The sequence below is a fragment of the Dermochelys coriacea genome, chromosome 6, assembly GCF_009764565.3.
Source record: "Dermochelys coriacea isolate rDerCor1 chromosome 6, rDerCor1.pri.v4, whole genome shotgun sequence".
NCBI classification, from domain to species: domain Eukaryota; kingdom Metazoa; phylum Chordata; order Testudines; family Dermochelyidae; genus Dermochelys; species Dermochelys coriacea.
In genome coordinates, this window is record NC_050073.1 from 44,403,087 (window position 1) to 44,475,175 (window position 72,089).

At 40.6% G+C, this 72,089-nt stretch overlaps 2 protein-coding genes across 2 annotated transcripts in view; both read right to left on the minus strand.

Annotated features, from left to right (window-relative positions):
• Nucleotides 1-18,780: 18,780 nt before the first annotated feature.
• Nucleotides 18,781-23,038, minus strand: FGF4 (fibroblast growth factor 4). Its single transcript, XM_038407147.2, has 3 exons — nt 22,701-23,038; nt 21,129-21,232; nt 18,781-18,978 (listed from the first exon to the last, which is right to left on the minus strand). Exons 1-3 carry the CDS (start codon nt 23,008-23,010, stop codon nt 18,802-18,804), a joined length of 591 nt encoding a protein of 196 aa, XP_038263075.1. The 5' UTR covers nt 23,011-23,038; the 3' UTR covers nt 18,781-18,801.
• Nucleotides 23,039-66,837: 43,799 nt separating this feature from the next.
• FGF3 (fibroblast growth factor 3) overlaps nt 66,838-72,089 on the minus strand; it is an 11,461-nt gene continuing 6,209 nt past the window's right edge. Inside the window, exon 3 of the mRNA XM_038406849.2 lies at nt 66,838-67,830. Within this exon, the coding sequence (XP_038262777.1) occupies nt 67,498-67,830 (333 nt within the window). The 3' untranslated portion in view covers nt 66,838-67,497. The remainder of the gene's footprint in view (nt 67,831-72,089) is intronic.

Consider the following 72,089-nt stretch of genomic DNA (forward strand, 5'->3'; position numbering starts at 1 on the left):
GCCTGCTCTCACATGTCTACAAGTTGTTCACCAAAATAATAACAAACTGACTCTCACAGCGTCTGGACGAGCAGCAGCCAAGAGAGCAGCAGGTTTTCAAAGGAATTTCAGCACAATGGACCGACATCTTCACTCTAATCCAGCTATTGGAACAGTCAAGGGAATACAAATTCCCTTTATGCATTGCCTTCGTCAACTATGAAAAAGCATTTGACAGCACAGAGATCAATGCAGTGCTGAAAGCTCTTACAGAGCAGGACATTGACACAAACTACATCAAACTACTAAAGGAAGCAAACTCTGACTGCTCTACAGCTATAACTCTGTTTGACACTCCCCTTCACATACTAGTCAAAAAAGTATGAAGTAAGGAGTCACGGTTTCAATGAAACTCTTCACAGCCTGACTTGAAATGGTAATGAGGTGGATGAACTGGAAGGGTGGAATCAGCATCAACAGAGAGCAGTTAAACCACCTCAGATTCATGGATGATATCATGTTGATTGCCTAAAACACTATCAAACTACAGAAAATGCTGTGAGAACTCGACACAAAAAGCAGCCAAGTCAGAATGAAAATGAACCACTCTAAAATGAAATTTATGCAGTCTGATGCCTTGCCAAAAGCCCAAATAATAGTCAAGGGAGAACAAATAGAAGAAGTTGAACAATACATCTTTTTGGGCCAAGAAATTAACATGCGCCATGATCAGGAAGGTGAACTCTTGTGAAGAAAGAAAGCTGGATGGCGCGCATTCAATTCTATCAAGGATGTCCTCCAAGAAAAAATCAACAAGGCAACACATGGTAACCTCTTCAACTCAACAGTACTGCCGGCAATGTTGTATGGCAGCAAAACATGGGTGCTGACAAAGATAGAGGAGCAACAACTGTCTGTCACAGAGAGGGCAATGGAAAGAAGAATTCTAGGGACTTCAATCTGGACCAAGTCTCCAATGAAGTGATCAGACAGCAGAATGTAATGCAGGACATCGTTGTTGAAAGCAGGTACAGTAAAATGCAATGGGCCGGGCATATAGCTAGGCTCACTGACTATCAATGGACTATAGTTGTAGCTGAGTAGTATCCACGGGAACTGAAATGACCACTCTGCCAACCTCCAAAAAGATGGGAAGATTTTATCATGAAAAGGCATGGCTACTCATGGAGAAGGAAGGCCAGGATAAAAGAAGAATGGAAGACGTGTTGTGATCAATGCAATCTATATGAGGGCTGAAGGACTGATCGATCAAGGTGATCACCATTACTTTGTTGGGATACTCAGCAAAAAGGACTTGGAGCTATTGATTCACCTGCAAAGGTGGTATCATCCCTCCAGATCAGAGGTGAGGCATATTGGTCAGGCAGTAATGCTGCACCTCCCTCATGCATAAACAGAAGATTTTGATGTTACAATTGATTATTATGACTGGATATTTGTGTTATTTGTCCAAATGTCCATTCACTTAATTTCCTTTTAAAACATACAAAAATGGGAGAATCTTCCTCTTCCCCTTTCTCTTTATTCTCTAGTTTCCAAAGGATATTTTACAAACAACAGGGAAGGACTTACTCTTATGATTAGGTGGAGTCTGAAAGAGTCATGCGCCTAGCAGCCAAGCCCATCTATCTCGCTGTTCAGTGGCCAAGCAGAGAAAGAGAGCTCTCTTGATTATGGTTATCTTCTCTAGACTTTTTCTTATGTAGATCCTTCCTGAAGAAGACCTTAAACTGAAATCTCAGTGTGAGTTTGCATTGCTATTTTGAGCTTGCCTTTTCCAGTTAGCAACCCATGCCATACACAGCATTCCACCTACCTTATTTTGGCTGTTATTTGTTCAGCTGACATTTAATAAATTAAATCAATGTCTCACTAAACATATGTATCCGGGTAGAATTAGTGTAGCCTAAATTGTGACATTATAGCACAGCTCTGGGTAGGATGGGGAGCTGCCTCACCCAAAGGGGAATGCAGCCTCCTATCTTCATGCACCTGGCTTGTTTTGTGGCTGATGCAAAGAGAATCATGGGACCATAAATTCATCTCCCCTCTAATGCCTTTGGCATGGATTGTATCTTTGGGGTGCCTTAGGAGAGCAATCCTTTTCCTTCTCTGACTGCAGGGACCACTACTGCCCTTACACTTGTATAGGGCATGCAAGTGGGCAGAAGACTCCTCCGCACACACATACATGTGCACAGCATACACCCATGGAAGGACAAAGGTCAAATTTGTCCTTACTTGGGGCTAGAATGGCGAAGAATACATATGGAGGGAATGTGCTGGGAATATTTCCATGCCAATAACTGATTCAGGACCTTACCCAAAACCCGTTGAAGTCTGTAGAAATTTTCCCATTCACTTCAATAAAGCTGAATCAGGTCTGTAATATAATGTTGTATCTGTATATATGCTATTCGATCTATGTGAGCATCCTTCAAATTATCAGACATTCCAGATTCTTGTTTTGCTCAAGTACTGTATTAGTATAAGATCTCCATAAAAGACCTTTAGTCCTCAAGGCAAACAAACCATTGTGCCAAAGACTGCTTTCCCTAATGGATGCTCAGAAGTATTTACTAGGTGGGAGAGCTAAGCAGTGAGTGTTTGCTTTCTACTTTCTGTATGTCTGAGGGGACACTGCTAAAGAGTCAGGAACAAATTATGTGTGGAACTCAGCATCTCTGCTGTGATTGGTATTTGCCTGTGCAACTGATGTTCCTAATTCAATTATCAGGAATACATTCATTTTACAAATGAATAGGGATCACCTTCCTAAAATTTCTCTATCCAGCAAAAGGGGAATATTTTGTTAGCAATGTTGTTTGTGGAATATTAAACTAAATGTCACTAAGTTTTCTAATCACCAGCACTATTGCAATAATCTATCTAGTGAAGCCTAAATCAGTCTTTCTGATTACTCCAAGTATTTTACAAGTGGATTACAGTTGGGGAAAATAATCTGAGTGATTTATTTATGAAACTGGGAAAGTCACAGAAAATTCCTGTTCACTTCATGAGTTGTGTACTGGTAAACTGCATTCTAGACTTGCCATATTTTTCAGATGAAATCATAAAATGAGTTACTTTCCAAAATCTCCTGCATAGAACTCCCTCATCTACAACCTAAATTCTATTTAAAATAGAACCAAAATGGAATGATTTAGTAGATTTTCCTTAAGTATCATTATTTTGAAGTAAAGTTCTAACATAGTCCTTCCAGTGAGATTTAATAAGATTACTATTAAATGTCAATACACTAATAATTATAGAAAATATAATTACTGTCATTAGCAGATATGCTAATATAAGTATGTATTCTTTGACAATGTTTTAAATGATCCTTTGGTACTGAATCAAAAATGATCCTTGCAAAATCTATATTAAATGTGTATTTGTGACTCTCAGTTATACATTCAATCATTTAGTCATTTGTATGTTCCTTACTGCATTACCACTATTTGCACAAGAAATTGTACTTGATCCTTTTTTTCCCTGATCACATGTAAAGATGACATCATTATCTTAACGTAGGGCCTGATCCTTCAAAGGGAACTGCCTGGGTGGACACTTGAATGATATAGATCTTTTCTGGAGTCAATAGAGCACCCAGGTCTTTATGGGCAAAATCAAGGCATCATGTGTATGGTGCTCTGAATGATAGATTAGATAGGCCAGTAAGTGTATGTTTTGGTAGCCTTTCATACTTCCCCACCTTATTTAACTACTTAAAGGTTTAAGCAATGAACAAATAAATTAATATAAGTAAGTTTTGTGACCCCAAGATACTCCAAAGATATAAAAGAAAAATACAGTCTGGAGAATGGAGTAAAGCCTTGTGGACTTGCATAAAGCTGGTAAACTTTGAGGAGATATGCGATTAAATATTTAAGTCAAGGTTAAGTCCTTATGCTAGGCTCTTCCAGGAGATGACATCCCAGAGAAGCACTTCTTGTAGGTTTGTAGTAGTACACAGTATTTGTATTTCACATATACTTGTTACTCCACAAAAGTAAGAACCCAAGACATTAAATGTTTTGCCACCACAAACTGACAAACCTGAGATATTAAAGTGTAGAAAGCATTCTTAGGAGTTGCTGTACTTCCTCAGTTTCACCAGTATTGACTCTATTCCTAAGCTAGGATTTTGCATCCACTCCCCTTTCCATCCTATCAGTCATGGCCTTTTGTAGTGTGAAAACAAATGCATTAAAGGTGAGATTCACCCATACAGAGGACCTGCACGAAGTCTATGCAACACTGAAATCCCATTTATGGTGGGTCTTAAGTGATGCATAGGCCTTACACTGGTCCTCTGCACAGGGGTGAATTTCACCCTAAATGAAAATCTCATGGAGGCATTGTGTTGCAGAACTTACCTTTGCTATAAATTGGGCTATTACTCATAGAATCTCAGGGTTGGAAGGGACCTCAGGAGGTCATCTAGTCCAACTCCCTGCTCAAAGCAGGACCAGTCCCCAATTTTTGCCCCAGATCCCTAAATGGCCTCCTCAAGGATTGAACTCAGACCCTGGGTTTAGCAGGCCAATGCTCAAACTGCTGAGCTATCCCTCCCCCATCCTCCATTTAGCAAACACTTCTCTGGGCAGAAGTGAAAATAAAAACTTTTCACGACAATAGATTCTTCCCTTCTGTGACATACCACTTCTTTGGGAAATGAAAAATAATAATTCCCTAACCAGATGAGACCCATCCCCATCACATAGGACAAGGGCAAGATGGTTTGTGCTAACCCTGCCCCTTAGCCAGCTACCCCTGAAGGATTCAGTTCTGAACCATACCCAACACCGGTCTGCTCAGGAAGCTGCACTCTGGGTTCCTGCAGTGAGCTTGCTCTGCAGCAGGGCTAGTGGCCTTTGCAGATTTGCTGGTTTTAAAAAGGCCTGCAGTGGAAATTCTGTGACTCCTCTGTGAAATTTTACAAATTGGCTGTGTCTAATCTGTGCTTGTAAAAATCACCATAACAAAACCCTGCCCTGTTTATAACTAGCCATAAGCTTAGGCATAGCCATCATACAGAGTTTATTTCCTTCACTTGTTGACACTCTACCACTTGGCATCTACTACTGTGTATTAACTGATTATTCAAGTAATCAATAAACGGAGGTCTATTAAGGGCTTTGGGCCTTTTTTTAGGGGTGACTGAGAACTTTAGTGGAAAAGTTAAGAGAAATTCCATTATATATTGTATCCCATTGATATGACCCCAAGAATTATTCTCTTGTTTATAAATCACTTAAGGAACAGTTAATTAATAAGAACAGATTTTTAAGGCGGAAGAGGTCATTTGTAGCTGAAACATTGTTCTTTTGTCAGAAGTTACGCTAGACTGGTGAAACAGAAAGGTAGAGATTATGATACTGAGCTCCTGTCAAGTGTTTAGCATTAAATTCTAAATTGATACACAGCACTATGCAAAGTGCAGTCTCCTGTACACCAGCTTCATGTACAGCCAGTGTATGTCTTATGGTCTCTAAGGGCCTTAGCAGTTCAGTTAGTCTCTTAGGAAAGGATATATCTGGGGTGAATTTTGATCAATCCCTTGTTCATTTGAAACAGGTACAGTAATTTAACATTGTGAAATGTTTGGGAATACCTTAGCGTTAATATTAAGGTGAGGTTTTGGACATAGATTCCGCTCTATATTGTAGGCGAAGGAAGATTTTGAGAACTTCTGGAAAGAAAAGCTCCTCAAAACAGCTGAATCACACAAGAGCCTCAGGACATGCAAGCAGGAATTGACGCAGTATAGATTGAGCATAACAGCATTGAAAAACAAGGATGGAGAGACAGTAATCGACAGAGCAAGGATGGAGGAGGTCTGCAAGGACTTCTATACAGAACTGTTCAAATCAAGAATCAACATCCCTCTCCCAACGCTCCAAGAGTCAGAAGAACGCGTCCCCCCCAGTAATCATCAGTGAAGTCCGAAGCGCACTATACCAGATGAAGAAGGGAAAAGCTCCTGGCAAAGATGGAAATACGTCAGAAATGATTTCTGCAGGAGGCAAAAAACTTTGGAAGGCCCTCGCTTTAAGATTTAGTCGATATCTTGAAGAAGGAAAAATACCATCAAGCTGGAAGGAGTTGAATACCATCTTGCTGCACAAGAAGGGCAATCAAGAAAATCTTAAGAACTACTGCCCTATATGCCTGGTCTCTCACATCTACAAGCTCTTTACAAAGGTGATAATGAACCAACTCTCGCAGAGTCTGGATGAACAATAGCCAAGAGAGCAGGCAGGGTTTTGAAGAAATTTCAGCATGATCAACCATATATTTCGCCTTAGCCAGCTCCTAGAAAGAGCGAGGGAATACAAACTCCCGCTGTGCATTCCTTTCGTCGACTGTGAAAAGGCCTTTAATAGTGTTGAGTTTAACGCAATATTAAAGGCACTCACAGAGCTGGTCATTAACACACAGTACATCAGTTTGTTGAAGGAAGCGAATACTGGATGTACAACAGACATTACTCTCCTCGAAACTCCCCTCCGCATCCCAATTGAGAAAGGCACAAAGCAAAGAGATACAATTTCACTGAAACTATTCACCGCCTGCCTCAAAATGGTTATGAACAAGATCAATTGGAGGAGTGGTGTCAACATAAACGGAGAACGATTATCCCATCTCAGATTCGCGGACGATATCATACTAATTGCTGAAAGCACCAACCAACTGCAGAGCATGCTACAAAGACTCGACAAGAAAAGCAGTCAGGTCGGCCTGAAAATGATCGACTGCAAAACAAAATACATGTGATCAGATGTCTTACGAAAAGCCCAAATAACAGTAACAGAAGAAGAAATCGAAGAAGTGGAACAGTACATATATTTGGGCCAATAAGTTAATATGCGCCAAGATCTGAACAGAGAACTCTTGCGAAGGATTCGGGCAGGATGGTGTGCACTTAATTCCATCAAGGATGTCCTCAAAGGAAAAATTGACAAGACCACATTTACAAATATCTTCAATTCAACAGTGCTGCCAGCCATGCTGTATGGCTGTGAAACGTGGGCACTAACAAAGAGAGAAGAACAGCAGCTGTCGGTAGCTGAAAGGGCAATGGAAGGAGCTATGTTGGGAATTTCCCTTCTGGATCGCATCCCAAATGAAATGATCAGAGAACGCAACGGTGTGAAAGATATTGTCATGGAAAGCAGACATAACAAGATGTGATGGGCCGGCCACACAGCACGGCTCACGGACAATAGGTGGACTGCAATCATTGCTGAGTGGTACCCGTGAGAACAGAAAAGACCACCCAGTCGGCCTCCAAGAAGATGGGAAAATGACATTGTTAAATGTTTCTGATGAACATGGAGAAGAAAGGCAAGAGTGTGAGAAAAATGGCGTAGTCTTAACAACAGCTGAAGACTGCTCGATCCAGGTGATCCAGGTGTGATTATAGGTGGAGCTGGTAGCACCACCTATAGTAAAAGTTGCCTGATACTTCCCATTGAAAGACCCTGTTTTCAGTTGCTTATGACTTTGCCTGGATTTGGATGGAAATTTGTCATACTGGATGTCTGCCTTGGTTTTTTGTTCTGTTTCAAGAAAAATGCTTCAGGCATTTCTGAGACTGATGCTAGGGGAAAAAAACATTGTTTTACCCATGGAAAAAAAAAATTCTGACAACCATTTCATTGAGAAGCTCTAGAGCAGGGGTGGGCAACCTGCGATGCGGGCTGTTCGCTGCTTCCCGCAGCTCCCATTGGTCTGGAACAGTGAACCGCAACCACGGGAGATGTAGGCAGCCATACCTGCTGACAGTCAATGTAAACAAACTGTCTCACGGCCCGCCAGCGAACTACCCTGACTGGCTGCAGGTGCCCACCACTGCTCTAGAGCCTGTTCCCTGTGGAGCAGGGACAGGAAATTTGTCAGGAAGCTCACTTTGGTGTCAGGAATGTAGTTTTTGCTATCCCTGTTTAAAGCTGCATAAACTTGGCCAAATTATGAACTTTTGAAAAAATCTCAGATCAGACATGCTCTGTAGAGACTTGGGAGCTAAATTCCCTGAAGAGTCCATCTGTACTGGGCATGCTCCTTCCCAGGGCTAGAGGGGCTTAGAAGGACTTTCCCTGCCACTAGCCCTTCAAGATGCAGGGGGCCACCGTGCACAGGAAGTGATAGCAGGGAACCTGTTACTGCTCCCACTGCTGGCCCTCAGGCAGTGTGGAGGAGGAAGCAAATGCAGAGGGGACAAGAACTGGACTGGAGGGAAGGGTTGAGGGAGTAGATTGGGAAAAGGAACTTGAGGGAGGGAAACTGGCTGGGAAAGGAGATTGGGACTGGGAACTGGGGGGTAGGGGGGAAATAGGAGCAGGGAGACTGGGACTAGTTGGGGGAGACTGGGAGTTGGTGAGGGGGGCCGGGAGCCAGTATTAGGGGAAGACTGACATCAGATGAGGAGCCAAGGAGTGGGAGACTGGGACTGTCTGGACAAGGAATCTGGAGTTGAGACTAGGCTTGGGAGCCATAGCTGGGGTTGGACTGAGATGGGACAGGTAGGCTGTTGTCTCTAGAACCCCTGTTTCATTTATTACCAAACCTGGAATATGTGCAGTGAATGAGGCAGGGGATCTGGCAGGAGGAAAAAGAATGGCTTTATGGTTAAGGAAGGTGAATGCTGCCCTGGAAAGTTTGATTCTGTTCTTGACTCTGCCACAGAGTTCCTATGTGCGTAATTCTTCACAGGTGGTCACTAATTGTATGTGCCTCATTTTCTGGATGCCTGACTTGAGACCCTGGGGTATGATTAGCAGAAATGCTGAGCACTCACAGCTGCAGCTGAAGTCAATGGGAGCTGTGCTTTGAATATATAAAGTGTGTATAATGCTAAGTACTCTGAAAAAAATCATGTCCTTAGAGTCTCAAACTGGGCACCTAAAATGAGTGGACACTTCCGACTTGAATGTTTCTATGCTTCTGTTTCTCATCTATAAAATGTGCCCCCCCTTTACCTCACCAGGGTATTGTGAAAATAAATTCATTACTGTTTTTGAAGTACTCAGATATTATAGTGATGAGTGCCATAGATAGCTCATGAAGAAATTAATAATTCTACCTTCAGAGCAAGGTTCGAATAATGCGCTGTAAGTGTGGCCTGGGGTCACTGGTTTAACAATGAAGATAAAATAAAATCTTAAGTACCTGCTCATTTAGTGAGCACTCTCCATCCTGTACAATGAATTAGGAAGGAGTCCTGTAAAAAAAAAAGTGATCATGTGATTAAAGACTCATAATGCATGCCCACAAAAAAGGCAGATTTAAATTGCATGGGCAACATAAATTCTGGCATTTCCTCACATTTGAGTGCTGGACTTTGCAACCTTAATGTTCCTTTAATACTTTTTTGTATGTAACATTATTTTGTATTACTAATCATCCAGTATTCTACTGTCAGTACATGCACAAGTGATCCCAGCACCATTTTTTATCTCCCCCCATGCTTTATTGACCTTTGTTGTCTCTCATTCACACTATCTCATACAGGTTAAAGAAAGTGATTTAGTGATGTTTGTACCAATTAACATATTCCAGTTTCAAACTGGTGGTTAATCAGGTTACCTCTGAAGTACAAATCAACTCTTCATCAGTTTAAAGGTTTTTGGAAAGTGTCAAAGCAACTTGATAAAATGCTTTGCCTTCTGGTGAGCTACTGTTTACATCCTTTTGCATTAACTCCACAGCTACATCTGTTTGCTTCCAGTGGCTTCCAGAAATGTATTTTGGAATGTTAGCCAATGGTCAATACAGCTGTTTAATATCAATCATACAACTGTAAAAGAGTAGGAGCTCTAGAACCACCATTGGGAATATTTTTAATGCCAGTCCCCTTGTAGTATAGATGGGGAATCTGAGAGTGTTCGGAATCCCAAAGGAAACTGGTTGCAATACTCTTGAATGAGAGTATTGAAAGAAATGTATCCTAAGCTCTAACTGAAAGAGGCTCAGCAGATTAGTAAATTTATGTGTGTGCATCACCCTCTGTGTTGATTATTTTGTTCCACAAACTTATTTTGTAGTCCTCTGTTTCACTCTTCTGGCCAATCAATTGACTCCTTGAACTGGGCCTTTCTCCCAGTGATGAGTCAGACTTGCCTGTGGGCTGGACCGCAATGGTTTGCCTGTGGGCTGGACCACAATGACATGATCAGCTGTTTTGCCTCCATAGGAACTAGCCTACTCTACCATGGAGCCAGTGCCAAGACTGCTTCAGTGCTTCCTTTAATACTAATCCTACTAACCCGATGCAGTCTCCAGTGGTTCCAGTCCTCAGACCTCCTCCAGCTTTTAGGCCTCCTTCAGCCCTCACTGGGATGGGAACACACTGATAGGAAGGACATGCATTGCAAATATTTCTCCAGTGGAAAAGCTATTTGGTGCTGCAGCTAAGGGCTTGTCTTTGTGGGAAGTCATACCAGGATAAGCGACAGTGTGAATATAAACCAATATAGTTATATCAGTATAACTCTCGTATGTGCACTCTTATTCCAGAATAAGAATGCTTTTTTTAGATTTAGCTTGGATGTCGCTTTGGAAGGGGTTTAAGCTAAACTGAAAAAAGCCATTCTTATTCTGGAATGAGAGTGACCACACTAGGAGTTACACTGGTATAACTATATAAATTTAACCATACAGGTATAATTATGCTGAAATAACTAGTAAAATTTTTCCATGTAGACAAGCCCTGATTCAGAATGAAATGAGTGGGAGCTGTGAAGCAGGGCAGAGATCAGGAGAAGAGGTGTCCAAGGAAGACACTCAATTCTGTGTGGTGTCCTCAGATTTTTCTTAACTGAAATATTCTGAAACTATTTTAAGGCCAATGGAAATGTAACCCCTTCTCTTACCTCTTTCTGTTAGTCATATTTTCCAGCTTCCCTGAAAAATCCTGCCCTGCCCAGTATTTGAATCAATTGTTGTGTGGCAATGCCTCCTGGCTGTCTGATTCTGTGTTGCTCAAAAGCTTCTCTCTTTCACCAACGAACTTGGTCCAATAAAATACATTACCTCTCCCATCTTGTCTCTCTGGTTCAAAGAGGGCTGTTTTTGACAGGAAGAATATTTCCCATCTCATCCATGTTGTCTCCTCTGGTTTCTTCTGGTGTGTGTCTTCCCCCTCTGTCCCCCTCCCCTTCTTTCACCCTGGTTGCCTTTTTCTGCCTCCTCAGTGTGTTTCCTCTTCTTCATTCTTTGTCACCCTTTCTGACTCCCTTTCTTTTGTGTTCCTCTCCTATATTGTACCCACATTTTCACTACCCTTTCCTTATCTTCCCTGGTTACCTGTGACCTCCATTGACCCCCTTCCTCTATGTCCCATTGTCTTCCTTGTCCTCTGCCTCTCCCTTTCCTCTGACTCCTTGTCCTTGTTTCATCTCTCCTTCCACATCCCCGGACAAATCATTTCTGTTGCTGGGCTATGTGATTTCCATTGTAGCAGTCAGGTCTAAGACATGAGAAGTAAGGGCAGATATTATACATATTGCATATTATACACTCTGTGTATAGTCCCTGCACTTTCAACTGAAGATTTGTATTCTTCATGCATAGGCACGGGCCTGAGCCCAAATGCCATATATGAAGACTCCCAAACTTTGCTGAAGGTAACATCTGGATCAGAATGTTGCAGCTGTCTCCTTTATCTATAATGGATCAAAACAACACTCTGGATCCAAACCCTACAACATTGATAGAAGTTTGCTTCTGGAGCTGACCTCTAATTCTCAAGCACATCTCTGTTAATCAGAATTGACACTGTTATCAAGATATGTTTATTCTCTTGCTAGTAGGGCCATGTTTCCATCCTTCTTGAATCTCTGCACTAGCTTCCTAATTTTTTCCACATAAAGTTCAAACTTCTTTTCAAGTTACTGTCTAAGCAGGGGTTGGTACCACCACATTGCGGGATGGACACTTGGCAAAATCACCATACTTAGTGATGGACACTGGGTTGCCAACCCTCCAAGATTGTCCAGGAGTCTCCAGGAATTAAAGATTAATCTTTAATTAAAGATTATGTCATGTGATGAAATCTCCAGGAATACATCCAACCAAAATTGGCAACCCTACTACATTTCCTTCCATTCAATGCTTCCTTCCATTTTTGACAATCTGTTAAAACCTCTCTCCTGAATGCTCCTTTAGACTCTTTCACTCCCTCTTAATCTATGCAATGCCCCCTCCCTCTTCTTCAAGAAAACTCCACCTTCTCCCGGAAGCATCCAATTACAAGGCCACATGTTCAGCCTGTGAGATGCTGAGCAACTCCTGCACCGTGTTGCATGGCCTCAACTCTCAGTGGTCTAAGGACTGATTCTACACTTTCTTTGGTCAATGACAAAATGTCCAGTGACCTTGCCCACACTAGACTTTTCCCCTGAAATTTCCACCATTTCCATCTGGAATGCAGCTACACTGATGTTAGCAATGTTGGGAGGAGTAGTGTAGACTGCTCTACACATAGGCTGCTCTACCAGAACTTTGTCATTGGTCACCATGTGATTTAGATCTTCTCTGAGCAGGAACTTAGAGCGTATGGTGGTCAAGCCCCTGGCAGCCAGTCTACTGTAATGACTCAACCATTGTTAGCACTGGTGGAAGCAATGGTGGGAGATTTTAAGGAGAAAAGGTCTAGTTAGAATCCTCACTGTGTCAGAAATGAGGACTTGCAGATGTTCCTTCCCAGTCTCCAGGCATCCTATGCCTATGTGCACAGCTGAGCCACAGCAGGGCCGTCTGATTGACTACTCCACCTGATTAAGCCCAACACTCATAACTGATCATTGCCTATTGAATGCACATGCCCACAACTGCAAGCTCTTCTGTGCCCACCCTGCTCAGCCTTGCTCTAGCCCTGTAGCTGCCTAGTTCACAGCCTCCTGTCCTGACCAGTCCACTCCAGCCCTGCTCTCCTGCTTGGTTGCTGACTCTGGCTCTGATCCTTGGCTCTGATTCCTGGACCCAGACTCCAGCTCTGACCACTAGGCCTAACCTTCCTTCCCCATCTCCTGATTCATGACACACAGACTTTGGTGGGAGCACAATTAGACCAAAAAGTGGAAGGTAAGAGTGCTCATCTGCCAGACGGAACCTCAGCACACTGATTAGCAAGTCCCTTGTGTTTGTTCACTGGATCATATCTGCTTTCTGCACTCAAATTGTGATCAGTCTGGGGCAGGGACTTTTCCTTTGCTCATTATACTTATTGGAAAGCATTACGTGTATTTGTAGTACTATGTAAATAATAAATATAATCATGATAAGAAAAGGAGTACTTGTGGCACCTTAGAGACTAACAAATTTATTTGAGCATAAGCTTTCGTGAGCTACAGCTCACTTCATCGGCTGCATTGCTGCTACTCTGAAAATAATCATGATAGTTATGTCCAGTTGAGAAGGTACATCTAGATTAAACAATCAGAAGAAAACATGCTTGACAAGGGAACACTTGAGTATAGAACTATGTGTAGATGTGTCTATGGGTTAAACACTGACCACATTTAGAAGCCTGGGTATATAAATGCTCCCCACAGTAAGAGACACAAACACAGATCTGAAAAAAATGAAATGGTAGCATATCATTTAAATTCCCTTGACCTTGCAGCCCAGAGATCAGGTGTCTTTCATGCACTTTTGTCCTGAGAAGAGTAAATTTGTGCTTGAGACTGTCACTTAATTTAACTTATTGTCTTCATCCAATAAAAAGATATTACTTCCCGCACCTTGTCTATCTCCATCTCAGTTGTTTACACAGTTACTTTTGAAGAGATATTATTTGGGCACTAGTCTATTTCAATTTTATGGTAATTAATGCCTCATCAATATTGGATTCATTATTAGTAGTACTGTAAAGATGTGTGTGATTTTGAAAAAAAAATGTTCACTCTGTATTGGAATAAAACACTGATTTTCAAAATTTCTAGCAAAACAAAATTGGTTGTTTTGGGTCAGTTGAAAAAATGTGTATTGATAAAATTGAAACATTGACTTTTAAAATTTTATTTTTAGTAAAATTTATAATATAATATAGAACAAAACATAATTTTAAATGAATATTTAGAAACAAAATATTGAAAATTCTGTTCTGATAAGGTTGGTGAATCAGCATTTTCTGATGGGAAACCTTTCCACTGGAAAAAATTCAGCTAGCTCTATCTAATCATTAGGTACAGTTTCATTTAGGTAGTTAAGCAGGAATTTCATTCATTTTTTCTAGTGTTGTTGATATTTATGTTTCATCATATTATGAGCTCAGTGGCCATAAATAGAGATTGTTACATAGTTTCATTTTCAGGTAGAACATAATTAATAATAGCTCAGGCATGCTGGTAATTTAAACAACTACAGGACATAATCATGATAGATGTGTGTGTGTGTGTCCTCTAGTTGTTTAAATAATATATTTAAACACACACTTTTGTTAATTACCAGCATGCCTGAGCTATTATCAGTTACACTCTACCTGGGAATATATAAGCTTATTTTATGTAATGAGTACTATCTTATTTATAGAGCTGGGGAAAAAAAATTTGCAAACACTTGTTTGTATTTTTAAATATATTTGCTCCAGAAGTATTCACATCACCTCTGCACTTATTTTCTTCAGACATCTGTGCAAAAAAGTTTTACAAGCATGAATGCTAGTAGTAAGCAAACTCTAAGGTTGCATCTTTGCATGCTTATGGGAAACAAATTTTAAATTCTTTCAGGGAACATTCACACCAGAAACCTCGTTATAAGAGTTACACTTCTACACTCAGAAATAACACCATGCCTACAGTCTCGGTATGTATGCTTAGCTTTACATATTGACATTAGTGGGACTAGTCACATGCTTGTTAAACATTTGATCAGGTCTTTGCAGGATTGGAGAGACTTTAGTTGTTCAACCACAACTAATGAACACAACTCAAATTCTGAATTTCAAATCCTGAGGTGTAAACAAACTTCACAGTTACCCATAAAATATTATTAAATAACTAATACATCATAGAAAATCAGGATCTGCTAATGTACATTCTTCAAATAGAAAAAGAAGTGGAAATTAATCAAATACCTCATTCATTGAGCTCTAATTATTTTGGTGAAACTGTCAGAAAAGGACTTCATCATACCTCATCAGTTAACAGTACATCTGAGGTGAAAAATATGTATTCATTATATTTTGCCTCCTTTTATGTTTCTGGACTGATGGTTATCTTCTCAAATATATTAGTTGTTTAAAATGGTCCTCCTGATAATTCCTTGGTTTTTGATTTGCTTGAGAGTAATTCATTGGGAGTATGCAAGATTGAATATGTGAAACTCAAGCTATTTTGATTGGCCATGTAGGTCAATTTTTGCTTTCAGATTGGATGAGTGTGGATGAGTTACCTCCGGTTTTACACAGTTCTTAGTTAGACAAACTCCCATTGAAGTCAGTGGGTGTAGGATCAAACTTATATATTGCCTTTGTCATGGCAGATATATATACACACACACACAGACATTTTTTTCTGAGAAATTGAATATAGATTAAAACTTGAGAGAAAAAAATAGACCAGAAGGAACCCTGCCAGATGAGCACTACTGAGTACTTGATTTCTAATAGTTCCCCCAATGGACATTACAATAAATGTTTGTAACAGCACAATGAACATTTGCAAAGGAAAACAGGACCAGAGAATCTTAAATCAATTATTTCATTGAAGCATGCCTGCCACAAGGAGTGACTATGGCATTCATTAAAGCCAGGTGAAAACCTATCAAGCATCACTCCTAGACAGACTAAGAGGCAGGGACTATCTTTTACCACAAGTCTGTATAAACCTAGCAAAATGAGGCTCCAGTTTCAGTTTGGGTCTCTAGTGACTACTATTCTTGCTACTGTCATTAATAGTTTATATTTATTATTATGGATCTGGCTTGAATGCAAGTGTGCTCATTTAAAACCATCTACAAGAACCTGGGCCTATTCAGATAAAATTCCCAGTGCCTTTAGTGACAGTTTTGTCGGAGTAAGGACTACAAAATTGGCCATGCTGGGAGCATCTGGCATAAAAACTTCTTGTAAATATTATTTAAAGGTGCCCATGTGTTTAAAAGAGAGGAATAATGTCTTGTCTTTCATAGGAGGAATGAAGTCCATTCTAAATAACTTCAATCACTTCTAGTGTAAACGTGTATCATTTATTATGCATTTAAATGTGCACAGCACATACACCACAATATTGAACAGCACCTGTATAAAACTACAGACAGATTCTGGTAAATGGTGAAAGCTCATACCATGTAACATCTATATAAAGATTTTACAACAATATTCGGAAGTTACAACAATTATCTCTGAATACATCTAGAGTGAGGCTGTCAGTTATGGATTTCAATGGAGTAAAAGGTGACACAGAAGAACCATTCTTCAGACAAATTCTTTGCAGTCTGATTTTGCTTTCTGAAACGTAGAAGAACTGTGAGGTTTCAGAGGTAGTGGCGAAAGTTACACTGATGCAACGAGGAGTCCGGTGGCACCTTAAAAACTAACAAATGCATTTGAGCATAAGCTTTTGTGGATAAAAAACCCGCTTCTTCAGATGTATGGAGTGAAAATTACAGAGGCAGGCATTATTGTCAGTATAATAATGCATGCCTCTGTAATTTTCACTCCATACATCTGAAGAAGCAGGTTTTTTACCCATGAAAGCTTGTGCCCAAATAAATTTGTTAGTCTTTAAGGTGCTACTGGATTCCTCACTGTTTTTGTGGATACAGACTAACATGGCTACCCCTCTGATACTTTACACTGATGATTACTCAAATATAGAAAACAGAGAAAGTACAGAAAACCCCCAAATTGCAGAGAAATCCTTAGGCACCATGTTTCCTAGGTGCTTCATTAGGTTTGGCTTTGCTTTTTGTTTTTAATAATGGTTTTATTTTTGAACAGCAGCAGTAGATGGTTTAAGATCCGGTCCTGCTACACTCTGATCTCACTGAACTTTGGTGAGTAGCTTTACTTTTCAAGGTCATTTGTAAGTACAGTGCAAGCATATGTGACTCTAGTGAAACAAAAACTTTTCATATAGGAATGTAGAAAGAAAAAATGCTGAACTCAAATTTTCTGCAGCCTTGGGACTTTATATGTCCAAAAATCATTAGTTGTATTTGGAAGATTATCTATCTGTAAACATCCTGTAAGAGTATTAAACTTATTCACTAAACATTGTGATCAGGCCTGGTTTCAACTTAAGACCATGAAGTCTCACTTTTATAAAAAAATTAAAAGTTTACCATCATTTCAGGGTCTCCTTTCTCCCCTCTTTCATGATCAAACCTGCCTTTTCCTTCGTTACTTTAGAGACATGCGTTACATTTGCAAAATATAGAAAGAAAAATATAGGGTTACTAGATGACCATATAGTGCTGCAGCCTGACAGCTGTCTGCAAATATTTTCACCATGATTATCCTTACTAAAAGTAAATCACTGGGTAAAGATAGCTCAAACGTGACAAGGCTCAAATAATGCAACTGACTCTATCTTAAATACTTCTGGCTACATATGGAAAAATAGAGATTTGGGATTGCAAAGATCCACCCCCCTTCCTGGAATTATAATACTGAAAAGAACAGTTTGCACCTTCTATGCAGATTTTGTTAGGAGACTGGCTTCAAGAATTAGTGAGGTAGAAATTAATTAACTTTGTCAGGGAATGAGACATAGAAAAGAGCAGCATATTTCTCCTTCCAAACACTGCATTTTAAAAATAATATAGACCAGCTTTACTCACTTAAAACCAGTCAGACTTCTATCTATAGAGCTTGGGTTTCTCAAGAACCAGAAAATGTGTTTTGATTATATATTTAAAAATTATGGGAGCAATAGAGTTTCATTAGCTTTGGAAAATAAGTGTAGTCTACAAATTTGAAAAAGGAATTTTGATTTGAATAAATAAACACAATGAGTTCATAGTAGCATATTTCACAGTGTTTGTTAGGGAGGGGTTGACACACTTTTTAGACCTCATGTGCAAAGCAATCATATATAATATTAGCTTTCTCTAAGGGTCACAAAAGAAATTATGCTCCTATTTATCTGAACAGGAAAAAAATGAGTTTATATAGTTGTTTAAGGGTCTCTACTGCCTAGTAGCTCTGCAAAGATTGACTGCAGGAAAGTTCAAAGTTCAGCACTGGCAGATCTAAAAACAGATTTGTGGGGTAGTACTTCAACACTGCACTTTCTGTACCAGAAGTAAACCGATACCATTTCAATTAAATAGCAACACTGCACAAAGGAGGTCAGACATTGTATGTTCCTACAAGCTAACATCAGAACTGAGAAAGGTTTGCACAGTTCATTTTCAAAGACTAAGACCTTATCTGGTGGTGATGGGTTAAAAAAAAACAAACAAATACGTGTACACCAACAAACACTGTACAACACACAAACAGTGCAAAACATTGTAATATAGGAATCGAATTTCATTTGTTTTAAAACACATAATAGCAGCACACCTGTGATAAATTTAAAAATAGTTAAATAAACCACAAAGCAGAAGTCTTCTACAGTTGCACCATCAAATGAAATACCTTGGGTTGGGTTTTTTGTTTGTTTGTTTTTAGAAATAAAAAAATCAGAACTATAAATAATTTTGTGGCAATATATACAGACTTAAATAATTAATTTAAATATCTTACACCTAGTCTTGCATAAAACTCTCCAATAAAAGTGCACCATGTTTTCCCCAAGTGTGGCTTGTCTCTTCCCCTGTGCTGAGGTAGGTCTAAAGGAAGATGGCTCAGATTCTAGGAAGAAAATGTGTCACTGTCATTGTGGGAGACACTTTGTTGCCTTTCTTTGTTCTTCCATTTTTGCTCAGAGCTATGTACATGCCAGGGTAAATCCTGGACTCGTAAGCATTGTAGTTGTTCGGCAGAAGAATCTCTTTGAATTTGCACTCATCATTAAAATGGGTCTGAAATGCAAAGGAGAAGGAGGGGGGAGGAAATATTAAACATCAGGTGTGGAAATATTATTGCCAACAGGTGTAGGCCTGATAAAGGGAAATGCACAGCTGATTTTCCCCCCTAGTGATCTTTTGAAGAGATCATCCCATTGAGACTCCAGATGGCCTTTCAGAAACCATGGATTCATCAAGGGTTTTAAAATCCAGATCAATCAGATATGTCCGAAGGGGCTAAGAGCATCTAGTAGTCTGTCTACATAACCACGGAAATGTGTCACATTTTAACACAGCTCGCAATGCAGCTTGTATAAATTTAAGGCCAAATTCCTGTTTGTTTCCTCAGGTAGATCTAGTCATGGGACTTTTCCCATTAGCGAGGATCAGGATTTTGACTTTCAGTCCTTACATTGAGTCAGTGAAAGTTTTGCAGGATGTAACCTCCTTCAAGCCGCCTTATTTAAATAATAGGCCCATTGATCTTCTGTCATTAAATAGATTACATTTAATATATACAGAAACCCTTGGCTTCCAAAAACATTAGCTGCACCTCCAACAATACATTCTCTAGATATTTCAGAGCTCAGGACCCTCTAAATATTGGCAAAATGTTTTGATAGGAAAGAGGGAAGAATTTTGAAGGTACCCAGAACATTTCAGAACTGACAGTATTTCCTCCTTAAAACTTGATCTTGAATGAGAAATTTGGATCCGTTGATGCTAAGAGACCAGGAAAGCAACTGATTTGAAGGGCAAGGCAAGGACACTCTTTCTTTGCAGGTGAATAATTCTTCTTATGTGGATACAAAGGGAGGCAGGTGCTTTACTGGAAACAGATACTAGCACAGTATTGGGTTGGCATTGATAGATACTAAAGTAACTAATGGGATATATCTATTATTAATTTTAAGCACTAGTTTTTGTAAATCAGAGCTCGAACCTGCTAGAGTAAATTGGCACTGGAGATTAGAACACCCAGGACACACAATGCAGCCAAGACGCCTGCTTGATGTCCCTATTAGAGATGATGGCAGAGGAGCTGTTGTACATTGAAGGCCTGATACTACTTCGACTGGAGTCAATAGCAAAATGCCTTCTTGACTGCATTGGGTGCAGGATCAGGCCCTAAACCATTACTTTGTATATTCACATCCTCATTCAGGCAAAACGTCCATTCACGTCAATTAGAGCTTTGCTGGAATTAGGGGGTTCAGGTTTGGGCCCTTGTGTGACCAAAACTCCTTCAAAATGAATGCAGAAAGACATGAAACAGAAAAGTCATTGATAGAGAAGTCAGTCTGAAAGCAGAATTCTACATACAGGATCATAGGACTGAAATGATGCTGGCCATAGAAACTTATACAAAAGGGGAAGGCAACAAGCAGAGGGAAAGTTCTAAGTGACCTGAAACAAGACTTGCATTATATTTTTAGCACAAGTGGGTTAAAAAATGAAATCCAGTCCACTATTTGTTCCCAAAATCCAATGTAAAAATGCAAGACATACTTTCATTCTGGCTGAACAGATCAAATTTGTTTTAATAAGAGGGAGTTTTGCAGTGGGAGTTTTGATGACTGTCTATCCATCATCAGAGCAGAGTGTCCAGTTCTGCAGCATTTACAAGAGTGACCAGGGTAGGTATTGATTTGTGGTGTCATAAAAGATTACAAAAAACACACGTGGGACTGGTCACAAATTAAAGTTCCCTCAGAGAAACTGAGCCGATATATATGCCTGATTGAAGCTGTTCCTATTTGGAGAGCTTCATTATTTATTTATTTTATATATTTCATTAATGAATTATTATGCAGACTAGCTTGTGGTATTGCCCAACAAAACGATGACTGTGTTTGGGGATAAACTTGACAATATGGGTGGTCCCTGGCTGAGTGGCTTTTACACCAGGAAGGAGAGTAAGTACATCTAGTGGCTAGAAATGCAAAGAATGGAATTTACATGAAAGGCGCTACTCCAATAGCATCTCTGCACAGTACCCCTCCATTCACACTAAAACAGAGCGCTTCAAGAAGACCGTGACTTCGATGAGCAATGCAGTGTAAGATTGGGGCTTAGGCGATTTAAACCCAAAACACCATAGCGCTCTTCATGGCGGATTGATATGGTCATGTAGCCAGTCACTCAGTATCTCATATGCTACTTACAGATCCATAGAGCTTGCCTTTGCTATTCATGGCTACGAAGAGTCCACTTTTAACACCAAATAGGCTCACCACTCCTCTTTCCACTGGAGAAATTTCAAGCAGACCTATGGTGAAAAACGATGGCATATGGAGTCACACAGAATATAGATACATGTATTAACCTTATTGTGGGTTCATTTAACACCAACAGTGACCATATCAAACCTATTCCCTCCAATTAAGGCTAAATCGTGATTATTGCCTAACATCACCCACATGCTTCTATACGTGACTTCACAGTTACTTTCTTGATGAAACAGTTCGAAAACTTTTCAAGATGATTATGTGGGTTAGGTTTCCCCCTGTGCTTTAAAGACTGAATCCCGCTCTCATTCAGTAGCTCGATAACGTCTAATAAAACAGCTCTTTAAAAAATAAAAACAACCCCGATATTTTAAACGGGAACGAGGAATCGCACTCATTGCTCAGTTTAAAATAAGTAACAATAAGTTTGTGGCAAATCAAACATTTGTCATCATGCTGTTTATAACCCCAAATCCTATTGTTTCAGTTGGGTATCAGATAAAGTCATGGGGCCAAAGGGTTAAGTCACTAACAGATGCTTTTGTATTGGACTGTGCTAACGTTTGAGAGTTGCTTTTGACTCAGGAATCCCAATTTACTGTTTGAAAACCTGGGGCTGGGGGAGGAACACCCTGCACGCTGTGGTGCTGAGCATCCACATGCTGACGTGGGCAGAACACCTGATTCTTTTCGACAGCAGGAAAAATATTGCTTTAAGCAATTCTATCCATACACAGTAGCCTCCTCCATAAATCGCTCTCAAACAAGCAATCAGAGCCCTGCAGTGCCATTATTTTTAAAACAAGTCCTTGGGGGCGGAGGAAAGGACATGAACAAAAAGATTTTCCCTGATTGATTTCCAATGCTCATGCCACTTAAGCATATACATGTGGACTTTCAAACCCAAGACTCTGGGACTGCTGGCTAAGCACTTTTTTTACTTAGTAACCTGGTGTCTTCAGCAGGATCAATGCCACTGATTTGGGGGACTTGATAACCCAATTCAAACCTGATCTTAAGGAGTCGATGCAGCTCGAGTTTGACCGTGCATTCTTAGGACCGACTTTCAGCTGACTTTGGAAAGCTTTCTGTAAGCCGCTCACAATACCTAGGTAACCAGCTGCAATAATAATTTTTCCCTCTAAAGGGGCCCTTGTGTGTTTCTGTGCAGAAGGCTCTAATATACAAAGTGCAATACACGCTGGGAAAGCGAATCTATTTTCCGAACAGGGCACCAAGAAGGAAAAGTGGCAATATAGCTAAGCGCCCTTCAGCTGATTTCCACCTTTTCCAAAAACTACAGAGCCCCACAATTCTTCATTTGGTCCCTCTAAGAAGGGGAGTTTATGAAAGTCACCAGCTGAAATGTCAGGAATCAGGTGAGACGCACTTCGAGGTGCCAAAGCCCCCCTGTTATAAATCCCCCCCCTCCGGAAAATTGACTAGGTGACTGAAATTAAAGAAGCAGAAGAAGAAGAAGAAGAAGAAGAAGAAGAAGAAGCAACTTACTGTATCGATTTTCGTTGTGAATCCCGTTGATTCTGCCGTCTGGCAAGACTTGGATGTGAAACCCGATGCCTACGTTACAGTAGAGACGTCGCAGCCTCTTGATGCCCAGCAGATAGTCACTGTCCCGGCTGATCTCTTTCCTCTCCCCCGGGAGCCTGGCCATGGAGCGAGAGAAGAGAGTCTCCCAGCGCCACTCCAGGGTGTCGTTGTGCTGGGCAGAGAAAGGAACGCAGCGCACCACCCAAGGCGAAAGCAGTCCCAGGAGCAAGATTGGCAAGAAGGCCGAGGGGAGAGTCATCCTGATCAACATGGGCAGCACACGTGGTTAGAAGGGAGTCAATTGCTCTAAAAATACACTCGGCTCCGAGCTCCCACTTTATACTTAGATCAAAGAAAAAAAGGGAGACGAAGTAGCAAAGGAGGGATCCCAATAGCTCAGTCACCAAAGGAGCTGTGGTTTCCCTGGTCAGGTTGCATGGGGAAGAAATCCTGTGAGCAAGAGGAGGAAAACCGGGGGGGGGGAGGGGGGGAATCGACTCAGTTGAATCTTATTCTGAACTTGATCTCAACTCCAGAAGTCTTGTCTGAAGTGTTGATCTTCTTCTATAGCTGCTCAGCCATAGCGCTTTAGCCCTAGCCACGATATTTATATATCCATGTGCGTTGGTACCTATTACATCACCACCTACTGCTCTTTGCTGCAGCGTTCAATCCAGTTCAACAGAAGTCAGATTATCACCCCTAGATGCTAAACAACTTCGAATCGTGTCTTGAGGGGAGAGGAAGGGGCACTTTTTTTTTCAACTAGCAGGAAAGGCCAACTTTAAAAAAGAAAATGTCACATTTTGCGTTCATCACACGCAGCCTTTCTTTCTTTCTTCTTTCTTTTTCTTTCTTCTTTCTTTCTTCTTCTCTTCTTTCTTTTTCTCTTTTTCTTTTCTTTCTTTCTTTTCTTCTTTCTTTTTCTTTCTTTTTCTTTCTTTCTTTCTTTTCTACAAATGCTAATGCAGGACACCAAAATCAAAGAATGCCCAACACGCTTTTCCCTCAACACAATGTCTGACTTTGTGGAAATCTGTGGAATTTCGGCTTTTGCTGTATCCAGGCGACATGGTTTACAGTTTACTGGATGCAAAAAAATTCCCTTCATTAAAAGCCAAAATAGTTGTTGCATGGGAGGTTTAAGAAATGAAAAATGAAAGAACTGGGGGGGGACAAGAGGGGGAAGGAAGCATTTATTAAACCAAAGGGCTAAGTCTTTAATACAGAGGGGAAAACTTAAAGAGGCAAAGGACATTCCAAATAACTTTTTGGATTCTAAGTGTCTCTTTAAGAAATCGGATACATTGCATTACTTTAAGACAATGCAGAATTCAAAACTGGTTACAAATACTGAATGGCATTTTAGTGATGCAGCTGATTTCTAATCTCTTCACATTCACTTAAGTATTGCAGTGTTGTCTCAATGATACAGTTGATTTCTGATCTTTGAATGTGCTATATTCACTCCTTGGAATCATTTCCCTGAATATAATATTAACACAATATTCAAAATGAGGGGAGCAGAAGGTTAGAATTGATAAACCTGTAACTGTTTTAATAAGGGCAAGTCACAAAGGCTCGGTTACGTGCCTTAGCCTCGTCTAAGTCTTTTTCAATGTCTCCAGAAACAAACAGGTGGGAGGATGTCAGAACAATTTTGGATGGTCCTAAATTAATATGCAGCAGAAAAAAGTTGTTTGTGACTCAGCTCTTTTATAGCCCCGAGGACAGGTTAGTCTTTTTCACGCCAGCAAGCACTCCTGCTGTTCCAGCAAGAGATGCGAGAGGAAAGAGAATTGCCCCGAGCCAGATGACAGCTCACCTAGGTGCGAAAATCTCTGACCTTCGCTAAACCTAAGCAAACTTTAGATGATGTCCTTTTTTCCCTCTTTGATGCACACATATTATTGTGTGTGTGGCATGTCCCAACCAAGTCCCTTCTCTCTCCTTGGCCCTCGGGGTTGTCAGGAGAGGTCTTTAGGGAGACACTTTGCGTGAGGTAAAGATATTACCTCACCCACCTTGTCTCTCCAATATCCCGGGACCGACACGCTCCAGCAACACGGCAACCAGGACTGAGATCTTGTTGCTTTTTTGGATGGCTGTAGCTTGGTCCTCAAAAGTTAAAAGACCCACTGGAGGGCTGTGGTTAGTGTGTCAAACAATTCTGGGCCAGATTCTGATACTCTTATTCCTATGGAACAATCCCTATTCTAGGAGCCCTCCTATCCCACAGAAGCCAATGCTATTATTTATGGACTAAGGTAACTACTGCATGTATGAGGATATCATTATTTGGCCCGGAAAGGAAAATTGGCACTCATCTATCTGGTTACCAACAATCCCATCCCCTATTGCCCTTTCCTGAGCAGTACAGCCCCTTGTCCTTAGAAAAGGGAGAGCCTAACATAATTCTAAGTTTGCAGGTGTCTGCTGCTTTTTAAATACAGCTGTGGATGAAACTGACTCATCATCAGAATAAAAAGGCCCAGAACAGGTTATTTCTGCTAACAGAGCCATGCAGTTATACAGGCAATCTGTAGTCTAATGCCATTTCAGGCAACATTGGCAACAGGCAAAGTAGTCTAATGCTTAGAGCTGGTATACAAAAGTCAGGCCTCCTGGGTCCTATCCTCCATGGCAAATACTTATTTTGTCAGTCCCAATCTCTCTATGCCCCACTTTACCAACCCATCTGCAAAAAGGATATAACAATATTTACTTAAACCCTAAGGTTATTTTGTGACTTTAATTAATGTGTAAATACTTAACTCATTAGATATTATTAATTAATGCTTGTAAAGTTCTTTGAAGATGCTAGAGTGTTAATGATTGTTATTGTTTTCTTGATACTAATGTTTGTTATTTTATTATGGTAATGCATAGAGTCCTCAGCCAGGCCAGGATCCCATGGTGTAAAACACTGTGCAAGCAGAGTCAATGAAAGCCCTTGATACAAAGAGCTTACAGTCTAGGGCCCCAGTCCTGCAAACATTCAGCACATGTTTAACTTTAGGTACCCACGAAAATTTAAGATTAAGAATGTGCATATGTATATGCAGGATTAGGGCCTCTAAGATTGAAAAGTGCCTTGAGATGATTACATTAAAGTTGCCTGATAGAATTACCAAGTTTATTAATAAAGGATGTTTTCACAAGTTCACTCATAAATTTGACTCAGAGCAAAACTTCATCATTTCCACAAGTGCTTTGAATAAAGTCCTGTTTGGTAGCAAAAGTGACAAGATTCCAACGAAAGGTGACATGCTGAGATTTGTGATTATTTGCTATTTATGTATTTCGGTGGTACTTTAACTATGAAAAGATATCTGCATCTAAGCTCTTGGTGTCATGAAAATTAATTAAATTCATAATTTGTATGGGTAGCATGACACAATACAATAATTTAATTTGCCATCAATAAATCAGAGTAGAAGTATATCCCATTCCACTTCCATTTAAACCCCTATATCTCAAGCCCTCCCCCAAAGCTCCACCTAATAGACGGGTATGTGAAAATTTGCCATTTCTTAAAAAGCCAGATTCTCAGCTGGTGTTAATTAGTGTAGTGCCATTGACTTCAATGGAACTATGTTGATTTATGCCAAGGGAGGATCTGGCCCACATTTCTTTACAGCAAAATACAAATTTCTGCCTAGAAAACAAACCACCTTCTGTTGTCATGAAAAAGTTATGGGAAAACAAAAATTGTTCATTGTAAGGCACTTTTTATGCCACTGTAGAATTCAAGATCCTTGAGAAGAACAATGTGAAGGTGTTTCTTTCAGTCCCTCAGTGTTGAACTGAGTAATTGCCTTCCTTCTCTCTCTCTCTCTCTCTCTCTCTCTCTCTCTGTCTCTCACACAAGCACAGTCCCTCATTCTCCCGGCAACCATCTTTTCCAATGCCCTGATCTATCCCTAAGGAAAGACAATGCTCTTTATAATTTTTATTCCAGTAGCACTTAAAGAAAGTGGACAAAGAAAGTATTACCCCCATTTTACAGTTGTGAAAATAAGGTGCAAAGAGATTAAGTGATTTGTCCAAGGTCAACCAGGAAGTCTATGGCAAAACCAGGAACTGATCTTTTGCCTTAACTACAAGATCATCCTTCTGTCCTATGGGCACCAGCAAGGTACTGAACAGGTTCTGATGGTTACCAGTGCTCAACTTTACTGCAGATGAAAGGGAGCTGAGAGTGTTCAGAGCACTAGAAGTTCACTCATAGTCTTCAACAATCAAGTCCTATATCAGTTCCATACATCCATTGGGCCTTATGTGATATAATCATTTATAGTTGATATTTTAAATTTAAAATGGTGGGTTTTCATTTGTTCATCCTTGTCTCTGGCTCTATCCCTTAGAAATAAACCTGAATGTCACAACTGAAATCCAAACTGAGGTTTGAGTAATTGGAATAAGAGGGTATTCATAAAATTCAGATCCACGCCTCTCATTCAGATTCAGAACACACCACATTTTGAGGTGTTAGGTACCTCTCTAATGCAGAGACTGTGTTTTGACAGAGATCTCCAAATGTATACTCATATGTAATATATATTCTGCAAAAGAAAATCACAAAAAGAAAGAAAGAAAGAAAGAAAGAAAGAAAGAAAGAAAGAAAGAAAGAAAGAAAGAAAGAAAGGTTATGTCTTTATACTTGAATCACAGGATGTGATGGCAGCTGGGGTAGATATATATGTGACCTAGCTTTATCAAGCAAGCTAGGGTCTCAGAGAAATGAAGCTTCAGTAACCTGTACTTCAGTGTAGGCTGTACAAGCCCACCCAGAGCCCTGAGTAATTACTCACGTGGTTAACCTGCACTGAAGCCCAGGCTGCTGTGGCTTCACTTTTCCAGGACCTGAGCTAGCTAGATTAAGGCTGGCTGAGGTTTGTCTACACAAGTGGAAATTATATTCTGTTATTGCAGTATAGACATACCTGTACAGGCCTGTCAAGAGAAATGTGGGGCCCTGGTGCATCATGTTTGCTGGAGCTCCCCCCTTCCATCTCACTTTATTTACACAGATGTTATAGTTGTTTTGGGGTCCCCATGAGCTTTGGGCCCCAATAAAATTGTCCCCAATTTCTTCCCCTCTCTTCAGCTATGGACATAACCAAAGAAAGAAATAATCTGGCATAACTTCATTTATGTCACTGAAGTTATTCTGGATTTACATTAGTGTAACAGTAAGCAGAATTTGGCCTTATGTGTGTATATAGATAAGGAGACAGAATTAACCAGTTTAAAAAAAAATATTTTATTTATTTATTAATCCTGCTAAAGAGTTGTAAATGAGACCAAAAGATACATCTCCTGAGCTCTGCTACTGAAGGAAAACATTGTACCGAGACTCTTTGATCTGGATGGATGAGGAATGGACTGGAGGGGGCATGGGGATCACACTTCTTAAAATATATTGTTGGGGAAAAAAACTCTCTTTCACCATGTTTGTATGTAACTAAATCAATGCAATCAGGCAGGTCTGTTCCTCACCTCTCTTTTGCACATGCCCCTTTTAATTATTATTATTTTGGAAGACACTGCACAAAGATCTGCTGAAGAGACTCGCCTGACAAAGCTTTCTCACGTTCACGTCTGGCTGACTCTCTATGTCAAAGGGGACAGTAGTCCTGGGAGAGGAGGTTGAGTTGGAATGCAGGGCAAAGCTGGGGGCCCAACCCAGAATGGCTGGAGTGTCGCTGGGAGACCCTCACCATCCAGTCCTCTTGGAGTTGCACTACACACACACTAGCTGGCCATGTGCACACAAGGCATGGTTTGCTGCCTTTTTTTTTTTTTGCTTGCTTGCAGCCAGTCTATTTGATCTCTGTGTGCCTTGGTTTCTTGCTGTTGTAAATGTCCTGCCCTGATCAAAACCTTATTATCTTGGGATGTGATGTGGTGTCATATGTTGGAAAAGAGCAGTGGAGTATAGCAGTAGCCAGCTACAATAGGGTATTGGATAAATACCAAAGGAGCAATAATATGGATCAAATGTGTGTGGATACCCAAAGGGCTCAATGAAAAGTCTGTGTCATTTTATTTGTAATGCATATGGACTTTTTCAACGGCTACTATCTCGTTCTGTTGCTTTATCTCTGGCACAACTGAATTTGTTCAGAAAAATACCTCTATAAAGCACTGATTAACATTACTGTAGGGGACTTGATTGTGCGCATCTGCATGGTTTGTCTGTTTCTCTATGGGCTCTAATGTTGCAGTTTATACTTATTGCTGGATACTATGTTGCTCATATTTACCCTTTTGCTTCAGAATGAGGTCATGAGGTAGTGCTCTTGATCTGTTACCTGATGTTTTAGTGATTTCAGTGCTTCCTCCTAGGACCACAAAAGATTGAATCTCCCTTAATTGCATTCAGTTTCTATGGATCCTTTTCTTTCAGCTTGTAAATGTTTTATTTGCTCGTTTGCGTATTATTTTTTGAGCCTTGTGATTAGCTACCTCAGGCAACCTGCTTAGCTTAGAGACTTAGGGTGGCTGGGGGGCAATATTGTTGGTATCAATATTGTGTGTGGAACTCAGCAGACACTCTCAGGCAGCCACCCAACCATGGCTTTGTTGAGGCACTTAGCTGTCCCATTGGCCCCTGGTTGACTGGCTGACATGGGGCCAGCCCTCTTTATATATGAGAAAATGCAGAAGGCCATGCTATTATATCCCTGCATCTCACCTGGAGAAAGAGTTGCTTCTGAAGGCTGCAGCTCCTCTTCCTCATCAGCAGCTTCCCCATTAGCAGAAGTTCCCGACTACTGGCATGCCTCCTTCCAGTTGGCACCTTTCTTTTGTCCCATTGGCTGCCTTACCATCTCTTTTTCCTCCCATTCTTCTCATCACCCACTACTCTCTCCTGTTTCAATTCATTTCTATGGCCACCTTATCTCCCTGTCCATTCCTCTTGACCACTGTATTCCAGTTCCCCAGCTTACTTCCCTCCTACTACAGGATGACTTTTGGTCATACAAGATTAATCAGGTCAGACCATTGCCATAGCTGCATCTGCCACGGGCCAAGAAGCTTCCCCTGCTATTGCTTAGGGCTGAGATGGTTTTAACCACATGTCCAACACATATACTACTATCACTACCACTGCTCTAAGTAAGGCAAATCAGGCAAAGTCTCCCTTTGCCCCAGCCCCTTGCTGCCACTGCTGCCTCATTGCCAACAGAATCTGACCAAGGCAGGGCCCAGCAACAGACAGAAGAATTGTTACTGCAGCTGTTGGAGTGTCATTTTCTCTTTCCCTCCCACCAGTTTCCCAGCAGGCTGTTCCAATTTCTATTTATTGGAGAGTCCTTTAGGAGGGTACACCAGCAAGGCCCATCGTAGCACCACCCAGTAGCCCGTTTTCCTCCAGAGGTTCACGACTCCATACAAGGCAGACTTTTGTCCAGTTTCTTACCCTCTTTGTTCATCTTAGCTCAACTTGGATGAGAATGGGTTCACAGAACCTACTATTTTAATGTTACAGGGTATCTGATCCCTGTGAGTAGAGCTGGGACCAGTACCCTGTATTAGAGCAAGTGAGCCCAATCTAGCCAATTAAAGGGGTCTGGGCTGAACCTCTGCCTATAAAGGACAGGAAATGAGCAGGGAGGAAAGAGTGATTGAGATAGGCTGTGTCTGGGGAAAGGATGCCAAAGTGGAGTGGAACTAATTCCAGTGGTGTATCCCTGGTGCAAGGTGTCTAGAGAAGCAGTCCTAGGGCCTGTAGCTCCAGGAAGGAAGCAGAGCAGACTAAAACTTGGAAGCTGCCAGGAGCAGGAAGGCAGAGACCCCTGGGATAGGTGACCCTGAAGCCTGAAACAAAGGAGTGAGTTAAAAGACTGTTTATTTGCCTGTTTTAAGAAAATAAACCTTCTTAAAAGAACTGAGCATGGCTGTATGGGCTTGGAAGCTGGGCTGAAGCCCTGCACTGTGACATATGGTGGAGAATGGGGGCACATCAATTGGCCCTGATATCAGGGAGGACTGAAGAGGAAAGCTGGTCTGACCCCATCTAGTTTGGGGCTAAGGGAAAGATGGAGGAGGTAATTGGCGTGTTAGTGACTGGACAGCAGCAGCAGATGGCCATAATACAGTGACAACAAGATCAACAATGGCAGACTCAGACCGTGCTCATGAAGTTGATGGAGAATCGTCAGAAATAATAATAGGCTCAGTTTGCAGCACAACGGAGGTAACAAATAGTCTACTTCCAACAGCAAGAGTGATTGCAGAAAGGAGCCAAGGATCACCAAGCAACACAGTCTGTGAGGGGACCCTGTGTCAGCTGGCTCCAGACCTGGTGAAGCTTGGACCAGAAGACAACCATGAGGCCTTCCTCTGAACATTTGATAGGGTGGCGAAGGCATCAGGCTGTGAGGAATCGACATCGGCAGCCCACATAACATTGTTCTTGACAGAGGAGGCATAGACTGCTTACAGGGTGGCAAGCAATAACCAGGCAAATGTCTACCTGGTAGTGAAGGCAGCCATTTTGAACCAATGAGGGCTGACTCCTGAGTCATACAGACACTGGTTTTGGGTTGAACCATTTCCACAAGGAGTTTGCTCATAGGTAGTGGACCAGAAAGTGATAGACACAATGCGATGGCTCTGCTCTGAGACCAGCTTGATAGAGAAGGTCATGCACCAGATTGTCTTGGAGAAGTTCCTGAAGGTTCTATCTGTGGGAGCACAGAGCTGGGTAAGGCACTTCCAGACAACCTCAGTGGAGGAAGGTGTGGAACAAGCTGAGGTCTCCTTTAAGGCCAAAGGAGATGAGTGGCTGGCATGGCAAACTGAGAGGGGCTCAAAAGGGGATGTTCCAGGGAAACTTTCAAAGGAGAAAGACCTTGAGTGGCCAGAACTTGGGGACAGACAGGACCTACAAAGGTCTTGATTAGCCCCACAGTTTAATGGAAACAGTTAGGGGGTGGACCAACGGACACCATGGTATGCTTCAGGTGTAGCCAGCTTGGGCCACTAAATGGAATGGATTGATGATGGAGTGTGATTAGGTAGGCTGTTACTACACTGGCACTAGGCAGGGGAAGCCCACTTAGAAAGTCAGGGGGGCTGGCCATAGAAGGTACTAGTTAGGTTGGGAGGAACCATTGTTAAGGGACTTGTAGACTCAGGCTGTGGGTCCAATCTCGATAAGGAAGAGGTAAATAACCTAGACCAACGTCTCCCAGTACAAGTCTCGTGTATTCACAGGTGAGACCTGTGTCTAGTCCACAGCAGAGGTTGACCTGTAAGTTCAGGGTCAGAAAACTCAATTTCATCTTGGGGTGGTGAAGGGTGTGCCTTGGCTAATAGTTTGGGGGAGAAATTAGGTAGGTTTTTCAGCCCATGTAAGGCTGAAAACTAGAGATTAGAACAACAGCCTAGGACTAGGGGGTTGGGGTCCATCAGAAAAGGAAATAAGAGAGCTAGGAGAGAGAGTAAAGATGCCAAAGGGAGGCTGAGAGGGAGAGCATGACCATTTCCAGGGAGTGACGGATCAACTTAGCAAGTACCAACAGGGGTTGGATGACGCAAGCATCTCATGAGGGAATATTATTAACCAGCTAGTGGTGTTAAACAAGAGTTAGCCAGGGTTTGGGTGGAGGCTGAGAAAGAGAAGCAACAATGCTTCATCCTGAAGAAAGAATTAGCCCAACCCCAGACAGAGAGAAGTACCAAGGTATGGAAGCTAATGGGAACCCAAATGGAGTCTCAGAGCCAGCTGAGACTCAGACCCAGCAAGGTACCAGGGAGACCTGCACGGAGTCCCAGATTTGGCCAGATACTGTAGAGACCCAAGCAGAATCCCAACAAGGTACTGATTGGACTCCCCATTAAACAAGCTAGCATGGGGATTCCAATGGGGCCACAATAACAAATAGAAGCCCAGATGGAGGGTCAGGGATGGAAACAGGGCTCTGGTATGAGGAAGGAGATAGCAGGTACCTGTTTTATGGCTCCTGTCCTGAGGGCTGGAACCTCACGGAGCATCTGGAAGCAGCAGAATGTGAATTACAGAACCTCAAGTTTGAGAAAGAACAACTCGTGACCGATCTCCGGTTCATCAAGGAGGAAAAAGGATGTTTACTCCTCATGGCTCATGACCTTGAGACTGAGGTAGAAATTCCAGGCAGAAAAAGAAGGACTTATGCGTGCAGGGACTTTGAAGTCCAGGCAGCAAGATAAGATTGTATATTGTGTGTGGCTGGCGAGCTTGGGATGTGACTCTGACCACACTGTGTAAGACTTGGAGTGAATAGGACAAAGGGTTTTTGCTGGAAGGACTGTGCTAGGGTCCCTGGGACAGAGAGAATATTCTGTGACCTAGTATAATTTCTGTGACATACTGTATGAGATTTTGTGAAACCTTAAAAGACTAAGGGGAATGTTTTGGTTGGTCTGGAGAAATATTGAGCTCCAGGAGTGTTATAAAGAATCTCATTGTAAAAGGAACAGAGAGAAAAAACATGGGTTTTTTCTTCCTGAAAAGTTGGGAGTTGTATTACAGGGTACCTGGTCCATGTGAGTAGAGCTGGGCCTGAAGCCCCTATGTCAGAGCAGGTGAGCCCAGTTAAAGGAGGTCGGGCTTCACCTCAGACTATAAAGGGCAGGAAATGAGAAGTTGAGGAGACAGTGATTGAGAAAGGCTGTGCCTGGGGAAGGGAAGCCACAGTGGAGTGGAGCGGAGAGGAGCTAACTCTGGTGGTGGGTCCTTGGAGCAAGGTGCCAGGTGCCCAGGGAAGCAGTCCTGGGGCCTACTGCTCCAGGAAGGGATCAGAGCTGACTAAAACTTGGAAGCTGCCAGGAGCAGGAGGCCAGAGATCCCTGAGAGAGGTGACCCTGAAGCCTGAGATAAAGGAGTGAGTTAAGATTGTTTCTTCTGCTTGTTTACGAATATGTTTTAAGAAAATAAACCTTGTTAAAGGAACTGGGCATGGCTGTGTGTGCTTGGAAGCTTGGAGATGCATCCGATGAAGTGAGCTGTAGCTCACAAAAGCTTATGCTCAAATAAATTAGTTAGTCTGTAAGGTGCCACAAGTACTCCTTTCTTTTTAGTGTGGTGACAGTATTTTTCTAACAGAAAGGTGTTATTTGGAGCTGACAATTTGGCCATAGTTTATATTAAACAGCATGACTCTCAATCTGATTGTGTGATGGAGGTGGTCTGGGAATTTGTCCTACGATGCCTAAATCTGTTTCCAGTCCTGCATGTCCCAGAGATATGCAGCACCATTGCTGCATCTCTCATCTTCACACCAGCAAGTTTCAGGGGCTTGTATCTAAGGTGAATGCGGGGAGTCTACCAGGGAGCAAGAAGAATACCTTTTAGCTTTTGGCATTTGATAGGTTTGGGGATTGGTGAATGATCAGTTCCATCCTAATATAGTCCTTTTTTGGAGGGCAGGGTACAATAAGTGACCTTTGGGAATATGTTTGGCTTTCCTTACCTCATTATGATTCTAATGAAACAGGGCCTTGCTCATTCTATTATGCCTTTCCATTTGTCACTAATATCCTTCTTCTCCTAGGCAACTGGATTCCTCAAACCTTGCAGATTATTTATTATTATTTTTAAAAAGTGGCTGGGAGAGATCCAGTAAGCAGAGAGGTGATGACCAGACACCATCCAGCTCTCAAGTGACTATATGGGACTGCCAACTTTCTTGGCACTGGATCCCTCCTTAACCTTTCTTTCAGCTTTTAGGGCTGGAAAGATCCAACCTGGGCCCAAAGGTAGGCCCATCCAGGACTGCTTTTATGAATCAATATGTGTTTGGGTCCTGAGCAAATGCAATTTTATCTGTACTTTTTTCCAAGGCAAATCACAAATGGGAGGGATCATGCACCACTTTATTGAGGTGCCATGTGGAGCCTGCCATGGCAAGATACTGTAGGAGTATCTTCTCTGGAGAGGTCTCTGGCTGTTCATGGTGATAATATTGTATTCTGCTCATAGAGACCCACATCCTGGCTGTCCTTCATATGATCCCATCATTCTCAGGTTACCTTGGCAGAGGTTTTATATTTATTCCTTTAGGACAAGTGTAGCCACATCAACCCTTATCATTAGGTTTTGTGTTGTTAATTAAGGAAAAACTGGACTCAACTCAGCTTTAGTATCTTTTCCCCTAGACAAAGTAGGTATGATCTAATATGTCGTTGTGCTGAGTATGGAGGGGAGCCCACAGTCATGCTGCTATTGGTCATTCCTGGAAAAATGTCAGCCACAAGGTGTGTAAGTTCACTTAGAAGTATACTGGAGAGATTCCTGGACATTGAGACAAGATGAACACTTTGCTGGAGAGAAAGGGGGAAGCATTCTCCTCAGGCCCACACCCAGCCTCCAGCACCCACACAACAAAACACAGTATGCAGGACCCACCCGCCGCAGCACTCCCCAAAATTTTTCAACAATCCTGCCTAACCAGAACACTTCATCACTCCCTACACCCCTCTGAAAAACAGCCTCTTAATACTTGCAAACCCCAATACTTTCCACCTAGTAGTCAAACATGACCAGTTTCTTGCTCCAGCAACATGATCTTCATGGTTGCAGAGGATTATGGGATTTGCATGTGTCATGGCAAGAAACAAGGATATTTTCAGGTCCGGGACGGGAAAAGGCTAAGAACTACTGATTTAAACCACATTAGGAAACACATTGATAGAGACTACTAGGGATTGACCTGATGACAGGTCTAATTTTACATGACCGGAGCACTTCTGACTCATGGTCTGGATCAGATGACTCAGCCAGGTAGCCCAGTGTCCAGATGGTCTTTGTACCAGGGAGGGGACCTAAGGCCACATGGTTGAAAGTTTTAGATTCAAGGATTGCCCATCTTGTGAATATAGATGGAATGATTATAGCTTCCCTTGTGCATGAAGAATCCTTATAGCAATTATTGCTGCATTGTTAATTTATATTGTAGTGGAAACTAGATGCTCAGCCAGGTTGGGGATGCCTTTGTATTAGGCACAGTACTATATAGAGGTACTCTAAGAGATTGTGTTAAGTGAATATCCGCTATTTAATTGACCTGTTTAGTAAAAATGCTTTGTGTCAGATTTTCCTTATACCTGTAATTGTGTACTGTGCACCTTTCGATGTTTTCCCAGCTCATTGTACTCATAGCATTTTATTCATTGCTGGCACTTCTGCATTTGTTGTTTTGCTGTTCCTTGTCCTGCTGTTCCTTGTATTCTTTTTACCTCTTGAAGTTAGGTTCTTATTTTTTTAACTAAAAATATACCTTTATCCCTTTTGCCCAATTATGGAACACACACTTTTGCTGATATGCTATGACTGTATGCCAAAGAAAATTGGTAAAAGGAAACCTAATATAAAATGGGTTTTGGGAACCAGGATAACTGTTTGTTAAGCTTAATTTTTATTATTGTTATTGTGGGGAAACAGCATCCTGAGTTAACTTTTTGTGTGAGAATCTCTTTAGCTGACCTTAAAATGCAGTATAAGTGCTTTAAATGGGTCTGCTCAACATGTGGTGGCCTCTCTTGTATGAATCATCCTTCTACTGGTGGCTATTGTGAGGCAAACTGGCTGCTGTAAGCAAATGACGCGTATTGCTGAATTTGAAAATTGTCCAGCAAAATACAACACAAAATCTGTCAGAACATATATACAGATAACTGGAAACTCATAACCTCCCTGAGCAGTGTACAGAGAGCCTTTTCCAGTTGACCTTTAGTGTCACAACTATGAAACAAATTAGTCTGTTTTCTTTATTTATTCCTAAGCTTTGCTAGGGTGCTCATTGCCATAACATTTGAGCACCTCTCAAAAATGATCAGATGTATCTTCAGAACAGCCTATGAGATAGGGAAGTATTATCATCACTCCCAATTGTATGGCCATGCTTTTTGATTTGACTGAAGAACAGTGACAACATTAAGGTTTCTAAAAATCTGCCTCAATTCTAATCCCATTAAAATCACTGTATTCTTGTTTTAAGAATTGCTGAGAGAAAACTTGCTCATGAAAATAGTAGTAATTTGACAGAATGTGACTTTTTCCCAAAAAGTCTTGAGCAAGGGAAACTACAAAGCCAGATTAGTGGCACGCATAAACATAATGAAGAGACACAGAAGAAGATGACAAATTTACAGGCACTATAGCTCTTTAGAAGGGTTATCTTAGATTTTGAAAAGTTTGTTGCCTACTCACATTGAAGTCAATAGCAAAACTTCCATTCACTACAATGGGAGAAAGATCAGAACCCCCAGAGCAGGCTACGTAAGATATTAATAAATATCATGGGTACAATTACAGTCCTCACACAGGAAACACTCTTCTGACTGGAAGAAGCCAGCTGTGTTTGTGAGCTATTAGGTTTTTAGTTAATCAATAACACTGCTGCTTCTTGTTGTTTTCAAGGCTCTGCAGAACTCCACAACTCCCCTCTAATTTCATCACTCTGCCAGTGATGCTAACTTTGGTCTTTCAAAAACAATAATAAAATTATTACGCACTCTCTATCATCCAACCAGATTTACAGCCCAATTCTATTCCCACCATATCTACAGATGCTGATGTTATTTACCATGTGTTACATACAAATCTTAAGGAATAACATGAAACCAATGCTGTATTCCAAGCTGAAAACAAAGAAAAATATTTTTCTTGACATTTTTTGTGGAAAAAAGTTGTCAGTGTTCCAACATTCTGAATTTTGTATCTGATAAGCTAATCAAGTAAATATTTAAATTAATTAATTGATACTTTGAAGCTGAGAGCCAAAATTTTGCAAAGGAGTCGTTGAAACAGATGAAGAAACAGAAAAGAGAGTTCATAGATGCTTTTGATTGGTGCCTTTTCCCCTTCCCAACTGACCAGTACTTGATGATAGCTCACAAAAGAAACCACTTCCATCAGAATTTCCTTAAGGCTGTTGAGAAGCCTAAAAGCACTTATGCACATACTTGCATGCATGTGAGTAGTTCTGTTGAAATCAATACGGCTGCTGCTTAAAGTTAAGCACATGTGAAAGTGTTAGCGGGATTGGAGCTTCTTATTCCATGGTTATGCATTTTATTCCATTACTGCAGAACCCAGGGTTTTTATGACTACATATGTGGTATTATCCATTAAGGCTGCTCAACTGAGCTCCATGTTCTGCATATAGGTAGTAGAGGTAATGAATATAATGGATACTTTCTTCCACATGAACTCATTAATGCACTGATATATAGAGTACTTTTTTAGTAGATGACAAACTAGCACAAGGCTCAGGGACTGTTTACCTTAGAGAGAAGGAGGAGGATGATCCTTGGCTGTGTTCAGAAGGAGTTTTCTGCTTGTAAATCAGCGTTATTATTATACTATTCCTCAGTAATGGGTGAGCAACAGCAAAGGTAGCTCCAAATTTGGTAACATAGCAATACCATTACTTCTTACTAAGGTCCCACTCCTGCTTCCATAGAATTATTGGAATCAGGATGGGGCCCTAACTCATGTTGGATGAAGAGCCACTCAGACTGCATAGTGCATAATAGTGGTTGTGGCCATCCACTTTGATTTTCCACCCCCCCTTGTTTTCTTTGAAATTTATATCAAGAAAGCAGCTAATGGACAGAGGGCTAGGTGGCAGCATAATGCTAAGGTGGGCCATGGGAACAGGTCATCAGTAGCTGCAATTTAGAGACAGACCTCTAATGTAACTTCTTGGAATGACACTTTGCTGAGATATAAAATATAGATGTGAAATGAGCTTATCTTCATAACTTGTTTTGATTTGAAGTGACTCTTAGTTCAGGCCGATAATATATTAGGTAGGTATGCTTGTTGGGTCCCTAAGAACAGCCAACAAAGAAGAGAATCCCCTCCACCAATGGAATGGATCACACTTCAAATTGAACCAAATAACCCTTTCCTCTCTCTGAATATGTTACTTGTGAGTGTAAGATAAGCATGTGACTTTGCTCTGAGTACATTATCAGTAATACTGTGGTGAAACTCAATATCCAACATGTACAGGCAGTTCATAGTCGAAGGACTAATATGTCTGGTTATTAGCTCTCTTCTTGGCTTTGCCACTAACTCACTGTGAGACAATGAACAAATTACTGTCCTGAGGTCACTGAGCTAAACTCTGCTCTCATTTTCTCCCATGTATTTCTCCTGGCATCTAATCCCAGAATTTGGCCCAGTGTTACTATTAAAATTGATCTATTGACACTTTCTATTAATGTCAGTGTGCAAAGCTGGGAAAAGCTAACCCACAGAAAGAGTCAACCACCACCAGCCTAATGAGATTTATTTACTCAGCTTCCTAGACAAACCTGTTATTTCTATAGGAATATTAATTAACATGATATTGGTGTTGATATGAGTGGAGGATAAAGTTGGAAGCTATTGCAACCACTTCAACAGGTTGTGAATGATGAACTAATGAAGTGAAAACTCCCTGCCCAGAGAATCCAGACAGTATTGTGCAGTCACTGCTATGCTATTTGCCACATGCTATATACAGTCACGAAATATTCCACTCAGAGACATAGCCAGAAAAAGCCCTTCAAGCCCCAAAGTCTTAGACTTAGAATAACCTTTTTAGCACTCCCTCCCCCACTAAAGGAATACAGCAGAACCTCTCTTTATCCAAACAGCACAGGCTACATGGAATTTATTCAAATAAATGGGAAAATTGGTTAAAAGATGAAAGGCCTGAGTCTGATTTACCCTAAGGCCACTTTATACCATTCTGGCAAAGGAACCTGAAGATGGGAGTAAACTAAATTTCCACCTATTTTAAGGTGTCTTACACTGCTAGAACAGTGTAAAGTGGCTTTAGGATAAATGAGAATCAGGCCTGGAGTTTTTCATGAAATTGATACAAATTCTGGGGACATAACCTAAATTATTATTGGAAAACATTGTTTTCCAGAGCACAGAACACATTCATGAAGACTGCAAAAATGTATATATTTATTCTGAGCTCCTGCAGTTGATCTTCAAGCCTTAAATAAAGTCTCCCAAGCTCTCAATCTCCAACTTGTTCAAGAAGTTAATTCATACATGATGGAGAGGGAAGATTAATTTTGAAAACAAAGGGAAAAAATGATGTGATAATAGTCATTAATGCAAAATATTATTTTGCCCTCCTGTTTAACCATGTCAATCACTATGCCTACAATACCCTAAATAAAATTATTATTTGCTGTAAAGTCAGCAGAAGTCATCCTCAAATTCTGAGGGTTATAGGACTAACTGAAAGTTTTATGTTGGTGTCACCTCTAGGAGAAAATAATGCCCTGAATAAATTGCTAGCTAATTTGCATACTGAAAACACTCAAGCAGCCCCATTTTTCAGTGGTAGTAGTACTGTCTTTAATTAAATTATTGTAAACCATTTATTTTTGTCTGATCAGATGTGGGTTACAGATGTAAGTAGAATGTGGTGTTGTCCAGACTGGCCACTCTAACTTGTGGGACATTTCAAGATGAGAGAATTCTTCATATAGCTGCCACAAAGTACGATGCCATGCGTGTGTGTGGAGTGGGGGTTGTTTTTTGACTAGGGGGCTGTCATTGTTATAGATTAGCACAAATTGGCTGCAGGAGCAGGGAAGTTGAGGATGAACAAGAAGCTGTATCATAGTAGACCAGGAAGAAGGCTCCAGCTCAGATATGGCACTATCGTAGGAGGGACCAAACCAGACCCCCATTTAGATGACAATATCAGCACGCTGACAGTGAGTGTGTTGGAAAGACAGGAGATGTTTGTTCACAGACCAAAACTTGAATAATCACAAAGCACATGACCTGGTAGTGGAGAAGGATAGAACTATCTGATTCCAAATCTTGAATCCTTGGATCCTGGTCTATTCTTGTTCTCACCCATAACAGTTGTCTGTTACCTCAGACAAGGAGTAGGAAAGTGTAGTCATAATATTTTCTCATTGTTCTGAATTTTCTGGGTTTTTGATATAAATCTGACTCCATTTATTCCCTATTCATTAGAAGCCATTGTTCTATGGGGGGATTGATTATGCCACCAGTACAGAATTTCTTTTTACTAAATGATAAAATAGAGGAAAAGGGGAGAACTGTTTCTTCATGCACATGTATTCAACCCTTAAAGTTTCATATTCTGCAATTAGTGATACAGGAATACAGTTACTGTCTACTGGAAAAAGTAGAAGAAGCATCCTCAGGAGAAAATCTGAAGGTTAAATGGCCATGGAGACTGAACTACTTTCTCTCCTTTCAAGATGAACCCTCCAGAAGGGGATTGAAAAATATCTGTGAATAGAGTTGGTTGATATTTATGTAAATTTTTTTCATAAAAAGGCCTTTATTAAAAACTGAAACTTTCCACAATAAACTGTTGATATTGAAAATTTCAGTTTTCACAATATTTGTTACCAAAACATTTACTGAAAGTTTCAACAAAATAATTTTCAAAATCATATAGAAATATTTTGTTTTCTGAAAAAAATGGTTACTTGCTGAAAACTGGGTCTTAGGTAAACAAAGTAAAAAGTAGATTAGAAAATTATTTTAAAAGTTTCCATGAAAATTTCAGTAAACGTTTAACTGAAAATGTTATGAAAAAATGGGTTCATTTTGAACCCTGTGAAAGAGAAACAAAATTTAAAAAATTGATTTTTGTTTCAAAATCATTTTTTTGCTTTTCAAGCAACTTTACCTGTGAAGAGTCCTGCAGACTCTGCTCCTTATTATATTGGTAGGAGTATTTTAGTAAAACACTTCAGCCTCCAATAGTGTTGATCCTGCAAGATTTTCATGTAAAACAATATTTCTATACTCTGAGGAGATCCCAGTTCTGAAAATTTTAGGTTGCTACAGGTTAGCTTAAGATCAGGTTTGATAGGAAACAGTCAGGTGGAAAAAAGCAAAGGGTAAAATCACTTTTGCACCAAAATGTGTGTGAATTTTTACATATGGAACATCAGTTTTGACTGAGTTCAGGCTGAGTTCTGAGCATGCTTCTTATGTGAAATGGAGAGAAATGCTAGGAGTTTGAAGGAATCTTGTTTTGAGTTTTGAGTCTGTCCAAATCTGAAAATCAAAGAAAATCTTGAAGGGTTAAAAGCCACATGAATCAAAATAGAAACAAAGATTTGAATTTGTATTGTTCACCTTGAAAGATTTATTCAGTTTTTGGAAGGAATTGGAGATACCTTGATATTTGCTGCTGCTGCTCCACCAGGCATCACGTCCCACTCTTCAGACATAGGCACATACAGCTTTCAATTAAGAATTCACAGTAGTATGGTCCAAAAGGCATGTCCTGTACTGAAAAGCACATAATTCAAACTGCCTCTAGACATTATTCAAAATACTATGCACCTTTTTCAAACTAGTGGCATGAAAATAGTATAAAATTCAAGAATTTCCACTATTTGCAAGATTGAAAAGAAAAACCAGCATAGTGCCCCTCAAAATAGCATGATTTTTAGGCCTTGTTTCTCACTATGATTCTGACAAGAGATGCTGGAACAAACCATTGGTTGGAAATCCTTGAATGGAACATATGTAAAATATGTTGTGTTCACACACAATAGCCACCCCACTTATTTTATGAACACTGGTTGTACAGATTAGAATGCAACATGGGACAAGATCTCTAGCTTAGATCCAACTGAACTCATGTAATCTACAAAAATTTCACTCCAGCATGGACAAGAAGCCACAAAACAACTGCACAAGTCAGCAGGCTCATATAACTCCATGCCACAGTGAAATCTAGCCTGACAAGAGAGGAGGAAAGGGGGACAATTGTACCAGGATCTTGAGCTTACCTATAACATCTATGTAAATAAAGTGAAATGGGAGGGGATGTGGCCCCAGAAAACATGATGTACTGGGTCCCCAAATTTCTCTTGACAGGCCTGAGTATACATGAGAATGGCCACATTGGGTCAGCTCTATGGTCCATATAGCCCATTATCAAGTCTTCTGACAGTGGCCAATGCCAGATGCTTCAAAGGAAATGAACAAAACAGGGCAATTATCAAGTGATCAATCTCCTGTCTTCCAGTCCCATCATCTGGCAGCCAGAGGCTTAGGGACACCCAGAGCTTGAGATTGCATCCCTGATCATCTTGGCTTTGATGGACCCATCCTCCATAAACTTATCTAATTCTTTTTGAACCCAGTTATAGTTTTGGCCTTCACAATATCCCCTGACTATGAGTTCTATAAGTTAACTGTGCATTGTGTGAAGAAGTACTTCGTTTTGTTTGTTTTAAACCTGCTGCCTATTAATTTCGTAGGGTGACCCCTGGTTCATGTGTTATGTGAAGAGATAAATAACACTTCCTTATTCACTTTCTCCACACCACTCATGATTTTATAGAGCTCAGTCATATCCCCCCTTAATTATCTCTTTTCTAAGATGAACAGTTCTAGTTTTTTTAATCTGTCATCATATAGGTTTCAGAGTAGCAGCCATGTTAGTCTGTATTTGCAAAAAGAAAAGGAGTACTTGTGGCACCTTAGAGACTAACAAATTTATTAGAGCATAAGCTTTCGTGAGCATCCGATGAAGTGAGCTGTAGCTCACGAAAGCTTATGCTCTAATAAATTTGTTAGTCTCTAAGGTGCCACAAGTACTCCTTTTCTTTTTGTCATCATATAGAATCTGTTCCACAGCCCTAATAATTATTGTTGCCCTTCTTCGTACCTTTTCCATTTCTAATATCTTTTTTGAGATGGGGAGACCAGAACTGCATGCACTATTCAAGGTATGGGCATACCATGGTTTTAAATGGTGGCATTATGATATTTGCTCTCATTATCTATCCCTTTCCTAATGGTACCTAACATTCTGTTTGTTTTTTTGACTGCTGCTCCACATTGAGTAGAAGTTTTCAGAGAACTATCCACAATGACTCCAAGATCTTTCTTGAGTGGTAACAGGTAATTTAGACCCCAACATTTAGACTCCATCATATAGTTTGGAGCATGTTTTCCAATATGCATTACTTTGCATTAATCAACATTGAATTTCATTTGCCATTTTGTTGCCCAGTCATCCAGTTTTGTTGGATCCCTGTGTAACTCTTTGCCATCAGCTTTGGACTTGAGTAATTTTGTATCATTTGCAAACTTTGCCACCTCACTGTTTACCCCTTATTCCAGATCATTTATGTTGACCAGCACTGGTCCCAGAACAGATCCCTGAGGGACACTGCTATTTACCTCTCTCCATTCTGAAAAACAAATTGTTTATTCCTACCCCTTGGTTCCTGTTTTTTAACCAATTACTGATCCATGAGAGGACCTTCCCTCTTATCCCATGACTCCTTGCTTTGCTTAAGAGCCTCAGGTGAAGGACCTTGTCAAAGCTTTCTGAAAATCCAAGTACACTATATGCACTGGATCACCCTCGTCCCCATGTTTGTTTACCCCTCAAAGAATTCTAATAGGTTGGTTGAAACTATAATAAAAAACAGAATGATCAGACACACAGAAGAACATGATATATTGGGGAAAAGTCAACACAGCTTTTGTAAACGGAAATCATTCCTCACCAGTTTGCATGTTACTAAAGTTAGGCTTACCAGCCTGTAATTGCCAAGATTGCCTCTGGAGCCTTTTTTTAAAAATTGGCATCACATTAGCTACCCTCCAGTTATCTGGTACAGTGTTTGACTTAAGTGATGGGTTACACACCACAGTTAGTAGTTCTGCAATTTCATATTTGAGTTTCTTCAGAACTCTTGAGTGAATACCATCTGGTCTTGGTGACTTACTATTGTTCAGTTTATCAATTTGTTCCGAAACCTCCTTTATTGACACCTCAATCTGGGGCAGTTCCTCAGATTGAATGACTCAGGTGTGGGACTCTCATTCACATGCTCTGCAGTGAAGACCGATGCAAATAATTCATGTAGCTTCTCCTCTATGGCCTTGTCTTCCTTGAATGCTCCTTTTGAACCTCAGCTGTCCAGTGTCCCCACTGATTGTTTGGCATATATACTTCTGATATACTTAAACTTTTTGCTGTTAGTTTTTGAATCTTTTGCTAGTTGCTCTTCAAATTTTTTTTTGGCCTGCCTAATTACACTTGACTTGTCAGAGTTTATGTTACTTTCTATTTTCCTCACTAGGATTTCACTTCCAATTTTTGAAGGATGCTTTTTTTGCCTCTAACCACCTTTTTTACTCTGGTTAGCCATGGTGGCATTTTTTTGGGCCTCTTAAATTTAAAAAAAAAAGGTGAGTTATACATTTAATCTGAGCTTCTATTCTGGTGTTTTAAAGAGTTTTTATGCACCTTGCAGGCATTTCATTTTTCTGAAAGGTAGTGCCCTATTTTTAAAAATTAGCCATTCCCAACATTGAGGATGGGACTACTATGGGATAATCGATATACAGATTCAGAATGCATGGATAGAATGACCTTCTATGCATGCACACTCCAAAATTGTTTTGTCAGAAACCAAATATCTGTGTGGAATGCTTGAACTATTACAAAGAGAAATAAGGAAAGAACCACTTCATGCAACCAACATCCCTGCAGTAATCTCCTTGCTTAGGACTTGATCAGAAGTCAATGGGAGCCTTTCCACTGACTTCACTGGGCTTTGAACCAGGCCTTTAATGTAGATCCACCCTGTGTGTGTCCATTCACATCTCTCTTTTCCATGGAAACTGAAACTCCTTCAAGGACTTTCTGCTTTCACTTCGAGTAATGCAAAGGAGAATTCCCATTATAAAGTAGGTGTGAGATCAGAATCAGGCTCTCAGTCTTTCCCAAAAGGAAAACCTAGTACATAATTATGGCTTGTTAAATAATTACAATAATTAGAAATGCTTTGTATGCACTCACCATACCTGTTTCTTTTACAGAGATAAAGGTCAATTCTGCAACCCATTTTCATACCAATGGTGTTTTCTACTCAATGTGAGTAAAGGTTGCGAAATCCATCCCCCACCACCTCAGTTTCACTTTGACTTTAATCAACCTCAGCAGCTATTTATTGCTTTGTAGGCTAGAAAACAGCAAAGATTCTCCATTAACTGACCCTCTGGAATAATTAGGAATGGCAGCAATTTTTTTTTTATAAACTCCATCATTCAAGTGGGAACAACATCATGTGCCATGTGAAGTAAAACCATGCAGCAGGGAGACCTTGTGAAGCTGGGATGGGGGGTGCCTGAACAGTAATTAGGTTAACCAAATACAAGTCAAATGTTTCTCAGCAGTAGTAGCAGCAGCAACCGCAGCAAAAGTATCACAGCAGCTCCTAAGAGCCCCGGTCATGGACCTTGACCCCATTGTGCTAGGCATTGTATGAACACTCTGCATAAATATATCTTATTAATCTCATCTCACATGGAAGCTTTCCCATCCCCCTAATAATTTTTGTTGCCCTTTTCTGAATCTTTTCCGATTCCAGTATAATTTTTTTTTGAGATAGCAACCACGTCTGCATGCAGTATTCAAGATGTGGGCATACCATGGATTTATGCAGAGGCAATATGAAATTGTGTGCCTTATTATCTATACTTTTCTTAATGATTCCCACGGTTAGCTTTTTTGACTGCCGCTGCACATTGAGTGGATGTTGTCTGCTATGTCTCATTTACAAAAACTAAAGGCTTGTTTCACCCACCTCAGTCTGAACTCTATATGTATTTTACATGTTATCACTCTCTGGGCTGAACATCTGTTGCCTAATTATTTGTGCAACCTGGAAGCTATAGGCCCATTCTAGTTGCTGTTGATGTGAAAGGACGGTTTGCTATTGACTTCACTGGGAGGTGGACCAGACTCTGTCAATAAAAATCTTAGGGGCTTGTCTGATTGAGGAGTTGCTGGCCACTGTTTCTGCAAGTGTACTCTAGAAGTTTCAAGGCATCATTTGCACTAAGAACATAACTTCTACTCGTGCTCTTTTGAGGTAAAACAAAACTGATGGGATGATCACGCACTGTTCAGACAACGTCTACATTGAATAATAATACCTACCTCTTAGAGTACTTTTACATCAGTAGATCACAAGCACGTTACAAAGGAGGCCAGTATCATTATCTGCATTCTACAGATGGGGAAACCAAGGTTCAAAGAGGTGAATTGAACTACCCAAAGTTGCCCAACTGGTCAGAGGCAGAGCTGAGAATTGAACCCAGCTCAACTGAGTCCCAGCACAGTGATCTAGCCAACAGGATCATACACGCACATAGTACTTGCAAAGCATTAAGTGCCAAATTCTGCCATCATTAGCGCAGTTGCACTGATTTAACTGGGGTTGCAGATGTTTAACTGCGGGAGCAATCTAACTTTATATATAATCTCAGAATGGGGTCAAATCCTGCCTTTATATTTCATCTTAGTAACCTGCTCTGTGCAATAGTAATGGTCATCTTGAACTTAGTATTGCATAGCACTCCATACCTCAGCAATGTGCTTGCTTACTTCGGGCATGGCTCGTTAAACAGCTCTGTCCAACTCCGCTGCTGAGATCAATCTTCATTCTCCTCATTCCTGGGAACTTTGGAGCTGGAAGTTAGAGCTAGTGAAATATCATCTCCCTGTGATCTCTTCTATCTGCTTCCATATGCAAAAAGGGATTCTTTTTGTTCTTGTGTCCAGTGGAATCTAAAAACAAAGAAAAGCATTTCAGATGCTGATTAACAGTGCAAACTAAATCACTTATCAACAGTGAGAGATCAATGTGCCAGTGAAGTAAGAGCAGAATGCATACCAGTGGAAACTGAATGTTCATAAGGCACTGGCCTGGCAGATAACTTGATGTCGTAATGTAGTCAGCACCTTATTCCTTGATTGTGTAGTGCATGCCGGAATATAGGCAGATCCCTTGTGGTGACACAAGGCAACACATGCTGTGTTAACCTAGGAGCTAGAATGCCACAGAGAAGCACAGGGCCTATCCAGAAGTCTTAAATAAATCTCCTTTATTTTCATTAGAATGATGTCTATTCTCTGCTCAGCTGTTGGGATCTCTCTCAGCACTTAGGTACTATGGGGATGGAGGCCAGATAATCTACTGGTAATGCTAAAGTTTGTTCTCTTTAGAGGAATAGACTCCACTCCAACCTATTGTTAAAGATAATCTACAATATGAGCCCGACTGCAAAAGGCCTGCTGATTTTAATGGAGGTAGGAACAAACCATATAAGTCATCTCTGCAGGAAAACCAAGGAATTCACAGATCTTGGACACTGACAAGGCAGACACATAATCATGTAGTGGCTACTGGATAGTCTCATGTCCAGATAAAATGCACTTAGTGTGATTCTGGATTTACTATGCATATGCTAACTTGTCAGTGATGTCAGGGAATGCTAATGGCCAATGGGAGCACAGCAGTTGGAGAACTACCAGCAAAAGAGAGAGACCTTATGAAATGTTAGTTTCCTTTTCAATGGCATCCTCAAGCACAATACACTGGTAAGTGTCCAGTTTGACAGCATTTCTCTCCCACTTCTATAAAACAAGGTTTGACCCTGTTGCTTGCAGAGCAGTGCAACAGTTAATTAAATAAACAGAAACCTGAAAAGTAAGCCTAAACCAAACATACCACTTAATAAAATGACCTGATCTTGTGCATTGAAGTGAAAGGACTTGACTGGAGCCTACAGACAAGATTAGAGTGTGGACAGGGCATTTTAAAAAAGTGAAAAAATAAATAGCCTTGTTAACAAGGCTAGATTGATCTGATCCAAGATGTTTGGCAGGTTTAGATACTTTTTACACTCCTATGATTCAAAAATGGCTGTTGATTTCTGAACAGATGGAACATTAATTTGAAACATTGTTAATCCTTCGGGGTGGGTGAGGGGGCTCTGTTCATTTGATTTGTCTTCATTCTACTTCATTTAGGACTTTCTACTGGCCATCCATACAGGGGTGAATTCACTCAATAAGCACTAAATGGTGGATCTAGGTATCTCAGGGAAATTTTAAAATGGTACAGAGAGACCCCAAAGAATGCAGTCATCTCAAGATATCATTAGTGACTAAAAGTCATTGCCATCTGATGGCTGTTTGGTGACTCATGATATGTGAGCTAATGATCCCAAACCATTTGCTTGTGAGCTGAGATCCTTATCACAATGGTCACAATTGGGATCTCTCCAGCATGTGGGTTCAGGAACTTGTTTATTAGTCATTACCTGTATCAGTTTAGTAATCTTTCTAGTATCTCCATGACACTTTCCCCCCCACAATAGGTGATATATTTGCTAAAAGTCCACTTAACACATCCAGATCTCTTCCATGATCACAATACTGTTTGATCATGTCTTTTAGAGTTCAGATATGATCAGTGCATCCAAACCCTTTTCTGAACCTACACTGACTTTCCTTAAGCCTACCATTCAGCTGTACCACTTCCTTGTTCAGAAGCACTCAAGCAAACATTTTTGCAAACATTGTGAGCAGGATAAAGCCTCTTGAGTTTTACACTCCTTCCTGCCACCTCCCCTTTTTCTACAGCGGAAATATAATCAGTTCCATTCCGTATAACTTCATTTGAATAAAGCAGACAGGTCCTTCCGGAGCCTTGTGAAATTCTTATTCCTGCAGCTATCACGTTAACAACTTTGCCACCAATATAACAAGAAGAGGATGTGATTCTTTTGGAATCTCCTTTAACATGCCTCATTTAGGGCTCCAAAGGGCACTGAAATCAGTGGGTGTCTTACATTTACTGTAATAGTCTCGGATGAAGCCCTTATAATCCCATGTTCTATTGTACACAGATCTCCTGTTTTCTAGTTCCATTTCTACTATTTACATTTCCCATGATGCACTGCCATCATCCTTTTCACCTCACTTTATTTACTAATCTACATTTTTAGTCAATTTTTTAAATTTCCTCAGTGGCATTTTATGCAAGGAAATTTCTCCTACAGATACCATACCATTCCATACTGAAACATTCCATACCAAAACAATTCTAGTTATCCATGCACATGGAGGTACCTGGAAGGCTCAAAGAGTTTGATCTACTGCTTCTGTCACCTATCTTTCAAAATGTAAAATTTTAGTAGAGGTTTGAATTTGCAAGAATCTATTTAGAAACTCATTGGGATACATTGATTCAAAGGTGGATTCATGCATCTGGAACCCAAACTGAGGTCTTAATTCAGTATGTACTCAGGCAAATCTCAAAATGGGTCAGATCCTCACCCAAAGTTTGCTCAATCGTCACTTAGCCATTGACATAACTAGGAGTTTTCCTCAATAAATAGTAAATAAAAACATTGAGTAAGGATCTGGCTGGTGTGTGTGTGTGTGTGTATGTTAAAATTATAAGCAGGTAGTATCCAGCATCAAAAAGCCAAATGTTAAAGGAATGATCTGACCAATCAACAATAATAAGGTATAATCACAGCAAGTAACACCAGTGACCAAATTAAAAGTCATATAAAAAGAACTGGGAATCCCTGTTTATTTTTTTGTCCTGAGTACTAGATTTCCCCAGAACTGTATCCACAGCTGGTAAAGGACTCATCAAATTAAAGATGAAGTGACCCACCTTCAGACCCAGGCTGAAACGAATGCAGATCACATTTGTTTCAATGGGAATTAGGAATTCAGCTAAAAGTTTGTGATTATGGTATGTAGGGATGGTTATTCACAAATATTGGGAAGATTCTACACATTTAAGAGTAGCAGCTGTGTTAGACTGTATTCGCAAAAAGAAAAGGAGTACTACAAGTGCCACAAGTATTCCTTTTCTTTTTACACATTTAAGAATCTTCTTCTTAGAAGTCCCATTCTAGAAAGTCTAGATTCTAGGGAGACAAACTTCTCTAGAGTCATCTTGACACTCATATCTAAAGTGTAACCATTTTCCGTTTGCTTCTTGTTGCTAATTTTAATGTTATTGCTACCACAATAAGATGATGTTGAGATAAAATATTTTCAGTTATTGCTATTGTTTATCTTTAGCACCTACTCACCCTAATCAGGGCCCCATAATGCTAAGCATTGTACAAATAGGTAGTAAAAAGACATCCTGTTCCCCAAACAGCTTATAATCTTGGGTAATGATGATTTATAAAAATATATTTAAAATCTTATCCTACCTCAGGTTTTGGTACTTTTGCCAAAAATTGAAAACACTATAAATCAAAAATAAAGCCAACAGCTGCTTACCACCCTTAATCAAAAAATGACCACAATAAAACCAGGCCTAAGAATAAATTATATTCTTTGTGTGTGTGTGTGTATGTGTGTGTAAGTAAGTGTGTAAAATATGAACACAAACCAATCCCCTCTCACCTCTAAGTATCTGAAACTTTTAGTTACAATTCCAGGGGAATCTTCAGGAAAATTTGTGACATTTTATTTCTGCTAGAAATGGAGATAAACAATTGCAACTTGTTCCAAATCCAAGATTCAAGCAAACATTTTCCTTCCATTGCCTTTTTACTTTATTCATTCTGTGCCAACTCTTATAAAATAAGATACCACGGGATTTCATTCTAAAAATCTAATATTACCGCCTTGTGGTAAACTGAATACTACAGATTCCTGCTCGATAATACTGTCTCATAGGATTCCTGCATGGTAATTGAATCCCCTAGGATTCCTGCCTGGTAACCATATCTCATATCTCATTGGCCTTTGGTAGTATTTCTTCCCATTCGATAACACCAGCCCCACCGGATAAGTGATAATAAAGCTTACACTCTCATTATTTCACATGACATTATTTTATGAGAGTCTGATCCTGCATGATTGAAGTCAATGGGGGTTTTGCCACTGATTTCCACTGCAACAGGATTAGGTGTCTAATTAATACAAAAACAGAAATTCAAGAGAAAATAATTTGTTGGAATATTTAACTTGCTTGATGATGATAACCTAAGAAAATATTGTTTTAAAATGGCAAGAATATACAAAGACACTGCTTCATGGCTACACTATCTCCTCATTATTCTTTAATTTCTGGAGGGTGTGCTTTCATCCTTAACACATGGGCTAGAAAGTCTCATTGCTTATTCTGAATGAGAGAGACTCTAATAACCTTTCTCTTTCTTGCCAATAAAGGCATGCACTAGTGAATGTTTTGTGTGGATTACACAGATAAATCTTGGGGAATGTTTTCCATATAAAATTCTCAAAACAAGAAATAAGATGTAAAAGCCTCTGCACCAACTATTTATTCATCATTATTATTCCATCGAAGAACCCCAGTCAAGGATATCTAGGCCCCATTGGGCTAGGCACTGTACTGATAACTAACAAAGGTCATCATTATCATGATCCCCATGTTATAGATGGGGAAACTGAGGCACAGAGCAGTGACATAACTTGTCCAAAACCACCCAGTAAGCAAAGGAGAGCTGAGAATAGAACCCAGGTTGCCTGAGTCCCAAGCTAGTGCTCTATCCACTAGGAAACGCTTCCCCTCTGTGCAAGCCTGAGACAGATGTATGGCCAAATGGGCTTCTGTCTCATAAACAAATTGCCCAGTTGCTGACTAACTGGGGCTTTCCTGCTCGGTAATTTCTCATCCCTGAAAAGTTGAAAGACTGACTATGTAGATTGCCATGAACAGTTGAATAATCTATCCCACCTTAGAGATTCCTGTGAGGTTCCATCTAGGTGAAGAAAGGTTTGCTGCCTTCTCTGCTCATTGACACCTGCTGAGGATTTGGCCCATTTTCTTCCTGGCACAAAATTAACTTCATTGGAGCTGCCCATTTACATCAGCTGAGGATCTTGGCCAAATACGAGAAGTCCGTTCATCTGGGAAACTAAAGACTATTAGGATTAGAACCCAGGGACAGCAGCTCAACCTGGGACATTTGAAGACTAGAAGCTATAGATTAAAAAAGACCTATGAGGTCACATCTCCCTGATAGTGTAGATTATCCCCTAAAGAATATTTTCCAGTGCTTTATCCAAATTAGTTTTAACTGTCTCAAATGATGGGGCTTCTACCTTTCCCCTGGGAGACTATTTCACAGTCTAAAATATCTCCCCACTTGTTAGTTTTCTCTGATGCTTTCCCCACCTTTTCTTTTCTTTTCTTTTCTTCATATCTTTACTTCTAATTTTGCCCCCTTGTACAATTCTGTCCTACCCTTGGGGTTTGTGCTAATCAGATATGTAGACAGTTACCATATTTCCTGTCAGTTGTTTTTAATTTAAACTAAACATAATATTAACAGCCCCAGTATACCACTAGATACTGCCTTTATTCTTCACTCAGGATTTGGAGACAGAAACTCCTGAGTGCTAATTCTGGCTTTGACACTGACTCCTTCAGTGGTCTTGGGCGAATACCTTAGCCTCTCAGCTTCAGGTTCCATGCTACAAAGGAAATAATAATAATCCTTACCTATTTCACATGGGTTTTGTAAGGGATAATTAATGTTTGGGTAGCACTATTAGTGGGTGTGATAGATAGAAGAGTTCAGTATTATTACTAGTACTTGTGGAGGGTGATAAAGGGAGTCAGATTCTAAACTCACTGATTCTGTGTCTTGTAGTTGCTGCCTCAGAGGATGCATCCTGCATTATGGCTGCTACATTGACAATGGATTGACCAAGTGACAAAAAATGTATGTGAGTGTTATGAATACAGCTGCAGTCAGCCTATGTAATAAACAAGCAAAACAAAACACTTCTTCAAAAAGTGTCTTTGGACAGCCCCTAAACAGGCCCTCATGACTTTCTTGTGAGTCACCACCCCCAAAATACTGGAAATACTATTGGCTTAGTGGGGTTAGCAATGCAGGGTTGGAAACAATCTAGGGAACTCTTGTCTTCAGGTCAGTGGGGGTTGGCAACATGCTCCCAGTCTTTGGGGTTGAGGGGTGAGAGAAGGAAGGTGCAGTATGTATCTTGCTGTTAGGCACTCTGGTTGTAGAATGCTATTGCAGTCCTGGAAGAGATTACTTGCCTTCCAAAAAACAAGCCCAGGGCCACATTGTCAATAGGAGTTTTATGTAGCTGAGGGTAGAACATGTCCCCCTCTCTCCTCCCCCGCCGGGGTGAGTACAGTGTTCATACAAACTGGGAGCAACTACTGGGACACATGGAAGGAGAGATGTTCCATTAGGAAGGGGAACATACAATTACTATAATCCCACCACCTCCTAATCTTAGTTTCTGCCTCATGCAAGTGACAGTCTCTTTGGTGTACATCTCATTTAAAGTCTGGAAGACCCTCTTACATGCCTGGAGCCCTTCCACTATAAAAATAGGGGAGAATTCTTAAAAGCTACCTCATACCACATATATGACAAATTTCTTCCTACAAGACAGGCAACAAGTTAAATTCCTCAATTAGAAGTCATGGTGTGGGGGTTTTTGTTTTTTGGTATGTTACAGCTAACAACGCAGCTTTTGATTGAATACCAAGGCAGTAAATCAATGGAGGATCTCTGCTACTGTTCATGAAATGCTCCAGTTGTGCTCCTAAGGATTATAGTGTCAACAGAAGTCTTGATTTGAATCACACCCTTCCCTTCACTCAGGGGCTATATATTAGTCTAGAAGAGCAAACAGTGTTTTATTATTCAAAGCAAAGAAAATCACTGAGCTGAAAATACAGTGGTGATGTAGGGGAGTAATTCTGCAGCACAACAAACTGAAAAACAGCGAACTTCAGCACAAAACTGATTTGACTCACTTTGGTGTTCAAATATGCTTTAATGTTAATAAAGGAAGGGTTTAATTGGAATTCTGCTGTACATTTAGACATATAGGGCTGGATCCTACAGGCTTTACTTATGTGAGTAAGGCTTGCTCAAGGTTGCTTTATAGTGCCTATAGAGATTTGTTTTCATGGGGAGTAGACTCTTGGTTAGATCTGAGCTAGTGTGATTTACCATAGTCCACTGAATTTAATGCACCAATGCCAATTTATACCGGCTGAGGATCTGGCCCTTTATGTTAAGTATTTATAAGACTGCAGTACCATTTAACCAGAGTCACATCTTTTTGGAAACACATAAATAGATTGTATCAGAAAGGTATCTGACAAAGTGGGTTTTCACCCACGAAAGCTGATGCTCCAATACCTCTGTTTATCTATAAGATGCCACAGGACTCTTTGCCACTTTTACATAAATAGATTGGTAAGAGAAGAGCTTTGGAGAATCTTCTTCTGAATATTTTTAAAATATATACGTCTGCTTTAAAGTTTTGTACTGTTGATGGAAAAAAGGCTGCAGTAGCTTGACAAGCATGTCTGGAAATTGTAGTTTTAGCTTAGGAACACACATAAAGTTGCTGCAGAATCTTCTGACAATTAGCAGGTGTCCCCTTGCAAACATTGTAATAAATGTTAATAACCCATGTGCAATTCCACCCCCAGCCGCAAAGATAAATTCTCCTAATGTTGACCTTGAGGTTCTTGACTAGGTCACAGCAATGCTGTAATGCAGCAGTTTGTGTATGTTCTTTACTCCTCCAGGCTTGTAGGAGTTGGTTGCCCCAAATGTACACATTAAACTAAGCAAAATCTTGATTATCCAAACCTCAGTCATCTTCCCTGTAATCTGACTCAGATTGCCTGACATCTATTACTTACTTTGAAAAGTCTCTCAGTTATTAAAAACCTTAATTATCCAGACAATCAATTTCCCTGTAACATTTGGAAGATTGAGTTTGCACTTAATATGCATTTCCAAAATTAAAACAGCAACAACAATGAAATGATCATGATAGGTCTATAATAAATGGGAAACACTCGTTACTTTACCTTAAAATATTAAAAACATTAATATTAAAACAACAGGCTAAATGGATGCCACATCTCACACAAATTCCAGGAATTTGATATGAGTTAGTACATTTCAGCTGGGATTTTCAAAGAAGCCTAAGGGAGTTAGGTGCCTAAATTCCATTGAAATTCAGGTTCCTTTGAAAATCCCACCCTTCACCATTATAATTTCCAGTTCAGGAGTGGCCACAGCCAGATGAACTGCTTTATAGTGTTGGAAGAGACCATTCTGAAATCCAGTGGGATTGAAAATCTGAACCTGTATTCTTATGATTAGATAATGTATATGGTTCTTAGCTTTGCTGGATTGGGAAACTAAATTTTCCATCCTGGGTTTTCAATGAAGATAACAATAAAATGGCTCTCTTTGGTTTTGCTTTGTTTACTTCCTTGTTTGTGCATCAGCATCATTCATGAGATCATCAGAGGCCTGGAAAAAGAGTTTATTAGTCAATTTGTACTCCTTATGCTATCTGACTATATTATAGGTCATCCACAAAAAGTGATTACTTAGTTGTGGATGTTAAACATGCATATACCCTTAGATGTACAATTCACTTTTTGGTGTTTTTTTTCCTTTTTCTTTCTTTTTTATTTTCTTACACAGCATCCGCTTTCCTTTTGGCAGTGTCTTTGTATCTTTGTGTAAATTTGATTTTCAGAAGTGTAGTTTTATCACCAAATATTTATAGTTTTAAGTGACTCAGTAGTAACTGCAATCTCAAAAAGTAATCCTAATTTTAGTTTTAATTCCAGAAATCACAATACTTGCGTCTCTCACAGTGTAGCTGATGAATGAAATGAGTTTTTGCTTGGCAAATAAGCTTTTGATATCCTATGTCTGGGGCATCCCTCTTTAAGTAATTTATTCCATTGGTTTATGTATTTCGTCTTCCTTCCTTCTTCATTATAATTGTTTGTTTCTGGTGGCCCATTTTGTGCTAGGCATTATATGGACACATATGGCTAGACTGGTAACTTGCTTTCCTCGACTATGCTTGCTTCCCTTCCTGCCCCTATGACCCACTCATAGCTGCCCCCCATAATAGCAGTCCATGTGCTCTGGACAGTGCAGCAATTGTTCAGTCCTGCTCCACTTGGAGAGCAAGACAATAAAAAAAGGGATGAGGTGGGGCCTTTGCCACATGCTCCCCTCTACCCCACTCACTGGCCAAAAGAATGGGACCAGCACAATGGCAGCAGTGCAATCCACTCCATGTTAATGGATGGCACAGGATGTGTTTTTCATGGTAAGCAAGGAGCAACCAGATAGTGATTTTTGTATGCCTGAGCCCTATACCATCTCCTACTTAGGTAGGCCTAGATTAAAGAATGTTGGGGGCTTGTGCACTATGGAAATTGACCCTTTCCTTAAAGCACCTCCATCCCATACATACCCCACCTAACACACAGCCCCAAATACCCCTCTCTTTGCCACCCCACACAGAGCCCCGAATGCTCACATAGATCCCCCAAATCCCTTCACCAAACCCCATTTATCCTCACAGCCTCCCCACATATCACAGTAGCCCTGACACACATCCCACAACACCTCAGCCTCATTGGCCACAACCCCCAATTTCACCACCCCCATTGTCTCCACACCCCCAATATTCCCCACTCACCCCATCACCAACTCATCCCCAGTGCCTCACCCATTACTCCAGGGACCTTCCTGGCCATTCACCAGCGCCTCCCAGCTCAGAACTCTACCCGTATTCCAAGCTAAGGTAGCTCCTTCCAATTCCAGCTGCCTAGTTTTACTCACTCCCATTATCCACTCCACTCTCACATGGCCCCTCATTGCTCAGATTTGGCCCAACCACCACCGCCTGATGGAGGACCAGGTGGTCCATATTTGAATGAGTGGCCGTGTGACCGCATGCATGGGAGTTTCAGTGTGTCTCAGGATTTTTTTTTTCTGGTGGTTAGGGGCTGCTTTGAGATGTAGGGCCTGTACAAGTGCACCGAGAGCAGTGGTTAATATAGGCATGGTGGTGCCATAAATGCCACTGTCCTGTCCAAAAGAAGGCACAATCCCTGACCTGACAGGCTAACAATAATACTAAAAATTATGTAGAAAAAGTTGTGGGGGTTTTGGTGTGGCGTGGTATGTTTTTTGTTTGTTTTTTTGATGGGTTTTTTTTGTTCGTTTTTTTACCAAATGCCATCTTTAAAGTGACTTTTAAACCATCAGGCTTCTGTTTGAACTCCATCCATGATAACTTCAGCATCAGGCATGATTTGGAGATAATGAATTCATTCCTGCTATGATTCAGGAGGTTAGATGAGATGGCCCAGTAGAGTGCTTTGCGTGTTTAGGGTGGTAGGGAATGGAGCTGCAGGTAGTACAATGCAATACATATTGAAGAACCCTAGAAGGAACCTGGAGTGGTAATCAAGGGGAGAAGAGATGAGAATAACAAGATGGTGAAAGAGATCTTACATTATTTAAAATAACACAAAAAAAGAATTCATTGGAATTATACTGACTGTTTCCTTACTTCCGTGAAAATACAACTCCCTTGCTCCCTCACAGAGCAAGGGAGAATGTGGGCTCATCGGTTCCTTCACCCTGGATTAGATCTCAGCTAAAGGGAGGACAGAACCCAAGAAAGTGCCCCCTCTGCAAATCACATGGCTCTGCAGCTTCCGTTTGCTCCAGGACAGCTATGAGTGACCCAGACCCCAGGGAGGAAGGGGAAGTGTAGCTGACATAGGCTGCAGAAGTTAACAGAACTGTCCAGGCAGTGGAAAGGATTTTACAGACATAATCAGATCTAGTGAAGTATTAACATGTTTGTAATTGACACTATCACCTTGACTGGGGTTGGGAGAAGCCAGAGACTCTAATGAGTGAAGGGTGTCCATGAAGCAATTTTGATTTTCCATGGTTAGTCATTCAAGAGACTGTTGTGGCAGAAGGAAAGTGAACAGTGAGGGAGATTTTTTGGTGTGTGTGTGGGGGGTATGTATCATAAGATCACATGGGTGAAGGGATGGGAGGAAGGGTAAAAAAACAAAAAAATAGAACTAATTTAGGTCTCGTCAGAAAATAATGGGGATTGGGGAGAGGGGAGTGTGGAAATTTGCAAAAACTCACTTCTGTTTTTCATTGAAAATTGTTTCCGCTGACATTTTGTAATCAGCTTCAGAATTATTGATGGCTAATGATGCAATACAGGCTTATCTATTTGCCTATCTAGAACTAACAAGATTGGTTCCAGCCATCACCTGGATCACTAGCTTGTATGTTATAGCTCTTTCCCGTAAACTCTGTTTTTTCTTTGTGGATTTTAAGTGCAGGGTCAGTGCCATACCAAAAACTGAAATAATTCTGTGCTGTATAAAAGGTTGAAATTCATGTCAAATTTCCAACTCACACATTTTTCTTATGTTTTATCCTGCAAAGTTTTTTTTAACCTTTTTTCCATATTTACCTTCTATGATTTGTTTTAGTCTGCTTCGTTATCAGTGCTGTTTAGAAAAGAAGCAGGAGGTTTCACTATTATCCTGCACCCTTTCCACAATTCATTTGCTAATTGTTTCAATGCTTCATCATTGACAAGAAAGATTTCTTCCTTTGCCTTGCTACCGCTTTCCTTCACAAAACCAGATTTGCTCCAAAATTCACTTTGAAATGAAGATTATTCCGTCTTTTCAATTTCTCTTTAAAGCTGAAACCTCACATTTATATAATAATGCTGCAGAGCTACTTTTACTTCTTATATTTGGTCCAGGGGTACACAGCCTCCTCCAGAGCAATAATGTAGAAATTGGTGTGTGAATGGTGCAGTTTCAACAAGATTTTTCTCACATCTCATTTTTGCTGGGTGAGACTAAAGTTACATTCAATGTTTATTTGTAACTATCCCAGGCAAAACAATGACAATGCAAATTTAACAAGCATCCTGGCATGTATTTTTTTTTATTGAGAATGCTCTATTATCCTTAATAATTTGTATGGTATCAACAATGTGTTAGTGTTTAAAAGAAGTATCATTGATCAGTCTATATTAATAGAATTTTGGATTGTACCTCAGTGGGTAGGAGTCTCTGTCAATGTACTCAAAGAATCATCTGAATTGTATTAGCCTCCATGCTAAACTGTTTCTCTGTGGGCTCCTGTCTCTTTCCAAAGAACACTTAGTTTGAATGAAATGTGAAACCATGGTCCTGACTACGTAGGATAATTAAACTTAGTATTCTGACCAAATTCCTGCTCAGGTAATTTAATTGTTGCAGCACGTTCATATTGACAAACTGAGATGGCTCTAAACCAAAACCTCAGATCTATGCAATGCAATTCAGATTCAATTTCCCAGCTTGCATCTAGCAGTGTATCTCTAATGGACCAAAAATTGAGTATCCTGAAATTTGGGAAAATTCAGATTTGATTTCAAACCTCCACATTCAAAATGTTTGGATCTTGGATTTTGTTTGATGCATTAAAGAGAGATGAAGTTCAGATCCACATTTGATTGGACCCTATTCAGAAATTAGCAAGGAAGCAAGCAAGGAAGAGGTTAATTTGTGGCAAGAGGAAAGATCACAGCTGCTTTTCTTGAGTGCAGGGATTTGCAGGATAGCATGGCTGGGACAGCTGTGGGGAATTAATTAACCCTCCTCCCCACCCCACTCCCTACACTATAAGAGAAATGTGCTGGAGGGACCTGGGGGATTGAGTCAGGGAATAAGGTGGGAGGAGGGTCAAAAATGTGGTTGTAGTAAACTATATGTCAGACTTTTGCTTTGGATTTGGCTAAAGCAAGCTCTACCTTATACTATTACTTTGGCCGAGGGAAGCCTTGTTGTATTTGTATTTTGCTCTAAAACCCATAGGAGTGGGATAGTCCTTATATTTGCTTTTCAGTAAATAGAATGCCCACCACAAAGAAGTTTCAATTTTATCTACAGAAACAGGTTCCTTTCCTGGCCAGCTAACAGCAAATATATGAGATGTACAGGTTATAATATGGTCCAAATTCTGCTGCCTTTGTAGCGTGTCTCAGCTCTTCCAAAAACTTTCTCCAAGCAATACCTTTGGAGAGGCAGATTTATGTGTAAATATAGGGGATGGTGCATTGGGTACCAGAGAGCATTAGAAAATAAATTTAATTGTAATTTTGCCACAAATTTATTCCTAACATTTTTAATGGCTAACAGATTGCTGTTTCTAGCAGCAAATCTACAGATATGGTCTGTCACTTCCAAAAGAGTCAGTGGTTTACTTTTTAGTTCATATATGTTAGACATTCTCTATAGGATTCAGTAACATCATTAAAAAGATCAACGCAAAATAAGGGCTGAGGGAGAGAAATAAGACACAAAGGTGAAAGAGAAAAGGTAGGTTTTTAGGGGTGTTCTAAAAACACATGGAGAGGTAACGTGGCAGCTAGAAGGAGAAAGTCTGTTCAAGATGACAAAAGCTACAAGGGAGAAGGCTCTTGCCCCAACACCGATGAGGGGCAGGGAAGGTTGTAAATAAGCAACAGAAGTAGGAAAGGGAAGTAGAAAGAGATCAGGCCTATAAGTAGTAAACACTGAAGGACTTCCATGTGATGCTTCTTTGTGGTGCAGGTTTACTTGGATATGCACTACATTCTCAAACACTTAATTTGCACCCCTAACTGATCTAAATAATAAGTCAAAAATAATATCTGACACTTGGCCCAATACTTTCCATTTATGTCAATGAAGAAAACACCCTGTGACCTCTAGAGGAGCAGGATCTGGCCCCAAAGGCACTGTTTAGAACAACTGGACTTAACACTGTGGAAATTATCTTTGTTTAAGGACTCATTGGGGCCTAAAGAAACTAATCAGTTCCTGGGAACCCTGTTTTGCTTTGCTGGTCCCTCCCTGTAGGATCTTAGTACCACTATGTTCCCCTAATAATTATTTTGAAGCCATTCGCTGTACAACTATGGAAACACAATAGGCTTTTCATTCATTTCATTAGAGGGGGAAGGAATTGGTTAATTTGATCCAGAGGATTTCCTTTGCTGCCTGCATGTGTACTACTGAATCTGGCTGTCAGACTCTCCAAGCAGACAGACTGCAGGACACAAATAAACTGTTTCTGCTGCTGTAGTTTTAGGACTGTGTTACCATTAAGAAATGTCTAAGAATTCAAGAATAATTTTCAGCTTGCTTCCATTGTCTGAGTAGCACATGCTTGCTATACGCCATGGTCTGAGTAATGTAAACCACGTATACATCATCATACTATTGCTAGGCTGTACTGTCTGAGTAATATACACCACCTATATTCTAGCATAACCATCTCAGAGGACCCTAGCAGAATTCATTCCTTCTAGCTCATATCTGACTTCAGAAAGTAATATTTGGTTGCCATTTTCTGGCAGAAACTTAAAGGGAAAGTGGAGCTTTGACCTGTTACTAATATTTTTTCCATTAGAGCTTTGAGGAGCTTTTGTGAAGAATTGAAAGATTTTGAATAGTAATGAAAACTGAAAAATTTGAAATTCTTCATCAAGAGAAATTCCAATTTTTGTTTGTTGTGGGTTGATCAAAATGTTTCAATTCTGACTTTTTAAAATTTTATATTGCATTATAATATACTGCAAAATAAAAACAATTCTCAACAAAAAAAGTCATTTCAAAACAAAAACTTGAAATATTTTATTCCAAAAATATTGAAGCAGGACTTTTTGGCATTGCCAGAACTTCCCCCTAGCTTTCTTCATAAATGAAATTCTGACAAAATCAGCCTGATTTTGGGGAAGAATTTCAATTTCGTTAGAACTGCATATTCCAACAGAATATGGTCCTGTCAAAATTTCTCAGACTAGCTATGTTTTTCAGACCTTTGGCATGCTATTGCTAGCATCCTTCTCTGGCAGGAAAGAGAATAGAGGCAGTGGGGCTACATGATACCTCTCCTGTTTGTATCCCTGTCCTTCATTTACTGCATGATACTGACTTTTTTGTAATATCGATTTTTAACATGGGGACTAATGGCAGTAAAATGCAGGACAATAGTTCAGGGCCGTGGCCTGGCATCTGGCTGATCATGGCTTTTTTAAAGAAAGAGCTACCACGTGAGGACCTTTACAATCTGATTTTCTGAGGGGTATACAATCCCAGTGCCACCATGCTTTGAGGGGGTCTGCTCCAGTTTGTATGCACTATAGATGCAGCTCTCCGGAGTCCTCTATTGAAAGGCAGGGCGACTCATTCATCTCTCTGGTGACTGCTTCTTTTAAAACAGTCTATCTCAAAGTTTCTTTGAATTCATCCAGCACCACATAATTACACTCTCCTCATTTCAGATTAAGAGAGTTAACTGGGTTGCTGGCCTGAGTGTTCTGCACTTACAATTGCATTAAATAATTGAGCATTAAAACATAGATTTAGATAAGCTATTCCCTGTATTCATGTTTATTCTCCTTTGAAATATTAGGCAGTCTTCTAATTTGCCTTTTCCTGACTGGTGACTGATCTGTAGGGGGTAAACTAGGGAAATTAACTCTTTCACAGATACATGATATTTTCCCTTGCTCTAAATGATCAATAACTTCCTCTCCAGGGCATTTATTTTTTCCATCCAATTATATGTTTTATATGATTTGAAAAGTATATTAGAGCTCACTATTTACCTCTACATGCAGCATCAAGATTTATGTGTAATCCCTCTCCCTCCATTTGTAGGAATTTCACAAATAAACCACTGTCCCTTGGTCCAAAAGAGTACAGATTATAACAGTAATAGCTGTGTTTAGGATTAGTACTGCAGTATTTTTATAAAGGGAAGATTATGAATATCATTGCATTTCTTTTTGTGGTCTGCATCCAGAAAGGGGATATTCTTTGGGTTTCAGAAAGGCTCCCCTTCTGCTATGCAACAGTGGCATCTAAACTATTGCAAAACTAAAACGGGACAGAGTTTTCTTTAACTGTCTAAATTTGGAGGTGGCCTGAGAATGCTAACAAAGAGGGACGGTTACCATCAACTGTTCTTTAATTATAGATCTGCTTGTTCACCTTCCCAAATCCTTCAAACCTTCCGAAAGGAAACAGGAGACATCTGAACTTGAGCTCTGCTGAAAGCTTCAAAGGCCTATTTAAAATAGCTTAAAAAAAAAGCCTCAGTTCAATACTTTTTTTCTATATGGAAAGCATTTTACCAGTGAAAATACAGAAAGGAAGTATACAAACCTTCCATAATAGAAAAGGAAGTAGATACTTGGCATTAAAGAAGAAATTGAACCCTTATTGAAACTATTCAGTTTTGTTATGCTCATTCTTTTGGCACAACAAAATTTCATGAGTACATGTTTCTCTAGAGAGTTAGTAGGTCTGTTGTCTCATTCTCTCTGCTTGTCTTTCTGCTTTGCCCCACTGAAATGAATGGTCTTGTATAGAATGTCCTCAAAGTGATATGCAAGGTTCTGATCTCAGTGACGTGGAAATTGGTAGCAATTTCACTGTCCCAATATACAAAAGCCAAGGGGCTTTGTGTGTAAGAGAATAAACACATTTACTCTGGAATCCTCCTTTACTTCCTATTACATTCGCTTATGAAAACCCTGCTGTTCCCTGAACCCAGGGTAGTCTAGAGCATTGTTGCAAGGCTTTTCTCACAAGAAATGATCCAGTTCCATTAGAGATAATGGAAAGACTCCCATTGCCCTCAGGAGTTAGATGGCTGTAATAACACAAAGAAATTTTCATTGAAATGCTGAAGTTTATGGTATCAATTCAATTAGCTACAATAGGGTGAAATCTTTAAATGTGTATTCTGCCCACTGACTTCACTGAGGATTGCACAGATGTAATTAAGAGTAAAATTTGGCCGCAAATAGATACACCCACATCAAATTCAAGTAAGAATTGCTTTTTGCAATTAAAATTGCTTAAATTTCTGTGATATATGTAAAAAAATATATCTAGCTAGTATCATTTCATAGGTCAGGAAATGTTGTTCTTCCCACCATTTCTTCCCCCACCATAACATGTATATTATGCCAGAATGCACATTTCCAGTTGTGTTTCACTTTGTGGGCCCGAATGTCGATCTTCATTATCTGCTAAGTGCAGCAGAGAGGAGCAATCTCCATCTTTCCTCACTATCCAGCTATCTTCTTACCTTACTGCACACTGCAGCCTCAGGCAAGCCAAGCCACAACCACACCATACCCCTCCCCAGTGTAATTTGTGCCGGGGCTTACTAGGGCTGAGCCTTGGCACCTCTAGGCTTGGCAGTTCCTAGCCCTGGCACCTCGGGGCTTGCTGCGTCAGTTATGAATGTAAAAAATTGCTTGAGCCCCGGCACCTCTTTCATTACAAATTAAGCACTGCCTCTCCATGACAATCCCTTCCTAATTTAGCACAGCTTTTCCTTTCCTTCACATCACTCCTGATGTTCAAGATTCTCAGGACTGTGAAAGCTGCTCATGTTCTACCTCTTGCCTGCCCAGCCAAACTGCTTGTCTTCTCATCACTATTTCCTATGTGTTCCCACTCAATGCCTTGCTGGGGCATTTTGTGGCTGGGGTATAGGGAACATTGCAAGGCCAACACAGCATCTAAGGAAGTCATATTGCAATCAGAGTCTAGGAGACAAGGGAAGGTCTGGCCTCCTACACAGATGCAGCCAACCCCCCAAAGACATCTTGAAACCTGTAACATCTTCCTGTGGCTCTTTGGACCCTTCATGGAGTTGGAAGACTATGCCCTCTGTCCCTCCACAGGGTTGTCTGCCAGTGAGGAACACAATGAAGAAAGTCCGCATTCTCAAGACCACTGAATTTTATGCTCAACTTGGGTCTTTCTGTGGCTCTTTATGCAGGAAGACATGATATGGCCTTATGTCTGCATTCTTCAGCACTCATAAGGAAAACACCCCTCCCCCCCCGCTTTTTAAAAAGGTTGAAAAACAATTCACATTTTCATCCCTTTTTACTCAGCTCCTGTATTCCCTATGTTATAAGCTGCATCATTTTTAATGTGTATGTGTTTTCAAAATGTTTTTGATATATGGAAGCCCAGAGATCAAGTAAGGTTTTGATTGCCCATCTTTCTTATTCAGCGATAGCTTTTCTTCTTTGTGAGTATAATAAAGTGGGGGTGCAGACAAGTGTGGATGAAATGGGACAAGGGAATGAAAGCTTACAAAGGTGCGATTATGAGCTCACATATATAGGTATGGAGGTTGGATTGAGAACATACTCTGTGTTCAATTTATGGGCCAAATACTCCCCTCTCCCTCATGAAAATCTCTCATTGATGATAATGGCAGTTTTGCATGAATTGTCCTTAAATGCCTTATTAAATGGATAGACTAAAATAGCACCTATTAGTATTTATTTACTGAACAATCTGATTCGTTAAATAAATGCTTTGGTATCTCTCTACTGATTTTAATGGGCCAAACCTTCAGAGTATCCACAATTCTCAATGAAATCAACACTCTCATCAACTTCAGTGGGAAGAGGTTTAGGATCTAAGTTTGAACAATGTTTGAACCCATGTTTGAACAACTTTCAAAGAAAAGAATACCTGAATCCATTTTACTGGTTGTACTGAATCCATTGCAGTCTCTTGCACGCAGTTGTGTTATATGTGGGCTTGATTTGCCAAGGTGCTGATCACCTTGACTCCCATGCTAACATAATTTCAACATATTGATTGATAAGATTACTGTCCATGCATACCAGACACTTCTGAATCAAAATATTGCTCTGTCAATATGATCATATTACTTGAATGCTAAGTTCCACTTTTTCAAAACTAGGTATAAATTCAGAATAAAACATGACAAAAACACACTTAACTTTGCAAAAGTTCACTTCCAGATTCAAATCAGAAATTGCAACTGACCCCATTTCTATAAGAGATTGAACCAAAGTCCAAGATCAGTGATCCAGATCTGGATTTGAACTTTGCATCTTGGATCTATCTCAATTCAAAATACAAGCATTTTTAAATAATAATAATAATTAATAGAAAAGCCATCTTAAATCTGTTTTTGCATAGCCAAACTGATTTTTTTTCTGTACTGGTTAAAATATATTAACTCCCAGAACTAAGATTTTTATATAGAAAACAGCCCAAAGAAAATGTTTGGTCAAGGGTCCTCTCCTGAAGGCTAATTTCCCCAAGATACAACTCCCAGTTGAGTTATTGACTTCAGTAGGAGTTTGGGATAGCAGTAGCAGACCCTGAGTTCCCATTCCCTTATAAGAGAGGTTTCTAATGGAAATTTGGACAACTTTAACATCATATTCTAGTCTTAAAGCAATGAATAAGATTCAATGTATAATAAACTGGTTTATAAGGTCTTCCAACCCTTTATATTAGTAAAGCTTATATCCTTTATTAAGCTTCATAGAAAACCATTAAATAACAAGATCAGATGACCTCATGTTTTAATTAAACAAATTCTAGAACACCATAACAATGTGTAGCACTGTTGAAATATTTCAATTCAAAGTAATCTTACAATTTCAGCTTAAGTTAATTTCAGGGGAGAGAAAATGAATGATACTGACTTTGTCAAAACAAAGGTAAAAATAAATACATGTAACTTACAAAATAAACCAGTTCTGAGATTTCTGTACTCCATTATAACTTGAATATAGTCCTGTACTGGGAAACTATTGAAAGGATTATAAAAGTGCTATGCTTTCTTCCAAGAAACAGGTAACAGGTGTAAAATGTTCATAGTAGAGAATGGTTCAGTGGGGGAATACCCCATTGGAAGAACACCCTAAAGTAAGTTAGAAAAAAAATTAAATTAAGGAAAAGAAAAATGTTAAAGGCCATTGACAAAATTATTACATCCATCTAATTTACATTTGAATGTGCCTCAATTTATGTTACTTGTTTTTAGCACAGGCAATAATTCTAAAATATCTAAAAGTAAATAGGTTTGATGTGACATCCAATTAAATATACATTGTATCAAGAATGTCCCTGCTGACATGTCATACAGTCACAGCTGTTTGTTTTCTGGTCGCACTTCGAACACTCTTTGCTTTCAGTCTCCACCCCAATCCCCCCAAGGAATTCATTAGTGTCCTCTCCTTCTTCTCTGATTCTTACTCGGAGGCTTCAGTAGACTCTCTCTGTATTTAATATTTGTGTGAAATAGCCGGACCATTTCATGATCTTTGTTATCCATTACCCTGGGCAGAAAGAGAGAGGATTTCTGTGTCCTGCGGGTTTTAAAGCCCCTTCTGGGTCGGCCTTTCCCATTGATGGAGACATACCAGAGTCTCTCGGCACTGGCTTTGCGTTTGGTGTTGGCTCCACTGGGCACTGTCCGGTACAGGCGAGATGCGTAAGTGTTATAGCCCAACTCATGGATCCTTTCCACGAACTCACACTCGGCATTGTAAGTTTCCTGTAAAGCAAGCACAACAACCATCAGCTCCAGAAAGGCAGCATGGACTATAGTTGAGCACCCTGACTAGTGCAGGAACAGGACTTACAGAGGGGTCAATTGGTTATTAAACAAAGGACTGCAGCATATAGAAGAGGAAACATGAGAGAAGGATGGTATAAGAGGGATTCAGAACAGAATAACAGCATCTATCTACCTTTCTATCTATTAACAAGGTCTTACAGTATCAAAATATCTATCAATTCACAAACTAATATGTGAAAAACTAACCTGCAATAGAAAGAGACAATAATTCGAACTATGTTATCTTTTAAATTGTTATATGTATATATCTATGGATTTTTTTCCTCTGTAGATGATCATTATTGATTTATCACTAATCATAACTACCTCACTATTACCTTGTGCTCCCCCAGATCTATTTGTTGTATCCACCTGTTGTCTCTTTTCTTATACTTGGATCCTGGTGAGGAGGTGACCAGCCCTCTGTGGAGAAAGAAGTGGTTCGGGACTATTTAGAAAAGCTGGACAAGCACAAGTCCATGGGGCCGGATGCATTAAATCTGAGAGTGCTAAAGGAGTTGGTGGATGTGATTGCAGAGCCATTGGCCATCATCTTTGAAAACTCATGGCAATCAGGGGAGGTCCTGGACGAGTGGAAAAAGGCTAACGTAGTGCCCATTTTTAAAAAAGGAAAGAAGGAGGATCCTGGGAACTACAGACCAGTCAGTCTCACCTCAGTCCCTGGAAAAATCATGGAGCAGGTCCTCAAGGAATCGCGTCTGAAGCACTTAGATGAGAGGAAAGTGATCAGGAACAGTCAGCATGGATTCACCAAGGGCAAGTCATGCCTGACTAATCTAATTGCCTTCTATGATGAGATAATTGGCTCTGTGGATGAGAGGAAAGCAGTGGATGTGTTGTTCCTTGACTTTAGCAAAGCTTTTGACACAGTCTCCCACAGTATTCTTGCCAGCAAGTTAAAGAAGTATGGGCTGGATGAATGGACTATAAGGTGGATAGAAAGCTGACTAGATTGTCGGGCTCAATGGGTAGTGATCAATGGCTCCATGTCTAGTTGGCAGCTGGTATCAAGTGGAGTGCCCCAAGGGTCGGTCCTCAGGCTGGTTTTGTTCAATATCTTCATTAATGATCTGGAGGATGGCATGGATTGTACCCTCAGCAAGTTTGCAGATGACACTAAACTGGGAGGAGTGGTGATACGCTGGAAGGTATGGATAGGATACAGAGGGACCGAGACAAGTTAGAGGATTGGGCCAAAAGAAATCTGATGAGGTTCAACAAGGACAAGTGTAGAATCCTGCACTTAGGATGGAAGAATCCCATGCACCGCTACAGACTAGGGACCGAATGGCTAGGCAGCAGTTCTGCAGAAAAGGACCTAGGGGTTACAGTGGATGAGAAGCTGAATATGAGTCAACAGTGTGCCCTTGTTGCCAAGAAGGCTAACTGCATTTTGGGCTGTATAAGTAGAAGCATTGCCAGCAGATCGAGAGACGTGATCATTCCCCGCTATTCGACATTGGTGAGGTCTCATCTGGAGTACTGTGTCCAGTTTTGGGCCCCACACCACAAGAAGGATGTGGAAAAATTGGAGAGAGTCCAGCAGAGGGCATCAAAAATGATTAGGGGACTGGAAAACATGACTTATGAGGAGAGGCTGAGGGAACTGGAATTGTTTAGTCTGAGGAAGAGAAGAATGAGGGGGGGATTTGATAGCTGCTTTCAACTACCTGAAAGGGGGTTCCAAAGAGGATGGATCTAGACTGTTCTCAGTGGTAGCAGATGACAGAACGAGGAATAATGGTCTCAAGTTGCAGCGGGGAAGGTTTAGGTTAGATATTAGGAAAAAAATTTTCACTAGGAGGGTGGTGAAGCACTCTAATGCATTACCCAGGGAGGTGGTGGAATCTCCTTCCATCGAAGTTTTTAAGGTCAGGCTTGACAAAGCCCTGGCTGGGGTGATTTAGTTGGGGATTGATCCTGCTTTGAGCAGGGGGTTGGACTAGATGACCTCCTGAGGTCCCTTCCAACCCTGATATTCTATGATTCTATGTGCTCTATTTGTTATGTGCGTGTGTGTATGACATCCATCACAGTGAGGCTCTGATACTTGTGTGGTGACTTCAAGGTGCTATGGCAATACACATTAATAATAATAAAAGAATGCTGTAGAGGTTCAGAAGGTCTTGTTCCCAGTTTGAACGTAGAACTGGGAACACAGACCTTCTGAATTCTAGTCCCAGCATTGTCACTAACTCACAGGGGATTTGGGCAAATTGCCTAATCCCTTGAGTTCAATTTTCCCATCTGGAAAACAGGGATAATGCATTTGTCTCAAAGAATTATGAGGATTTATTAATTAATGCCTGAAAATCACTTTGAAGATGGAAAGTGCGGTAGAAATACTCAGGCATATCATTACAATTTGTTCAGTCAAGATGAAATTATTAGTTTGCTTGCATTTCTGGACCTATAATTATATATCTGTGCACTGAAAATATAATTCTAATTTCCTGATGTTTATATACTATGGACATTTTGAAACTATTAAAGAGACATAACTGTGTATCTTGATGATGAACTGTATATTAATAGGTAGATGCACTACACCTGTGGACTATTACATTGAACTGAGTCCTAAGTAACAGTTGCCTTTAAACTTCCTTAATAACTGTTTGAGGTTAAGGAGGTGTGTACAGGGGTGGCACATCTGTATAATTTTTGGTAGTGCCCAGAACAGATCTAAGTACTGCCCCGCCCTGCCCTGCCCCGCCCCGCCCCCCACACCTGCGTTGTAAGCCAATATATATATATATATTTAGTTATGTAAAAATGTGAGGGCTCTGGGGTGGGACTGGAGATGAAGGGTTTGGGGAGAGGAGCTCAGGGCTAGGACAGAGGGATGGGATGGGGGGGGGTGAGGGCTCTGTGGTGGGGCGGGGCTGGGGATGAGGAGTTTGGGATGCAGACAGGCTTCCCTGGGACTGCAGTCAGAGAGGAGGACTCCCCCTAGCACTTTCCCCAGCAGTCTGGGGGAGGGGCCCCCTCTCCCCTAGTGGCAGCACACTCACCTCGCACCACTGTCACTGAATGTGCTCCTAGGGTCCCTCTCAGGTCCAGGAAGGCCCTTTGCCTCCCCTGTGGTGGGTGCGGGGGTGGGAGAGGAGCTGCTATCACATGTGTGCCTCCTTCCCTGCTGCTGCCCCTCACTGTAGCCTCACTGGGGGTGGGGGGTAGGGCTGCCCCTTGCCCAGCATAGGGCAGGAGCAGTGACTGCAGTTGGGGGGGTCCCCTGTGCTGGTGGAGGGTCCCACCAGAAAAGGAAAGGGTCCGAGGCAGAAGGGCAGGGTCAGGGTCAACCTGCCCTGGCACTAGGGGATGGGGGGCACTAGGACCCTATGGTGGCAGTTGATGCCAGCAGAGTGGAGTGCAGCGTGGAGCTGCAGGGGGAAGCCACCAGCTTGAGGCAGGGATGCTCCGGGGCCCAGGAGAGGTGCCCGGTGCAGCAAGTGGGGTCTGGGAGATACTTGAGGGAGGTACGTAGGGGTGGAAGGCGGGCTGGGGGAGAGACCTGGTCCCAAACATTGGTGGAGCCAGGCACCGAATATTGCTGGAGTCCGGGCACCATGGGCCCATATAACTCGACGCCCCTGGGTGTGTGTATACTTCAACCTGAATGGTCCTCTGAAGCATATAACTCCTCTTACATGACAAAGAGTTACACAAAAACACATCCTTCCTGGGACAAATATGCCCCTTCATGCCATTCCCTCACTATAGCAGTGACAAGTTCAGTATGTCAGATCCCATACATGCTGTTCACTTAATGTATGCTTACTTTTTATGTGAGACACAGAGATTTGTCCCTTTAGCTTTATCCTCTACTGAAGGATAAAAATGGGGTTTGAGAAATCCCACATGAGTCAATGCCTTCGCCTTGCTGTGCACAATAGAAATTGGTATTGGGGTTTTAGCTCCTAAATATTCAGGCTAGATTTGGAGGAACATCCTCCACATTGCTAAGAAGCAAAGTCCCTTCTTTTCTTTGCCATTCTTTCAACTTAAACAGGTAATATTGGTAGAACATAAAAGCAGAAAGGAACCTCTACTGCATTCTTTGTTGAACTTTTTCCTCGAACCTCTTCTTTAGAGGAAGAATTCTCCAGTAGTTACAGCATTAACTTGGGATTTGAGAGACTTAAGTTCAATTCCCTGGCCCTCCACAGACTTCCTGT

What these genes read in the sequence shown, in the direction of transcription:
- FGF4 (XM_038407147.2), bottom strand. Translation starts at nt 23,010, where the DNA reads ATGTTGATCAGGATGACTCTCCCCTCGGCCTTCTTGCCAATCTTGCTC. An exon ending in TCACAACGAAAATCGATACA is followed by an intron (nt 21,233 to 22,700) that starts GTAAGTTGCTTC and finishes TTTTCACCATAG; the next exon opens with GTCTGCTTGAAATTTCTCCA. An exon ending in AAGGCAAGCTCTATGGATCT is followed by an intron (nt 18,979 to 21,128) that starts GTAAGTAGCATA and finishes TTTGCATTTCAG; the next exon opens with ACCCATTTTAATGATGAGTG.